The sequence below is a fragment of the Borostomias antarcticus genome, assembly GCF_949987555.1.
Source record: "Borostomias antarcticus genome assembly, chromosome: 25".
NCBI classification, from domain to species: Eukaryota; Metazoa; Chordata; class Actinopteri; order Stomiiformes; family Stomiidae; genus Borostomias; species Borostomias antarcticus.
The window spans coordinates 5,309,738-5,381,826 of record NC_140258.1 but is presented as its reverse complement, the minus strand read 5'-3'; the positions used below and the strand labels follow the sequence as shown (position 1 = coordinate 5,381,826).

Genomic DNA, 72,089 nt, shown 5'->3' with positions numbered 1-72,089 from the left:
GCTGAGAGCGTCCTGCTGTGCCTCACCACGCTGAGAGATCCATCACCCACTGAGAACTGGGGGGAGGGGGTGACCACCATCAAGTATTACACCTTTTTATGCAGCATACTGCGGGCAAAACTACTGACGCTGAATGCTGAAGGACAAATAATAGGAACACAGTGACAATATGATGAATAGCAACACAGTGGTAAGGGACGAGAGACACTGAAAGAGACAGAGACAGAGAGAGAGGGTGTTGTTTGAAGGATATGTTAGTGTGGGAGGATATTTGGACACAGCTTCTGACTCCATGTCCATGCTTATCATGGGTGTGACTGGGTATTTTCTTGTTAGGGTATACAGTGCATTATTGCCGGGCATCGTGTGTGGGACATGGGTGAGCTCGCATTAAACCTTTGAACTGGATCATATTGAATTGTATCTAATTGAATAATATTAGGAAAATATCAAACATGGAACAATAGTTTCACTGGAATCACAGTTTGCGAGGGGAAAAAAATAGGTCCTTTTTCAGAAGTGGTTATATTTAGATTGGCAATAGCTGATGACATCAATTTAGATTTGATCTGTCCCAGCCAACATGTTGTTTCAATAGGCAGATACAATTTCCTGAATATCCTCCAATCACATAAGCATACCCACAGCAGGATACCACCCCAGCCAAAGAACACACCCAGTGAGGTCCAACTTCAAGCGTTGACCGTGGTCATGTTGAAAATACCCATCTAGGTGGGATTCAGCATGATAAATAGTGCTAAATCAGTGTTAAATCAATGTTTTCAAATTGATGCATGCTTTTTTCATATATAACAAGCATAAGTCTTATTTGTGGGAAATCAGTAACAACATTGTACATGGTAAGGACATCTCAACGTATACACACTGCCACCTAGTGAAGGATTGATGAAACATTGAAAGTGCTTGATCTCTCCTGTTCATGTCTTTTTATTGAAAGATGAATTCACTGAAAAAGAGATGAATCCAAACTCATGGCATGAGTGTGAAAACCCATTCAGTATTCTCTTTCCCATAATTTAAAACGTAACATTTCCCATAATTTTAACATGCTGGTCTTTGTGTTTGATGAATGGCCCAGACCTTTAGTACCTGTGTAGACTAGTAACTGGCAACTATGTTGTTAATAAATATATTTTTTGTTCTTTCTTTATTTTGAGTAAATATCTAAAGATTAAGATCAATATTTTGCAAGCCAGTAGTCTAAAGTAAAGATGACAGGTTGTACTGTAGCTAGGATTATTGCTATAAAATCACTTATTGCTATAACCCCCCCCCTACACACACACACTCATTCTTTCTCTCTCTCTCTCTCTCTCTCTCTCTCTCTCTCTCTCTCTCTCTATCTCTTTCTCTTTCTCCTGCTGTTTTTACCCCTACCTGTTCATCTAATTGGTCCTTCTGGGGTCAGGTACTATAAACAATGTGACTATAAGTCAACAGCACACTGTATTCATTTTCTTATGTACTAATTTATAAGAAATTTGAAACTGAAAAAGGCTGCAATAGAATTTGCAGAGTTATAAATACAATAATATACGTACTGTGTACTATGTACTGTGTTGGCTATGTATTGTGTAAAAGTAATTGGAGCCTTTACTAACTCCAGTGCTCTCATTGAAATCCCATTAGTGTACGACTGAATCCTGAGATGACTCTAATGTCTGTAGTTGCATCGTTATTTTCCCCCAGAGTGCTGCAGAAAAGACATAAATAACCTATTTCCAGACAATTAAGAGCATTTCATTTCAAACGAAAGGGAATGAGCATGGACATGTTCACTCAGGAGAATGTGGGCCCACTTTCCAGCAGCACTCTGTCCTAGCCTGTCTTTGAACTCTGTAAAAGCTCTTCACTTCACCACTCAGCTCACCTCCAGGGCTCTCCTCCGAACACCTCCTGACAGTCAAGAGGAGAGTTCCCCGCCCCCACCCCTCCCTCCTGATACGCAGATTGCCACATGCCAGCTAGTTCAGAGGAGCCCATGCCCCCTGAGGTGAGTGGAGACCTTAATTACCCTATGAACCTATGAACAGCATGACGGATGGTCGCACTCCCTCAGATTCTCCTCAGGCAATTATAACTTCTGCCAGGCTTCTGACAGAAAGAGGAAAGTGGAAAGTGAAGAAGCAACACTTCAGAACTTCAAAAACATGTACAGGATACTGGATAAAAACCCAGCAACAAACTCAGTCACCAGGCCAGGTCCAGACTGGCTTATGTGCGTGGCTGGCTTGTTTCTGTTCAGGACTGATAGGACGGAAGCTAGTCATGCCACGGAAATAGCTGTGAATTGAAATGACATTAAATAATGTCTGATAAACTAAGATAGGTCTTGTCGCCTAGACACATAATTTCCAATGCTTCCAGTGCTAATCCAGCACAATAAGAGCAGGATAGCCAGTTAGCTCATGAGCTCACAACAACTAGCAGCAGCTTCCATAACATTAATGGTAGCGGTCAGTGGCTAAAGCAGTAACACTGATGATTCCTGTAACGTCAGCTATTTTGCTGCAATTGGTTCAACTTCTGTTTCTGGACAAAGGTAAGGGATAAACCCAGATAACACAAGGCTAGCGGACCTGGCCGAATCCGCTTGCGGGTTCCTGGCCATTTGCACATCGAATGGCAAGCGGACCTCTGGCCTCCATACCCTTTTTAGACTAATTATATTCAAATAGGGACTGTTTTTCCATTTACATTTTTGGGCACACCTGGTCAAACCATGCTGTGCTGATTTGTTTTTCCATTAGCACTTAGCTGTGCTGCCCCGTGGCCGACTTGCACCCAAAATGACCAGGATCACCTTCTCATGGTGCCCCCCGTCAGTAGCTGCGATTAACCACCGTAAGTGAAGCAAAGTCTGCCAACTGAGGGCCACCACCCGGGCTAGTGTTCGGCTGACAGCAGCCGGCGGAGCTCGCTCTCCAGAATTCTACAGCTGAACTCCGAAGGGGTCACCCCCAGTAAAATCGACGTCATCGAGAGCGGGAGGTCTCCTTTGTCTTAGAAGATGTGGAACTCGCACAGCACTACCAGGTATTTTCCTATCAAATGTACGCTCTCTCCGCAATAAAATGAACGAACTCCAGCTGCTATTGCGAATAACAAGGAGTTTTTCTCATCTGCTATCCTAACGTTTACCTGGTTGAATGAGAACTCTGGACGCCGCAGTACTCGACAGATTCGAACTGTTCAGAGCTGACCTCGACCCAAGGTGGAGGGACTTGTTTTTACATGAATAACTCGTGGTGTCGGGACGTGACAGTAATACAGCAGCACTGTTCTCCTGTCCTAGAATCCCCTTTCATGAACTATAAACCATTCTACTTCCCCCGTGAGTTCGCATCCTTCGTTTTGGCTAGCGTATATATTCTGCCCCATACAGTAAGTAAGTTCCCGGACGCCCTTGTTATTGTCCTACGTGACTTCAACAGAGCTAATCTCAGCCATGTACTCCCCAAATACTACCAGTAGATCAAATGCCCAACCAGGAAGGAGAATACTCTGGACCACTGTTACACCACACTATCGAACGCCTACCACGCCGTCTCCCATCATGCACTGGAGCCTCTCTGACCACACCATCATCCAAGGCAGTGAAGGAGGCGAAACAACGCTACTCTGAGAAACTCCAACACCAATTCTCAGATGGTAATGCATCCTCTGTCTGGAAAGGCCTCAGACAGATCACAAACTCCCCCTAGGTCCCTGACGACTCATACCTAGCCAACGACCTGAACGAGTTCTGCACGTTTGAAAAACAATGGGTGTCCCCCCCCCCCCCACTCCAACACTCAACAGCCCCAACAACCCAGCCCCCACCTCAGCAGGGGCCCAGACCTCTCCACAGCTACCAGCTACCCCTCCCAAAACACAGCCTCTCACCTTAGAGAAGGGCGTGAACCACCTATTCAAGAGTCAGAACCCCCGGAAAGCAGCCGGGCCAGACTCTGTCTCCCCCTCCATGCTGAAGTACTGTGCTGATCAGCTGTAACAGCTTGCTTCAAGACCTTAAGAGGAACGTTAGGAAATGGCTCATGGATAGAATAGCCCGCTTTAAATAGCATAGGATAACGGTTATAATGTAATGTGTGATGTTCAGGTTTTAGTCTGAAGTTTAGTCTTCTACTTTTTAAATTGATGTGTTGTGTCAATTTAATGTACATGTGTCTTAACAGCTCCAGGACTATGACGGAAATAAGTGTTTACACTTTCTCATGTTATCCTTTGGATTCTTGTTGTGTCTTAATCCATCAATAAATTCATTCATTCATTCACTCCACCATCATCTCCGTCCCCAAGAGAGCGAGGATCACTGGCCTAGCAATGAAGGTTTTTGAGCGCCTTGTTCTGCGGTATCTCAAATCCATCACAGACCCTTTCCTGGACCCCCTGCAATTCACCTACAGAGTCCGACCCCACCTGCATCACAGACTTCCTGTCTGACAGGAGGCAGCACGTGAAACTGGACAAGCATGTCTCTGACTCCAGGACCATCAGCACCGGCTTCCCCCAAGGCTGTGTTCTTCCCCCTCAACTCTTCTCCCTGTACACGAACAGCTGCCCCTCCAGCCACCAGTCTGTCAAGCTCCTGAAGTTTGCGGATGACACGATTGTGTCTGACCCCTCCCATCCTGGTCACGGTCTCTTTGAACCACTCCCCTCTGGAAAGAGATTGTGGTCCATTGGGACTTCCGCGCGCCACAAAAACAGCTTCTTTCCCACGGCTATCAGACTCATTTGTTTGTGTCCCCTCACAATGCTCCCCCCCACTGACTCTATACCCCTTTCACCACTTGCACATAAAACATCGCTCATCTATCACACTACACTCTGCACACACACTGTACATACACTCACCACACTCCATTCTGTATATATTACGTAAATTGCATTTGAGCCTCCCTTTTAAAAGTATATTGTATTTTGTCTTTGCACTGTATTTTGTTTGCACTGTATTTTGTCTTTGCACTGTTTTTGTATTGCATTTGCACTGTCATGTCTTTACACTGTACAGTGCTGTCCTGCACCCTGTCCTACTGTATGTCATCTGCAACAGAATATGCCATTACTCTAGTCAGATTCTGGTATGTTTGAACCATATACATGGCCATGAATCTTGGTTTGACATGAAGTGAAGGGAAATGGTCCAAGAAATGAATAAAGTTTGGTTTTAAATAATGTATCCGCCCAGTGATTTGCATAGCATCTGATTTATATGTAATACCAGAGGATACAGGCTTACAGGCTAAGAAAAGGTAATTTTTCCTAATAATGTACAGTCGTCGTAAGCCCGTCGATATAGGGGCTACTTGCTGTCTTAATGTGACAAGAGCGTCATCAGTTAAATACACTTTGAAGCAGGATTGCCTTGTTGTAATGGAAATGCAAATCCCAGCCACACACTGAGCCAAAGGCCCATGGATGTATTAACCTCTGCTTCAGTGACAGCACAGAGCCTGGAGTGCACCGTCCTGCCCCCTGCTGGCCCGAGGGGAGCGCCACAGAGCCTCCCAAACACCGCAGCCCATTCACCTCTATTCATTTTTTGGCCTTAGGCTCAGGAGCAGAAATTTCCCCCATTCATCGGCAATGGGGGGATTGAAATGGCCATATCTCCACATAGGAAGGTTAGGGCCTGTGCGGACTACACCATTTTTGGGGTCTTTCACGATGATCACCATGTCAGATTAGGCGATCACAGATAGATACATTTTTGCTGTGTCGTGGCTGGGACACTGGCAACACTCCACAAATGACAGCAACAAATAATTTATGTTGTCTTTCACGACCATGCGTGTAAAGCACTGTATTGAAGCTTTATTTATACTCGAAATTATGGTGGCGGGGTGTTGTGCCAAAATAATTCCGACTCCCCTTCACTATCTTTGAGTTTTAAGTTATCTTTGACTGTCGAAACCATGATAGCCTATGTAGGTTACCACAACTAGGCTATATCTGCCCCATTAAAACCCCAGTTGATACAGTTGAAGTATTAGCCTACATTTTGCCTGGGACTCATTCGCTTTTATCTACCGACTCAGTGACCTAAAGGTGCAGGCTAACCACAATAAATGTGAGGACGGATAAATAATTGGCTATGACTTTATATGAATAGACCTGTAAACTATTATGTAGCCTAGGTTCTTATTCCAAATGCTATCGTAGTTTATTATCATGGATGTTATAGCAGTAGCTAGCCATAAGTTTGCATTGCAATGTGGTCATCTTAAAACTGTTATCTTGTGATGTCCTAGTCTTTGCCGAGTGGTAGAAAAACACTTGTTTTGTCAGAAGAGCGAAGATCGAACTAAACGCAAAGGGGAATGGGATTCTGACAGGCAGTCGGAATTCGGCTCAAGCTGTGTTGCTCAGAGTCAAAGAAGAAAAATTAAATAAAGGAAAAACTATTGTGGACAAGTTCCTGGGTGTCACAAATGTGACTGTATGGGCTGTCTATCCTTCAAGGAAAACTTGAGTTAACGGATGTATTAACATGTAAAGAACACTGTCATCTTATTGGTCAATGTCAAGGTAGGCTATGGCATAAGCATGGTCACAGGAGATGTCAGACTAGGCAGGAAAATACAAAAAAATCTTACATGCTAGACTTTTCATTGGGGTGTCATAGGGCATCCCAGACGCCAAATTGCTGATCACGGCTGCACTTACCTGATCTTCAATTATGTCACACTACACGGCTTTTTGTCAGGACACTTTGTCTGCAATCGGCCCAATATTGTCCTGAATTTGTGTAGTCTGCACAGGCCCTCACAGAGACACTGGCATGCACACAGGCTTGCACATAGCCATGAAATGCATTCATAAGCGGAGGTCTGTGCTCTCCATTTCTAGTATTAGAACAAGAATCAGCATTGAAAGATGGTCGCCCATTCATTCCAGTGAAAGTTGCTCACCCAGCGCATGAAGCAAATTGAGATTCTTGTCACACTGGCATGTCCCTGTCATGCACCATCAGTAGACCTAAGGTTTACACCTGATCCTGGGCTCAACCTAGAAGCAATTGTCATTGTGTCATTGGAGTTTATGAGGTTATTCCCAGCTCAGTATAAAGACTTATAGTCCTTGTGGCAGAATCATTGAAGTCTGTGCAGGATGGGTGACGGACATAAGAGGTTTGTGTGACCCCTATTTGATACTATCTGTTACGTGTCAGAGTTCATCAGATGGACACTAACTCAGAGGCTCACCGTTAGGCAGCATTCACACAGTGATGATGCCATTGTGTTCCAAATGGAACACAAAACATGTTATGTGGAAAATTATTAAAATATCAGTTTTTATTAAAATTAGAGTTTTTAAAATATCAGTTTTTATTTAAATTATTAAAATATCTGTAGAAAAAAGAAAAAAAAGAAAAAGAAAAGAAGCTTGTTAACTGTATGGAACAAACTTTGCTCTGCCAGCTCATTCTCCATTGTAGGACACGCCCGTGCTAACGAACCCTAAACCTAGCCCTAACCCAATTACTCATGTTTTTTCCCCTAAACTAAATCTCACCACTCCAGCTGGATGTTTATCTAACTGTATCCGAATTGTGCTAATTAAGAAAATACTTTGTAAGAATGCAGCAGTTAACACTTTACATTTAAAATAGTAGTAGTAGTAATAGTAGTACAACAACTACTACTACAACTATAAGTGTAGTACTTAACACTACATTTATATAGGGAAACCCCCTATTAAGAAAAGCTTAATATTCCTGTGCTTAGTCATATAGTGCTCTGAAATAAGGATATGTTTCCTTCGCACAATGACTCACTGAAAGTCATCATTTCCATGACTGATTGATCAACGGTAATGCCAGCACAGCAATCCGGGATGGATTTTGAATATGAGATTAGGACCAAAAAAGTCTCTTCTGCTTCCTCCCTCCTGTGCAGAGAACATGCTTCCGGCCTGGTGACTCACCACTTACCTGCTTCTGACGCTCCTAGAATAGCCTGCATCCTGTCAAACAAGTAAGCCAGGCAAGTCACTGGTGTGTTATTGCTAAGAGATGATGGCACTTCCTCCAGGAGTTCCTGGATGTAGTGACCCACACACAGACACAGGGCGTACAGTCCAGGGATTATGAACTGGTTGAATGGAGAGAGAGAGCCAGAAGGCAACTTTACTTTTTACTCACCGGCGTGTTATGTTGACCTCTTCAGTGTAACTAAAAAACAAAAACATACCACAGAGGAAGTCAATGACCTTTCTTCATTTTTAAGAATAAGTGTGACCACAGGGTGACCCCAAAAGCATGTGGCAATCAGATCTGTGACAGATTACACCCCCCACACCCCTCTTGCCAGGCTGTGCTGATGCAGAATGCACAATCTTAAAACCTTTTATGCATGTTTTGAGAAAGCCATCGCATCAGAACTAGAGGAGGGTGGAGGGAAAGAGAAAGCCATCGCCCTATCTGAGCATGAGCAGGGAATTTTAAAAGGTAAACATCAGGATGGCGACAGGCCCAGATGGCATCGCAGGCTGTGTCCTCAAGACATGCGCTGACCAACTGGCACCGGTGTTCACAACGATATTCAACCTGCCACTGGCTCAATCTGTCATACCCACATGCTTCAAGGAGTCCGTATCCCAGTACCCAAGATAACAAGACCAGCTGGACTCAATGACTACCTCCCAGTAGCGCTCGCCACTACATCTGCACACAACTGCCCAACACACATTGATCAGTGGTCAGCAACCTTCACTATCAAAAGAGCCATTTGGGGGGGGGGGGGATTGACTAGAGCTGCAAAACATTTGAGCCTCATAATGAAGGCAGTCCGAGGTTTTTCCTGGCTCAAATGAGGCGGAGGTGGTACCTTAAGGGGGGCTCTGGGGGTTTCTACCTCAGGACATTTTGGGCATCGAAAGCTTCACTTACTGAATTCTGGTGAATTTTCTATGTACTAATGTGTTCTGGATTAGCTTGTCTGCCTAACTATATTAGTAGTCTGGGAGTCACAGGGTCGGTCAGTCGGGTAAAGTTTTTTTCTCTGCTGATTCTTGGATCTTGGGGGAACCTCCTTGGGGGATCCAAATACAGGAGGGTGCTTTTTGATACCTAGAGCATGATCAGATATTAACCGTCATGCCCAAAATAGGGATTTAAGAGATTCAAAGGCATCAAATTTGCGTTCTCCAATGTTAATTCATAAAGAAAGTCATGACAATGAATTTGATTCCAAATGAATGAATATTAACCCTTTTAGGCCTTGCCAGCAAAACACACTTTTGATGAAGAAAGTGATAATAGTGCATATCCAAAGAAGAGGTCAGGTTTCTCCTGCTCTGTTGGAGATAAGGGGGCAGAAGCACCCAGGTAAAGGTGCTGGGACCACAGGGACAGCACACTGGCCAGACAGGCTGCTGGATGGAGCACCAGACAACAGAACATCCCAATGTTATGCCCCCAGCCTTTGGAACACCATACCAGAGCAACTGAGAATGTCTGATCATTCTTTAAACTAAGATTTTGAATGGCCTGGCTCCTCTGTATCAAGCTGAACTCCTTCATGTCCATAGCCCGGCTAGAGCACTCAGGTCAAGCAATCAGCTGATCCTGCCCCAAATCCAGGCTCAAAACCAGAGTTGACCAAGCTTTTGTAGTAGCTGGCCCCAAGCTATGGAATAGTCTACCGCTGCATATTAGAACTGCCCAGACTTTGGATGCCTTTAAGTCTCTCCTGAAAACTCACCTTTACTCAGTGGCCTTCATTACATGATGAGCACTCCAATAATATGTGTATGTATTTTCTCTTCTTGTCTTATTTGCTATTTATCACATTGTATTTTATTGGTTTAGTGCCTTATGCCCACTGTACTGTTTAGTTAACCACAGTTGATTTTAAATGTGCTTGAATAAAGTTTGACTTGACTTGAAATTTTAAGCGAGTTATTAACCTTTTTACCTTTTTAATATTGCTTTTACCTCTTTACTTGTGTTAATATCTTGAACTATTTTTGTATTCTCTCCTTTTTTACATTTATTTTTTTATTGCTTCTTTTAAATGTTTTCATTGTGCATGATTTGTTTTTATCCATCTCTTTTTTATTTACAGCAGCACAAGAAACTGGACAAACTTGTCTCTGACTCCAGGACCAACAGAACAAGCTCCAACCAAGGCTGTGCTCTTTCCCCTCTACTCTTCTGGTCAAGCTCCTGAAGTTTGCAGACGACACCACCCTCATTGGTCTCATCTCAGAGGGCGACAAGTCCGCCAACAGGTGGACAGCCTGCGGCCAAAACAATCTGGAGCTCAACACTCTCAAGACAGTGGAGATGATTATAGACTTTAGAGAGAATCCTGCCCCCCTCCCACCCAATCACAGTGAATGATACCCCAGTGACCACTATTGACTCCGTCCGCTTCCTGGGCACCACCATCTCCCCAGCCCCCTCACCAAAAAAGCACAGCAGAGGATGTACTCCCGAGGCAGCTGAAGAAAATCAACATTCCAAAGGCAATGATGGTACTCTGCTACACCTCCATCTTTGAGTCCATCCTTACCTCCTCCATCACCTTCTGGTTCTCTGCCGCTACAGACAAAGACAAGGCCAGACTGCAGCGCATCATCTGCTCTGCTGAGAGGGTGATCGGCTGTAGACTGCCAACCCTACAGGACCTGCATGTCTCCAGGACCCTTAAACGGCCAATAATATTGTGGCCGACCCCTCCCATCCCGGTCACGGTCTCTTTGACCCACTCCCCTCTGGCAGGAGACTGCGGGCCATCGGGTCCTCATGCCACAAAAACAGCTTCTTTCCCATCAACAAGGTTCATCTCCCCCCACGACCGCCCCCCCTCCCACTGACCCTATACCCCCTGCACCACCTGCACACGACCACATACCTCAACGGCACACACATAGCACACACTGTGCTTAACACTGCTCATCCACCACACTACACTCTGCACACTCACTGTACTGTACTGTACATACACTCACCACACTCCATTCTGTAGTATGTATCGAATTTGTGCCTCCCGTTTATTGTATATTGTAATTTGCACATTGCACTGTATTTTGTTTGCACTGTATTTTATATTTACAGTTTTTTGTACTGTTTTGCACTGTTATGTCTTTGCACTGTCCTGTCCCCTGTCCTATGTCGTCTGCAATGGCGTATGCCTTAACCCTAGTTAAATTCCTAGTATGTGTGAACTATATACATGGCTAATAAACAGATCTTGAATCTTGAATACACACAGGGGTATCGCTTGGTTGATTCGATTCATTCACATTTTGGTTTTTGAATGATGTAAAAAATGCCTAAATTGCAAGATTAGTTTTTCCTCGGATGTCAAATTTACTCAAACGTCAGCGCCAGCAGTTCTCTCAGGGCACATTTCCGAATCTAGGTTTGCCCCCCCTCCACACACTTTTCTAATCTCTCAAATTCTATTTCGCTTTTCCTGCCTCCCTGCCGATCGCTCAACTGTTTGTGGGTGCGCTGACATGAGCAAACTTTCTCTCACTGCGCAAGGTAACGAGCAAAACCATGGATTTTCTGAGAAGTGGCTATTGTTATGCTACAGTATGAAAGTGGAATGGATTCATTTGGATATGTCACCCGTCTCTGTAGCAGTTCTCCATTTGGGCCATTTTCATTAGCCTACCCTGTAGTAGGACATAGGCCTACAGACATTGATGACAGCCTAATTGAATGCCACACACAGTATTGTTAACTACTAATTATATATGGTATATTATTTCTGCTTGTTTTCAGATCTGCCAATGGCACGTGTACCGCCCGTCATAGCTTCTCCAACAACAACAATAACAACAACAACAACAACAACAACATTAGCAGCCAGGAAAAAAGACCAGGGGCCTCATTTATCATTGAGGTACGCCTTTTTTTACACGTTCTTTTCTGTGATTTCTGGCGCACGCCCTCTTCCCCCCCCCCACAGCGTGATCTATCAACCAAAAAGGGCGGATATTTAGTCGCCTTTTTACACGCATTTGTACGACACCTCTCGACTCGGCGTACCGATTTAGACGGGTTTTTACACCCTTTTTGAACACAGGGGGAACTGGCGACGCCGGTGGTGCGTCGGTGAATTACAATGTTTGATGGAGAGAACAAGAGCGAGAGTTTATGAATGCACAATCATGTAGGCTTATAGCCCAATTCAGCACATACATATATCGCAATGCAAGATCGTGTCCTCTAACTGGCTCATTAATGGTCCGATATGGATTTGTTCCCCAAACTTATCCTATGCGCACACCTAATGCAGGCACTCCAACAAACAGCAATAATTGACCAATTAGATTGTCATTAACATGTGATCATGTGGACCTGTTTGCTGTTTGGTAAGCATATAAATGACAGTCCTCCTGTGCGTAATGCGAGCCTAAATGAATCCGGCGATACTCGGCCTGCTGGCCGAGATAGAACTCCAAAGAGGTGACGGCGATGGCGACTGCACCCACATAAGGGCACCATCAGTGAATGAATACGTCTATGTGAATCGCAAAAATGTGCACACTATAAATATCCAAATCATATGTGACGCCGACATGCTCATCACAAGTGTAGTGGCACGGTGGCCTGGCTCCACGCATGACTCATTCATCCTGGCGCACAGCAGGGTAGGGGCTAGACTGGAGGCAGGCGCTGCGTGTGACGGCTGTCTTGTTGGTGAGTGCATATGCCAAGATACATATTCTTTTTTTTCTAAACTTTAATCTTTATTAGCATTTTCCATCCATACAACGACAATACAATAAAACAAAAAAGACAATAAAAACTAACAATAACAGCTTATGGGTACTTCCATCAAGTCACAATGCAGCTATTTTCTCTTACTCAAATATTACACCCATGGTTCGTGGTATAGCGACAGCTTCATCGACTGTCTCTGGCTCTGCGGTTCGGTGAGCCTCCATCTCTTCTATTTGCTGTAGTTCCTCCTCACTATATTCAGGCTCAAAACTATAAGCGCTGCTGTCAAAGTCTAATTCCTCGCGATCAAATTCATACTCTTCTAGATCAACCATTTTGATAAGCGTTTTTTGAACTGTAGCCTAGGGCTTCCTTGTCTGTGAGCTAAAGACTAGCGTGAGCAGTGAGCAAACTAGCTAGCCTAGCTAACATAAACAATAGCTACCGTAAGTAGAATCACCTCTGCGGATTGATCTACACATCTGCAATGGTCGCGTCAATACAAGTCAATGGATTTCATAAAATGATCAATAAAACCCTACAGGATTCATACTTTGCAGCAAATTTGATGTCAGAACACCAACGGATACCAATTACACCCTCAGTGAGCTTCTTGTCTTTGAAATCGAGGGTTTAACATGTTTTGGAATGATTTTTCAAGATGCCCATCCACATCCATTGTATGACCAAAACGGTGGTAGAGCAATTATCAACTTTCTCGAAAATGCTAGTTTTTTCAACGTTTTGATCTGAATCATTGTATATGATCACAAGTAACCCTAAAACAGGGCTAAACATGCATTTTCCCTTTACTATTCCTTTAAAGTACCATTAGTTGTGAGGTTGTGAGCTAATTTACTATCACAGTCTTATTGTGCTGGATTAGCACTGGAAGAATTGGAACTGATGTGTCCAGGTGACAAGACCTGATCTGACAAGATCTTAATTTAGCAGATGTTAGATTTCATGTCATTCCAGTTCAAAGCTATTGTGATGGCATGGCTCCGTCCTACTAACTAGTCCTGAAAAGAAACGAGCTGGCATCTGCCCATAAGCCAGGCTGGGCCTGGTGTAGTTTTTTGTTGAGAGCTGGAGGCAGCACGAAATTTGACGGTGGCAGTCGCCTCGATCATAATTCTCTATGAAGGAAATACCCTGCAGTTTTTCCCCTAGATTTTTTTTCGGGTCTGGTGGTACACATCCAGGTGCGACACATTAGAGGGAGAAGGGGGTTCTGGGGTTCCCCCCAGGAACGTTTGAGTATCAAACACTTAATTTCCTGCATTTTTATGCAGGAAAGACAGGGGTGGACTGTTGCACCTTTCTTGGTCCTTCTTTGAGTGGTTGGTAGAGGGTGCGGTAGTCTTAATGAAGATCAAAATATTCAAGTAGAGGAGGACTCGCACAGCTCAAAATGTTTCAAAGAAAAATCCTTGGATAGAGATTTTTTTTATTTTTTTTTATTTTAAATGCTCATGGTGAAATGAAAGAATTTTTCATGCACCAATTTCTGACATTCATTCATTCAAACCTTTATTTAAACTCGAAAGGACACCGAGTGAACAATGCACACATCAAATAAATATCACATCACACATCAATTAAAACAATTACAACTCGAATCACCAAAGACAGAGATCATGTTTTTAAACTCTGTGATTGAAGGGAGAACCTCCATCTTCAACCGAGTCTGAATGTCATTCCAAGACTTTGGAGCAGTATACGAGAACGCTGTCCTGCTCTGTATTAACTCAAGGGACCTTAAACAAGCCAGTTACTGGAACGAGTCTCATAGGAAGGAACGTTCCAGTCCAGTAGGGCGGCAATATAAGGGGGTAGTCTACGGATAACTGCCTTAAAGATATACAGATACCAGTGATCGTCACGCCGAGCTGCTAGGATGACCAACCAACTTTACTGTACAGAATACAATGATGTGTATCATACTTGTCTTCTGTAATGAATCTAATCTAATCTAAGTGCAGAGTGGTTCACAGAGTCCAGAGGTTTCAATGTAGAGGCTGCGGCGTGCCGATAAATTACGTCACCATAATCAAGAACAGATAAAAATATTGATTCAATAACCCTTTTTCTACAGAACCGAGGGAAGTTAGATCGATTTCTATACAGAAAGCCAACCTTCTGGCGCAGCTTAGAGGCAATATTCTCAGCATGGTATTTAAAAGATAATTTTTCATCAATCCACAGGCCTAGATATTTATACTCTGTGACTCTCTCTATTTGAATGCCATTTTTTGATGATATCTGTAATTTATCACAATCAATATTTTTAGCCCTTGAAAATAACATAAACTTTGTTCAATGATAAGGTGGTCAATGATAAGTGAAAATGTTAATGTTAAAAAGTAACTGTTATTCATTTCTATATAATTTTTGACAATGCCAGGGAGCGACTGGAGAGGGGCTGAAGAGCAGTATGTGGCTCCGGGGCCACAGGTTGCAGACCCCTGTGATGGATCCTCTACAGTTTGCCTATTGATCCATCATTATCATAATCATTTTTTGGACTAGGATTACACAAAATAAAAACAAAACTTAGAATGAAGCTAGTTACCTGTGTGAGGGTGCTAGAGACACAGGGTTTGGACTGGGGTGTGCGGGGGGAGAGGCGCTGTGGCTGTGACCGGAGGGGGGCGCCACAGAGTCTGCCAAATACTGCCACCCATTCACCTCCAGTCATTTTTACCTCCACCCAGTGAATCATGAGCCACCCAAACACAGCCCAGATGGCCATTCACCTCCATTCATTTTTTGGACTAGGATTACACAAAACCTAGCTGACTGCTTTTCATGAAACTCGGTGGAGGGGTGTGGCACAGGCCACTTTAGAACCCATTCGATTTTGGCGCACAGAGACACAAAATGCATTCAGGGGCGGAGGTCTGTGCTCTCTGAGCACCATTTCTAGTTCACTAATAGTTCAGCTTTCATCCCCATAACCCCCCCAGCCCGCCCCTTCCCGGACTTGTCACCAAACTCAGGGACATGGAATTTAACACTTCCCTGTGCAGGTCATTCCTTGACTTCCTGACAGGCAAACCTCAGGTGGTAAAAGTGGGCAACCACACATCATACTCCCTTACCCTCAACACAGGAGCCCCCCAGAGCTGTGTCCTGTCCCCATTGCTGTACTCCCTGTACACACATGACTGCGTAGCCACCTACGAGTCCAACTGCATCGTCAAGTTCGCTGATGACACAGCTGTGGTAGGCCTGACCTCCAAAAACGATGAGAAGGCTTAACGAGCGGAGGTGGAGTGTCTGACTAAGTGTGTCAGGAGAACAACTGTAATTTATTTATCAGGGACAGTGCATATTAATCAACCACAGGGTGAATGTGTCAGTGTTAGCCTAATGGCTAATTTTCAACTGTTGTCCCTGTGACCAGATGCCATAAGTCATTCACTAAAAAGAATAAAAACATTATGTACAAGCAGGTTACTAAGCAGGTTACTAAGCAAATATAATTTTATTTGAGGTCAGGGCTCCCACGGGGCCTTGAAATCCTTGAAAGTTTGTGAATTTGAGAAAACAAATCAAGGCCTTGAAAGTGCTTGAAAATAGACAAAAAAATACATGGGTCATTGAAACTGCTTGAAAATAGACATAAATAGACATGGATCACAGATTGAATTTATATAGCCCATTTTGTGCAAGAATGTTAGATTTTTTTAAATATTAGTAAATATGTTACTTTGTCTGCATGTCTCCCACCATCTGAGAGTTGCGCGCAAGTCGCGCCACCTACCCCAAAAAAGTGCGGTCAAATGCTTCTGGGGGCAAGCAAGATGTAGCCTAGGCTAGTAAGTAGCTAAGCGAACCTCCAGCTATGCCGGGAAAATGTGAATTCCAGGATGCGTGGCTTGATAAAGACATCTACAAAGAATGGCTGCTTAAAGATTCACTGGACCGCCCGATGCAGAGCTTCCCTACTAGCACAGTAGGCTACATGAAGCTGACGGGACACATTCGTCGTAGTTTGGTAAATTGCGACGGTACCAACAGCTGACATTGACACCTATATAGTCGCAAAATATTACGTACCTCAAGGAGACTGTACAGCAACGTTGCTGTCACTGCTGCTGAAATACTTAACTACTATGTAATTAAATAACGTGACGATGCTGTTACATCACAGTCCCACCCTGACTTGTTGTCTTTTTGTGCGTGGCTGTAAGCCAGCGCACCCATGATAGCAAATATCCGGTTGTCACTCCCTCCCTGGCTTCCTCCTTCCTATTGTTGACCTGACCTATGTTGCTACCACGAGGCAGATAGACTGCATTTACTGTTTTCAGCCACGGGAGGGCAGCAACAGGCTTAGATAGACTGTGTTCCTTGTTCAGTTTCAGCAATTCAATGAGTATTTGAGTTAGGCTATTTAGTTTATTATAGTATAGACCCAATATGACGCAAGGGGGCGGAGTCTTGCCACCATGCCACGGACCCCACAAATCAGCCCCTGAGAGGGCTAGAGAAACACGGTCTTCACTGGTGGGGGCAGGTGGGTAGCCTGGAGAGGGCTCCACTCCCCCTGACCCAATATGAGGCGAGGGGGCGGAGTCTCGTCACCACGCTATGGACCCCACAACTCAACCCTTGAGTGAGCTAGAGACACAGGGTCTTCACTGGTGGGGGCAGGTGGGTGGCCCGGAGAGAGGTACACTGTCCATGACCAGCTCTGACCCGAGGGGGCAGAGTCTCGCCATCATGCCACTATCCACGTCACGGACCCCACAAATCAGCCCCTGAGAGGGCTAGAGAAACATGGTCTTCACCGGTGGGGGCAGGTGGGTAGCGCGGAGAGGGCTCCACTGCCCCCGACCCAATATGACACGAGGGAGCGGAGTCTCGCCACCACACCACGGACCCCACAACTCAGCCCTTAAGTGGGCTAGAGACACAGGGTCTTCACTGATGGCAGGTGGGTGGCCTGGAGAGAGGTACACTGTCCATGACCAATTGCAGCAAAATAGCTAACGTTACAGGAATCATCAGTGTAACTGCTTTAGCCACTGACCGCTACCATTAATGTTATGGAAGCTGCTGCTAGTTGTTGATTAGCATTGGAAGCATTGGAACTGATGTGTCCAGGTGACAAGACCTATCTTAATTTATCAGACATTATTTCATGTCATTTCAATTCACAGTTATTTCAGTTGCATGACTTAGCTTCCGTCCTACCAGTCCTGAACAGAAACAAGCCAGCCACGCACATAAGCCAGGCTGGACCTGACCTGGTTTTAATAGTTGTCTGTGAGCAGCTAGTACTTATTATAAAAATGTGCATCTTGATCCACGTCTCAAACTATGCCGTATTGGGTCCTTGAATTTGAGAGAATCGGGCCTTGAAAGGTCCTTGAATTTGATGTTGCAGAAGGTGTGGGAACCCTGTGAGGTAGTCTCATGAAGACAATTAAAAAATGACTAGAATACTTGAACATTGAGTTGTCATAGTGGTGTAAAATGTTTCAACACCCGTAAGTTGAATGCTTTGCTTTGTTTTGATCTGCGTGTGCTTTTCTAACGTTCCTGTCTCTCTCTAATGTATTTTTCACCCCACCAAAGCTTAATTTGCCCAGTTGCTTTGGGGTAGCCTGAAGGCCCATTCTATGACTACTTCCTGTGTCCTGAACCACCTGTGATGCACTCAAGGACTGGAGTACGTCTGAATTGTTATGTCTGGTCTCCTTCCCTTCACCTGCACTGATCAAATTCAGAACAGAAGGGATACATTGGACTGGATATAGTATGAACAGAACTTTGTTAGTTATCCAGATCAAGGCAGAGATGGAGGGAATGAGATACAGTAGCATGGAAGCACTGTTAGTTTGTATGCAGCGAGACGTGGTCTGGGTGGCAGTGGTTGATACATTGCTGGCTTGGCTCCCTAGCCTATTCTGTCATGGCCAATTGAATAATTTGATTTCAGCTCTCTGACAGAGAATGGCAGTATGATAGATCATACTAGGGCTGGATGAGATATATACCGGTAATCGTTGACTCTTTTTATTCCATTGTGACACTCTCAACATGTTAAAATCTTTTATAGGTATGAAAAGTTGTGTGTGGAGCTAGGTGAATAGGCCATGCATGGTACTGTATGGCATGTTCTCTGAGGTAAAAACAAAACACTATCAGTGTACACACACAAAAAGCCAACTCTCCATTGAGCCTCTATTTGTGACATTCAACTCATGAATCACAAAGTGATGACTTCAGCAGGCAGGTCCAATTTGCATAACATTAACAGTCTTTCGGTATTCATTTTGATATCAGAGTGACCATTTCCATAAACGTGACATTTTTATGATAAGAATTAATGACATAGGCAGAACATACTGATGGCTTTATCAATTACACACCAGACTCATCCAACACAATTTTGATTGTATTACAGCTCAATAAAGTCATTAGACAGCCACTTCACAAGAAATATGAGGCCCAAACACAGATATACTTCCCCTTTGATGGATTCCCTAATGTTAAAGAAAGTTTATTGAGGCACCTTGACCATTTCATTGGAGAGTGAATGACTTCTTTTCTCCATTTGTAATCATGGTAGAACAATCCACATGACTCTTTCTGCTGTAGCTTTAAGCATGTGAGGACCATATTCTATTCATAAAGAATGAAAAGTGTTTCATCAGGAAGGCAGGCCTTTTGTCGCTGAGGCTTCAAAAAACGTTTTGGATGGCACTCATGAAAGATTTAAAAATGGTCTCAGAATGGAGAATGCAAAATATGCCATCGCTTAATTTTTTTAGTTCACATCGAATGTTTTAAAGACATTCACTTCAAGATCCACAATCTCTTTTTCTTTTCATGGTGCTGTTCAAGAGTTTCTCCTATCACTGGACCTCTCCATCCTCCTCATATATGAGCTATGAGATGGTTGATTTTATAACTGTATCTGATTGCTAACTGTATCTGACCAGGTCCTCTCAAAAGCTGTAGGATAACGTGTAGGTCTATTATGTTCAAGCCAGTAAACTTAAAGAATAAAAAATAAATAAAAAAAAAAGGGTTAATTTGAAGGGTTTTCTGGGTTTGACTTTCAGGGGGATAACTACTGATGAACTTACTCTTAATGGTGTCTGGTTTAATGTTTCCCGACATTCTCCATATTTGCAGATCAGATGTGCTGTGATTGGTGGGAGAGTTTAAAGCCTATGGCTGACATTTATAAATATTATAAATAATAATTGATTATAATTGATTTGATAATTTATAAATATATCAAATGGGAATAAACTGTATCATCCTCCTTGAAACTGTGCTGTACTGATGAAGGGCTACTTCATATAAAGAGAACTGTACTTGGTTTTCACTTTCAAGTTTGTTTCAAGACTGATTTCTCTATTTGAATAATGTACTTAGCAGTTGTTAGTCTATCAACCTGAAATTTCACTGTTGGATTTGATCATCAGAAAGTGCTCCCTCCAAAAGTGACTCCTTTCATGTAAAATATGTAACCTAGAGAAAAATAAATTCTGCTCACTAATTTCCTTATATAGTGTGACAGGAAACAGTAGACACAAAAACTTTTAGCAATTCTCTATTCCTGCATTATGCTGTGAATGTTACAGTAGTAATTAATGCCTATCTCAACTACATACAATAGTTGAGATAGGCATTCATTGTTTGACATGGTAGTATTGTGTATGAAATTAATAATCAGTAAATACTAAATGCTTAAATAATGACATTTATATGATTTCAAGATTTTGAATATATTTCATAGCCTTGACAACTCTGCTTCTCCTATAACACCAAAAATAACCTTCTGAGGGGTGTGTGGCAGTAATCCTCCTAGGAGCAGCAGCACGAGGATGAGGCAACGTTCTCCCTCTTTCTTTCTCCCTCTCTCTCTTTCTGTCTCTCTCTGTCTCCTCTCCCTTTCTTCCTCCTCTTCTCAGAATGAGCACCAATTAGCAGGTTTAGAAAGGTGTGACAGCGACAGAATGCAATTTACCGTTATTATGGCCTTTCTGCCTACTGGAGTTATCAGTGATCTTGATTATAATCCACAGAACATCATGAGGTAGCAAGTTAACTGCCATCATGGAATGCACTTTTGTGAGGTTAGCCTAATCCAGAAAACACATCCGTCCAAAAATCCCAGCTACTAAAACGATTGTTTGCTGCCAGAAATGTAGACCAGTCACAAAACACACGTGACCATTGAAGGCTGGACGAAGAATTTTGCAGCTTAGCTGAGAGCTGGACAGAGGTATGGATAGCGTGGTGGTTGGTACTCTCCAAAGTTTTACAGAGTCTCACAGAGTTTATAGAGTCTCTAGGCTTTTAAAACAGCTGCACACAGTAGAGAAAAAATACATTCACCTGTCAGGGGTATCTCCATGTTATTTTGATGGAAAACTGAGGTTAAAGGACTCATATTGTCTAAGTCATCATGTCAGTGTTTAAGTTTAGACGATATATTATTATTTCATTCACACATAAAACAGTTATATATATTGACCACCATACATCCATATGAATTTTGAAAAATTTTGATTTATCATATCCTGGAGACGAGAAGCATACCACTGGACAGCAGTTTTGATTGAATAGTATCCTAAATGAAAATGAATTCATACCTCGCTGCCAGAAGCATGTCCTGCCAGGAACATCAGAAGAAAGGATCTCAGAAGTATTGATTTCTCATAGTGGCTTTAATTTGAAATGACTGGCCTCTATGAGAGCCATTATAAAGAAGCTGCTTCAACAGAATCCATTGATTCATTTTGTCTTTTGAAATAGAGACTCAAGCTATTCTGGGTATATTTCATTTTAACTGAAACTTTTAGTCAATAGCCTCCACAATGCATCGTTCAAGGTTGCTTTCTTGGGGTTTATTATTTTACTCTTTTTCCACCCGGAGCTGCATAGTCTACTCTCTGGGTGCTCAACGCAGCGGTACAAGCCAGAATGTCAGTCAGCTGAATTTACAGTGACATGTTCTCAACCTTGAGTCACACCCTCTCTCCCAGTATGGAAAGAATTGACAAGCGCTCGGTTTTTATCTTCTCTCAATTCATCTACAGCTTGTTACATTTTAGTTTTCTTGATGCTGCAGAATTCTTATACTGTATATTCAGTAGTATTCAGAGATACAAGCATTTCCGACCTTCGAACCATAGCGTATAACCCTAAACCTAAAATACCTTCATAAGTGAGGACTGACAACACGCTAGCCGTTTTGCAGCAGAGTTGTCTGGCAGCCTCAGTGTCCCCCTGCTGTGATTCTGCCCCTGAGCTGCAGAGCAAGGCCAGGGTCACAACTGATGGCCATTGGCCACCTGAGCTGGATGTAAAATGGATAGTAAATCATAGAGGATAGGGGTGAGTGAATGTGTGTGTGTGTGTGTGTGTGTGTGTGTGTGTGTGTGCATGTGTGTGCATGTGTGTGTGCAATTCCCATAAAGAGTTTTCTTGTGTATGTGAAGAAGTGTTGCCTGTGTGTGTGTGTGTGTGTGTGTGTGTGTGTGTGTGTGTGTGTCTGTGTGTGTGTGTGCCGGTAGATACGTATGTAGGTATGGGTCTATCTGTTTTTGCATATGTTAGGAGGTGTGTATGCTTGGATGTGTGTGTGCAAATGTGCATCATGCATTTCCAATTGTGGTTTGTGTACATATGTGCGTGCATGTGTGTGTGTGTGTGCGCATATACACTCTGCATTCCCAAGTGTGTGGATATATTTGTGTATGGATGTGCACGCCTGGGTATGCTGTGTATGTGTGTACAGGTCACCCTGAAGCTGCCAGACCAGATGTGCACGCCTGGGTATGCTGAGTGTGTGTGTACAGGTCACCCTGAAGCTGCCAGACCAGATGTGCAGGAGACTGGCTGGTGTGGAGTGATGAGTGGCTCCCTGGCTGACTCTGCAGATTTGAAACAATACGCCCAGATCTCTATTAAGTAAGCCCAAAACAGCAAGCACGCACACACACACACACACACACACACACACACACTCACACACACACACACACTCGCACACACACACACACACTCGCATGCATGCACGCACACACGCACACACGCACACACGCAAAGGGCGGCACACTCTGGAGTTTCAATCAAACCCTGCATCATATCCTTATCCCCTCTCACTGGCACTGGACCAAAGAACCCCACGTAAAAATGCAGAATAGGGTTGAGCACCAGGGGAGGCGCCAGTCGGTATGTGACACAGTGGAAAGTGACAAAGTGACATGCGCTTCTGGATCTGGGTGCAAATGGTTTAGGGAGGCAGTGGGAAAACAAAGGTGGTCTGATAGTCTGATAAACCCAGACACTAGGATTTTCAAAGGATTTCATGGTACTACCTGTACGAGTTTGGATGTCTTAGTCTTTACTGTAGCACAGCAAATATAAGCTTACTAAAACCATTTTGCCAGAATGTATTATTTGTTGGTCTGGTACATCTATATTAGGTTGCATGCATCAGGGCAAACAGAAGTACAAATGTAATTATCACAATTATGCTTATGCCTCCACATCAAACATGGTCAGCTGTCCAGATTCCTTATTAAGAACTATTAACTGTACATTAAGAGTCCAGTCTCAACCATGAAAACATGTTTATAAACAACATGACCCTCTGCTTCACAGCCCTGGAATGGATCACTGACTGAGAAACTACAGTAACAAGAAGTTCAAAAGTTTCAATGCACTGATCTAAGCTACGTTGTCTCCTCACTGTGAATATATGACATGCTCTTGTCTGGGTTTTTTTAATACCTGATTCTAAATCTATAGCCTACTTCCAGTTACTAAATTTGGCTTTAACGAGTCATAAAATAGTTAGCTTTTAATTGAGGGTAATGGTGGTTTTTAACCCCAGGGGAGACAGTAACAAACTAACCCACACCCTCCAGAAGTACATTAGTACGGTTACCCACAGTTTATAAGAATGAAATTTCTGCTCAGGAAGCAGTTTGGAATGCAAATCTACCCCTGCTTCCAATCATAGGTTGCTAGAAATGTCATAAAATATTCATTTTCACAGGAACCCTTCTGTGTGGTGGTGTGAAATCTTATGCCTCGTTGTGGAGAGGTACAAAGATAGATGAATATACCCTACAGTGATCCAGCCTGCCACAGAATGTACCTGTCAGGGAAATCACAAAGCCTCTGTGCTTGTGTCAGATTTTAAAACGTCTAACCTTTCCATCTGAGCTTTCTGTTCCTCTAGCGGTGCTAAATATAAGAGATGCCCTCCAGCATCTTACATGTATGCTGTTTTGATCTCCCGGGTTGTGTTGTGCTTTGGTTAATAATTGATTGGAGAAAGATGTTTCTCCTATACCCCTTCACCCCTTCAGAATGGCATTCCTGAAAACGAGTGGGGTCCTCCTGCAAGATGAAATATTGTATTGGAATATTTGAATAACTACACTACTAGATTTTTTTTGGTAATCGTGCAAAGCTCTGTGGTTGAAGTCATCCATGGCCTTTACACTAGTCAGAAGATACTCTGATGGCCTTATTAGTGGCTAGCATATGGGGTTAGCTGGCGACCTGCGTATAGTGGGATCTGTATTTGCATGCTTAACAACAAAAGTGACCTTCTACATGTTTGTCGCCTGTGTCTCTCCATGACTAATTAGGCCATCGAGAAAGACTGATGCCTATGACTTTGCCAGTGGAACGTGACTACATGGTGCTGCAAAACAAAAGACACAGAGGGCGTGTAAGCTCTCTCAAGGGCTCAAGGGCCTCTCGAATCTTCACACTAAAATAGATGGAAGAGAAGAGAAACAAGCCATACCCTGGGGCTGTTGATTTAAGGACGGAGCAGAGGGGAGCTGGCGTACAGCAGAATACCATCACAGACACTCCCACAGCTGTGACCACTGGGATGCTCATAGACAGTGTGTGACAAGTCCTCCGTCACTAAGCAGTGAGGAAGAAATAAAGGATGAAAGGAAACAGAGGGCATTGTCTAGTTTGGGTGAAGAGACACCAGTCCAGTCAGAATGATATAGAGCCTTATAAGATAGTGTGACATTTGAGTTACTTTTACGGTCGTAATATATATAATAGCTATGAAACCGATAATAATATCTCTATTAAATACATACTGGTTTATACCTCCTATGACTTGCTTGAGGAAAAGTGTGACATAGACTAGGTTAACATTCGACTCTCCTTACACATTTTGTGTTGGTAAAACCATCAGTTGAAACTAAACAGTTCAACACTGATGTTTATATCCGTGCCAATGTGTTTATGCCATTTATAATTCATCTCTCTATGAATAATATATATAATCTCTCCGGTTTATAATACTGACAGACCGGCACGGAAACAGCAGAAGATAGAAACTACATGCTGGTGTTACATATATCCTTCCTTCAGAGGAGAGCCAACGAGATTTGCAGTATCAAATAGATATGACATATGACCCCCTCCCTCCCCCCAGCATTTCACAGGGAGTCGAAACACTTAACCTGCTGCCTGAAGTAAATGGCACCTCACTCTGTAATGTAATTGAAATCATTATTTGAGAAGGCACTCGCCTCTCCCACTGCTCAGAGGTATCTTCCATTCAAATTGAAGTGGACGTCTCAAGTGTCCATCACTAAAATGAGCTACGCTTACTTTAAAGCCCATCATCTCAACGCAGAGGTTATTCAGTGCCATGTCCAAGGTAAAAGACACACGTAATCAGCATGCACCAAAGGTAAGGCTATGTCCTCTTGTGTTCAATCCCTCGTCAGAAATGACAGAATTGCATACAGTTTGTAATCACATCATGGTATCAAGAGAAGAGTTATCTTGGGAACCGTATGTGGGTTTGAGGTAGGCTAGCTGCAGCTGCTCTTCTGGTTGACCAAGCGGAGTGGGGAGAGGAAGGGGAGGCCTATCTGTGCACTACCCCCTACTGCCTTTTGTTAAAATCTTTCTGGGCAAGGCAAGACCTTCCGCTGCTGTTCTAACACACACAGGAGGATGTTTTGTCTCTTTCATATTGATCAATGGGATAAAATACTTCTTTGTTCTTTAACAAATGTAAACAAGGAACCGGTGAATCCACCAGCCAGATCGAATCCTTTCTCTTCCATTCCTGTGCTGTTCTGGGGCTCTGGGCTCTGGGAGCTTAAATGCAGTTTGTATTCAGTCTGTGAGACAAACAGGCTGCAGTACTGTCCTGAAAAAAAATGATTTTCCATTCAAGCGTCCATTCTCACATTAAAACGTACATGAACAGCAATGATACGATTCAGAATGAGTCTATATAACACTGTCTACCCTAAAATAATTGCAAGTTGGTCTTTTTTTTAATTAGCTACAACTGATCCAAATGTGTGTGGCCTCTGATATTGAAATGTGCAATGCGCCATCGATCTGCATTATATGCCGGTTTCTTCTTGTCTTGTGAGCTAACTAAAACAGATTGAGACAGCTACTGCACAGTGCATTGCTAATGGATGCCAATGAAAGACATCTCTGTGCAGCTGACCCCTCACTTAAACAGGAACATGTCCCGAATCCACTAAGAGTGATGGGGACTGGCAGGCAAGGGGACTGGGGAGTAGGCTACCCAATATAGAGAATCTCTCCCTCGCTCTCTCTCGCTCATCCTTTCTCTCTCACTCTTTCTCTGGCATCAACAACCCCCTCCTCCTATATAGATGTTATAGAATCCTATCAGACGGAAGATGGATGTTAACCCAAATTATGTCGAGTTTTCCAGGTTCTGTTAAATTGCACATGTTGGATTGAAGCCAAGGTTCATATGTAACACCCATGTTTCTGCTTGTCCAAAAGGTGGATTTGAACCCTGGTCTCCCACATGGCTAAACACCATTTTAAACACCTACGCCATTGAAAAGCTGGCTCTTTATTGGCAGGGGTGGATGGTATTTATACTGGGGGAGTTAGTTTAGCCAGTTTCACCTGGTTACACTCACCCCCCTAAACTCACTCCACATCCACAGGGCATCTGGGTCACTGTGCAACCCATACGTTTCAGCTTTCCCTGGGGTGGACTTGAATCCAGGTCTTCTGTGTGGCTAAACACCGTTTTAACCAGCTAAGCAGATGAAAAGCTGGCTTTTAATGAAAAGCTAGCTCTTCATCTGCACGGGTGGATGGTATTCATACTGGGGGAGTGATTTTAACCAGCAACTCGCTTTACCTCCTCGGGACTCACAAGGACTCTTTTTCACTCAGTTACACACACATCAGCATTTTGCCACCTAAAGTAGTTTGTGTTTAGATTAAGCCATAGTTGAGCATATACAATTTAATATTCAGAGAAACATGTATTACTTATCTGGCCTGTGTGTGGACAGTACAACCATCTATTGGTGTGGAGAGCATTATGCCTGATTATCGCCATGTTTACAAACTGACAATAGAAGCCTAAGAAGGTGCCAGTGCTGTGCAAGACCTCCTGCATCATTCCAGTGTCTAAAAAATCATGTCCCAGCGTCCTGACTACAGGTCAGTGGCACTGACGTCACATGGCATGATGGGATTCAAGAGACTGCTTCTCTCGCTGGTATTCGAGAGACTAGAGACTGGTTCTGCCGCAGGCTACCTGAACCAGGCCTGAATCAGCATGAACAATATACATACATATGCCTAGAATAAGGTTTTCTGTCAGATATTGGCAAAGTTATTCATTTATTTCCTGATCAGCATTGTACTTTTACCTCGGTCCCTAAATGTCGAACGTGAATGTCTGTTGAGGGTCCAATACAGGCATGTGCACTCATAGACCTCAAGGGGGTCTAGGGACCCTGACCTTTTTGCCTTTCATAGAGAAGTGCCTTTTCTCTGCATGTTAAACTTTTTTTTAAATAAATAAATTCCTGTTGCGCAGAGCCTGCCCTGCCTAATATCAGGTTGGAAAATAATTGGTTACTCCTGGGCGATGCCCTACCTACCATCTCTTGTTTTCCTAGCTACCGCAGCGCAAAACAAAATTTGCGTGCGCGGTTACATTTAATGCAACCGCACGCGAAACAAATGCACATGTGCAATAGGCATTCGATAGTCGTGAGTCAGTCAGTCGAGTAAATGTCTTTTTGAGGCAGACACAGGCATGTTACAGGTATGTGGCCACTGGATAACATTAGTAAACATGTTAATTTTCATTTTATAGTGATATAGGCTACTGATGTGCTTTACCTTTTGCTAGTACTAGCCCCAGTCTCTCTCTCTCTCTTTCGCTCTCCCTCATGAGTTTTAATGTTGGCCTTATTGTAGGGGTGTAACGATACACTAATCTCACGATACGATACACGATATTGGGTTGACGCTAACAATACGATACACTAAGGGCAGGTGTGAAGTGTTGCAGTAGCGCTGCTGTTCACACCAATAGTGCATTTCTCCACATTTCTCCTCCAATACACTTTGTGAATTTAGAGCTTAACTGTTATAATATATAAGGCATGTTTGTTAGCAGCGTTGTGTAGCCAGTGTTCACTGATATACAATAAACATATCACGATATTGTTTTCACCTTGACGATACGTATTGTGACGTTTCTGTATCGCAATATATTGTGGCACAATATATTGTTACACCGCTACCTTATTGTGTAGGTAACTAGTTAGCAGCCTAATATTAGCTAGTTAACATCATCTCTCTCTCTGTCCAATTAAATAAAATAGGCTGAATGTTCACTAATATCAACATTGAACTGTGCAATTTTGATTGCAGGCTTCTAATTTAACCAGTCATCATTCCACTGGATTGCTGTAGTAATACATATTTATTTTATTGATTTCTCTAATTTTAATGAATTGGTAATCACTAACTCATGAAAACCAAAAGTTGTTATAGTTAGATATATATTCCTAGAAAAATTTACAAGTCAACATCAGCAAACATTTTGACGTCTATCAGCCATCTAATCCACGTTGGTCATAGACGTCTATATTGGGTCTAATGAAGGGGCTGAAATGAAAGTTTTTCTGACGTTGGTTTCCTGACCCACGTCGATTAGACAGCTCATAGACGACATCAATCCACGTCATTTTAATGTGGTAAAGACAACATTTCAACCACTAGTACATTTTGCCACTATTTTCAGTATAGCTTCCACTGTACTGTCTCACGAGGGAGCGCATCGTTTAGACTGATCATATCAGAGTAGTTAGTACTGTCACCTAGTGGCCATGGATATAATTTGCTTTCAGGCCAACATAAGGTAATTTCAAAGAAAACAGTTTTACAGTGGTGTAACTGAGTAAACAGAGCTGAGAGGAACAAAGTGGAACAAAAAAAAATCACACAAAAAAGTAGGCCATTATTCCTTCAGAAAAACAGGCATGACAGTATTTGTTGAAACTGTGAAACTGTATTACTATGAAAAACATATTCAGAGGGAAAACTGAGGAAGACAAAGAATTCAAAACACTAGCCCTTTATTTTTTTTAAATGAAGCTGAACGGTAAGCTACATTATGGCCTCCAACTAAAGTAATTTTGAGGGTCCATTTTTTCCCTCCAAAGTGACTCATCTTGTCATCCTAAATAAAAAACGCTCCAAGTATATTAGCCTACCAACAGAGTAACATTAGCCTGAAAGTTAAAAAAAAATCGATCAAATAATTAAAGAACATTGAGTGAGACCCAAATCCCATCCCATGGGGACTGCAGATGAAAATTAGTTTAGGTCTACTAGCTAACTCTGGTACATTTACATTGATGTGTTAACTGATATGTTGATTAATGTGGTATTGTCCCTTCTTTTAAATAAAAATAAACAAACAAACAATCCCCCCAGTCCTGGCAGGCACGTGTTTCAGGTGCACCCATGGCTTCCTCGATTTTGGTGTCCTTGGTGTTACATTTCTTCACTGCAGCTGGAAAGAAGGCACAACAATATTATTTGTCTTTACAGAGCACCTCTTCTGATGTTGGAGCACTTTTAGTCAACCCCTGAAACAAAGACTTCCTGCCAACTAGGCATGTGCCGGTATTTCTGCACGTTGGGAGACCTTCCTCTTCTAAGCTATGGCTGTCTGGGTTCTTTTGATAGCTGAAACAGTCCCACACCGCCGACTTTGTCTTTTTAGACGGTGGGGAAAGTTGAGGTGGTTCATCACCTCCTTCAGCCATGGTTTCGACTTGCGACTTGCGATGCCGAGTTGGACTGCAAGTTTTTTTTTTGCTGACTGGTGTAAACAAACTCACTGCTGCTGCATCACGCGGAATTCCTCACGGGACTTCCGGGGGCGTTCCAGTTGAAATTTCTGACTGGCATTTTCCGAAGTTCCATATGAAATGTATACCGTCGGCGCCTACCGTTGGAACGGAATATTAGTGGTTTTGACACTGTGACGTTTTCAAACCTGCTTTGAATACATTCGCTTTTAAGGGGAGACTACAGATGAATAGGATTTTTTTTTCCTTTAAAGATATCCTCATGATTTTATTTGTTTTTACCAGTTTTATCTTCACATCAAGAGAAATATTTTTTGTATTACACTTTCTCAAAAAAAAAAAGTTAAGGTATGCAAATTAGGCAATATCTCATTAAATATGCATACATTTGCATATATGTCGGTACCTACTATCTAAAAACAATGGATAAAGTCAGGCTTAAAGTTTTACTTTTGTTTTGACAATAGGGTTTGTGAATACAAGCTTATTTTCAAGAGATATTGAAAAAATACTGCATACACCCATCCACCATATTTTTTGGCATATTTTTAGACAGGAAATGCAACCTAAAATGAAAAGACAACAAAGTCCAGCTGTAAATATTTGCAGAATACATCTGAGAATCATCAGTATATAAAGTTTAGTGAATGCACCTGCCCTGGAAGTTGAGATAGCAGGTACCGAGTGACGTCAGGTACTGAAAAAACGTAATTTTAAGAAAATGGACGATAAAGATAAGCATTATGAATTCATATGCTTATTTCACAGGTACAACCATTTGAAAAATAGCAGTTTTTAATCAAGTCTCGCAATTTTTCTGTTAATGTAGTGATAGTATACATGTTATAGTACAAAAATATTTTAAAAAAATTTGAAAATTGAAGTTCAGAAGAATACCATTTTGACTGTAGTGTCTCCCCTTAAATAAGAGTCTTTTCGAAACTCACCGTATTTTTTTTCTCTCCAACCAAAAAATAGTCTACTCTCCCTTTTTTAGGAGTTAAGAGCACATGAACGGCCCTCCAAGGTCGTAATTACAAGTGGGAAATTGGGAAATAACGATGATACTTTTCATGACGTTCTGGACAGCAACAAATGGCGGGAAGAGTGCAAACCCTGGCAGCAATTGATGGTAAAAATTATACAGTTCGTTATTCTGTTCTATTGCAGTCCCTTTTCAACCTAAACATCAATGAATCACACACACAGATGCTAACAAGTCTAGCTAAGAAACTATTAGCTAATTATACAGTTAATTAAGATAATAAGCTAATTAAAACTTCAACTCATACCTGATGCGCATTCACTCTTCATTCTGCCGCTGAAACAGAAAGCAGCTCTGAGCAACTTACTTTCGCTGATTATATATCACCCACAGAAAAACAACCTTCGTCCTGGCGTCCATGTTTGTTGATGTTTTGTTGCTCTTTCCGACCAAAAGCACTTGAATGCATGTTTCACAATCACAACTGGTAAGTGGGAGCTTCCGAGGTGCACATGAATGCAGCATCATTATATTCTCATGTCGGAATTTGGTCTACATAAAGTCAAGTTGTGACGCGACGTCATTTAGACCTGTAGCCTACCCTTCGACGGCCGTCGGGAAAATGTGTGTTGGGTTTGTGGTGCTTCTGACAAAAATTAGCAGTTATTAATTTATTTCCTGATCAGCATTGTACTTTTTCCACGGTCCCTAAAATGTTGAACGCTTCTGCTGAAGGTCCAATATGAAACCCAACTTTACCGCGGTTATTATCTAGAGATGGAAGTTTGTCTGAAACTCTTGGGGAGGGGGGATGGAATTCAATAAACAATAGGTTCATCTCCTCATTCGGAAGACAATTGAAAAAAATATTTTTATTTAATATAGGCTATTATTTAATAAAAATGTAAATATTTAATATTGTAATAATAATAATGACTGGAAAGATTTAGAGCCTGTAATGTTTCCATAGCGGGGAGGGGAAAACGATTCCTTGAAATGCAAATGTAATCAAGTAAATATTGATTCATGATTGTTTTCTCTCATGACTTAGATGATGAAGGCGAAGGGGGAACAGCCCCTCTCCAGTCATCACAGAATCGCACCTCCCGCTCCTCCGGTGCATCGTTTGCATCAGATTCAGTAGGCAAGCCTACTTCTGACCACTTATCCGCGCAACACAGCTACTAGTTCACTTTACAGCAGAAATACGAAACGAGAAATTTCCTAGAGAAAAATAGCACAGGAGCTCTTCTTCTTTGGAAAGATAGTCTGGGCCAAAGTATGGAGACCAACATCGGCACCTGGATTCCATACCACATTGCTATGGGGATGTGGCTCTTCTGCCTAACTTCCACCCTGGGCATGGCCAAGGAGGTAAGGTGCATTCCATCATGCAAACGCCCGGTCATCGGTTCGGCTCCGCGGGAACCCGCGCCGGGGTTGGGTCATTTTGGAGAGGAACCGGTGGGTGAGGCAGAGGGCTTTGCTGAGAAGGCGACGGATTGTCTATCAATTAACGACAGTGACAACAGCGACAATGTTGCGGAATATATCGAGAGCTATGACAGAGATGCAAGAAATTCCGAATTTCAACCTGAACACCGAAATATCTCCAATAACACCAACGACGGAGAAGTGATTGAGCGTGGAGTTAAACTTTCTAGTTATGAAGTTCCCTATCAATCTGGACGTTTATCACACACAGAGATTGCGCCTTCAGTTCCCAGCAGTCAAGCGAAAAATAAGAGCTTGGTCGGACCTAGTAGAATCAAGGCATCGGTTTTATCACAAAACAGGGTTGCGGGAAGTTTTAGGAGTCGAAGGAGGCGAAGAAAACGCAGCCAACAGATGTCGGAGAGCCATGGAGAGACATGGTCTGAATTGCGATGGGATGATGCTTCGTCGGTACAACCGGAGTTAAAACTCATAAGTTCGACGTTCGCACTCAGCGGGGACTCAGCCCACAACCAAGCCATGGTGCATTGGTCTGGTCAAAACAGCAGTGTAAGTGAAACTTGTTTAGTTGCTTTGTGCATGGGATCTTATCAATCTCTTCATATCTTATTTTATCAATCTCTTCATATTTCACGTTTCACAACCATTGGTTTCACAACCTTTGAGGGGATTCGTCCACGCGTAATCCTCGTTACCAATTGTAGTCTGACAATATCCATTGTGCGTCATTCCCTGATCACGATACTGGGGGCAGGCCAGTGCACCAGCCCACAGTAAAATGAGAGGATGCTGAGGAGCTGGGACCTAGTGTCTCTCTCTCTCTCTCTCTCTCTCTCTCTCTCTCTCTCTCTCTCTCTCTCTCTCTCTCTCTGTCTCGCTCGCTCGCTCGCGCGCTCTGCTATGAACAGATGAAGGAGTCAATATTGCCTGCCATTGCAGCAGGCCAGGGTGTCAATATATCTGCTTGCTGAACCTAATCTTTTACGTTTGGTTTTGTGACTGACCTGTAACTGCAGTCATTAGTGCTAGCATAGCGGCACCGCACCGTTCAGTCTGACTAATTCAATCAGGACAACAGGCTTTTAAACCTCTGTGTGTGGCCGGTCAGTATACCCCACTAAATACATCACAGAGGTGGATTTACAGCAGCCAAGGTTTTTCATAGGAATCATGAGAGCAATCAAAACTCAGATGTGTATCTAATTACCTTTTATGCTTTAATGTCAGAGGAGAATAAATTACATTGCTTGGAGAGGCTGCTTTGATGCTTTGAGTATACAGAACTGATCCTTTATCTCAGAGTGCCCAGATGTGAGAAGGAGCATTGAGGAGTTGAAAGCAGTTTCAGAAAGCAGCCTGAACTCAGTGGAAGCTACTTTCTGTCTTGGTTTGAAAAAAACAAACCTCCATTCAATGTCTAATCTGGCCGCCATGGATCAGACCCCTCTCACACATCATGACGCTTGTGGATGCGCAGCAGGCTATCCTGGTCTGGCTGTGGAACCAGGACTGAGCTCTAACTGGTGCAAAGGCACTCAAAGACAAAACAAGACGTTTGTTGATGTCTAGTCTTGAAATGGTAACAAATAAATATTTTCTGCCACAGGGATGTGAAGAAGTTTTCCTAGGGGTGTTGCTAGCTGGAAACCCTTGTACTGGGTGGATGGCTAAGACAAAGCATATGGCCTGCTCATGTGTTGCTGAAATCCCTGAAGGTTGTACCAAACACATACTGTACCTTATTTATTTAAAGTAGACTACTAATGGAATAATTTGAGCAGCAAAATCCTTTGCTTGTTCACAGGGCCTCTTTGTAAAACGGATCAATACAAAGTAATAAATTCCAGAAGACACTTTCTGTAGGCAGGGATGGCATTTGAAGTGGTAGGTATTTCCATTCTGAGCATAGACTCCATACAGGCTAGAATTAATGGATATTACTAATTTATCTTTGCAAATGCTATGGTGAAGTCACCTGTTAATTCAGGACTCAGTTGGCCTGTGGCAGTGCAAATGGCTCTGACTTCAAACAGTCCAGCCTCAGCTCAACATCTGCTCTACCAGGGAACATTGTCTTTGTGAATAAACTAATATGAGTTGATGTGGCAGTACTACTGTACATTTAGTCTAATGGCTTAGTTTCACCCGGGGGCCAGAAAAGTGAGCTGTAATAATTCTTCCCTGACCTCGCTCAATGAGACGATCGAGCAATCTCCTGGAAAATGTTTGTCTATTGGCTAAGAACATATACAGAGCAGTAAACATGGGCTAAATACTTCATAAGAGAGACATGACTAACAGTAGAGTGCACAAATAGTTACAGAGAAGCTGCCTACATGGTAGGCCATTATGTGTTAGTTATCCCGGTAGTTAATGATATTTAAGTGAATTATATAACAAAGCACAGTAAGCAGTTAGCAGGACAGGATCATAGAGAATGCCGCAAAGCAGAGGTGGGGAGACAGAAAGCAGAGAGCCAAGAGTAAACCAGGCCAGGTCCAGCCTGGCTTATGTGCGTGGCTGGCTTGTTTATGTTCAGGACTGGTAGGACGGAAGCTAGTCATGCCACTGAAATAGCTGTGAATTGAAATGACATGAAATAATGTCTGATAAATTAAGATAGGTCGCCTGGACACATCAGTTCCAATGCTTCCAATGCTAATCCAGCACAATAAGAGCGGGATAGCCAGTTAGCTCATGAGCTTACAACAACTAGCAGCAGCTTCCATAACATTAATGGTAGCAGTCAGTGGCTAAAGCAGTTACACTGATAATTCCTGTAACGTTAGCTATTTTGCTGAAAATCGTTCAACTTCTGTTTCTGGACAAAGGTAAGGGATAAACCCAGATAACACAAGGCTAGCGGACCTACAGCGGGTTCCCGAGGGACGAGTTGGCAGACCTCTGGCGGAATATAACACAAGGCTAGCGGACCTACAGTGGGTCCTTGATGGACGAGTTGGCGGACCTCCGACACAGTTAATTCATCGACAATACAGACTGTACATTTCCTTAAAATTTTTTAAAAAAATCCATGGGATCTCTCCCGTCCGTCTGAAAAAAGGAGGCAGAGAGGAGAGGAAGAAAGGTTGTGGCTTAAGTTAAAAAAATTAAACAGGCTAGTGCTCAACCAGAAATTGATCCTCCGCATGGGAGTCTGGCGCTTTATCCTCTACACTACCGAGGAACTTGATAATGCAGGATGTCATAGTGTTTTTATTTTGGTGTGCTGGGACCACTGCCTCTTGTGGTGGCAACATAGAAATGCAGGTCAACAACGGGACGGAGGGATTGACAACCCGACAAATGCTATCTATGGTGCGCTGGCTTACAACCACGCACAAAAATGGGTGGAGTTGGCTGGATTGGAACAGCTGACAAGACAGTGGGAAGGAGCTAGTCACGAGGAGGCAGGGGGCCTTTCCAGGAGCCATTTGGTGGATCTTGGACGAGGATGGGGGGGAAGGGGGTTCTCCGGGATCTGCTACAGGGTGGCCTGTAGGAGACAGGGGGTGTCCACAGGGCCTGTTTAGAGTATACGAGGGAAAGACACTAGGGAGCAGGGAGGAGTTAGGCAGGGTTAGTGGCTGTACTGGACATCCACAGCAGACTCAAGGTGGTCTGCATGTGACAGTGGGGCATCCACTGGACCTCGTTAGAGGGTAGGAGGGAGAGGCACTAGGGAGAGGATAAGCAGAAAAGGGTTAGTAGCACGCAGAGCCATAAAAGCAACACAGATATTAAAACAGAACGTGCCAGTTGCAGGGCAGCCAGCATCTGTATTCACATATAAATATACACACAATGCATAACAGGATATACACCAATGTATACAAATGATTCACAAGCAGGCTGGAGGTTTTGCAGTTTTCGTGTGTGAATCAAACATACTTTTGTTACATTGATTTAAAAAAAAATATATATATTTGATTAATTTTTTGATCCACAAATCAGCTACCCAGTACAAAGACGGGTGTTCTTCCTGAGGTCAAACACACAAATTGCATACCACTTTTCTAGATAAACAAACATACATTCATACAACATTAAAAAAAAACATAATACACAGAAAAACAAAGAGGGATAGCAGATCAATACTTCATATAGGAGCCAAGACACTTTAGATGTGGTCTGATTTAGGATAGAACTTATACTGTTTCTATAGTTGCCTACTTAGATTATTTTCTTATATTTTCTTAACTGCTCCAAATGATATTCAAAGATAACTTTTGTTAGAATAGTCTTAAGGAATGTCTTTTAGTATAAATAGGCTTAGGAAACATTTTTGTTTCTCAATGTTAATGTTAGAACAATAGGGCTACTGTCGCTTTAAGAGTTGGCAGATTTTGCTCGGAGACGCATGTGAATGGAGGGCATTTGTCTGTGAGAGTTGGCGGTGTTTTTGGGAGACAAAGCTATACAGTTTTCCTACCGTAGTGGAAGTGGTGTTTTTTTTTTTTTTCGGGAAGTCTTTGGTTGCTCCTGTGGGAGGATTTTCACTGTGGAACTTAAAATAAAGCTGTTTGATATTCTTTTAACATCGGATTCCCGTAGAATTATTTTCCTTCGCAAGAATGCACTAGGCCTACACATGAGTAGCGAACCCAAGCTGTGGAACGAGCCGTCAGCCTTTACACTTCACTTAACATTGGTTATTGTAGAACGTCTGTGTCAGAGGACACTCCAAAGGGCAAGGGCAGGTGCGCCAACCCCCACCAACAGGAGCCAACAGAAGTCCCAAACGTTACAAGAATTTAAAACAAAGGTATAGCTACATAGCCACAGACATTTAAAAATCTAATGTAACACTTTGTGTAAACAAATACCGTTTCCACCCCACTAGTTTCAAGAACCAAAAACCTTTGCAAAGAATTCCAGGCTACCATTGCTCTGTAATGCCCTGTTCTCCGTCCTGCCCCTGTTCTGCCTGCAGGCAGCAGAAACCTCCTCTCTGATGACTGCCGTGTTCAGTAGTTGAGTCTGTCACAAGAGAACATTAAGCTACTGTACAGAATCACAGGACCTTTTGTTGCAATACTATTTCTAACAAAGCTAATCCGAGAACAGTGCAACCTACTTTTGACAGATAACCAGTTCAACTGATTGTGCATTTCACTCACTCTTGTTCTAGGAGCAGGTGAGCACTATACGACCTGCTTTATTTTGAGCTACCTGTAACCTGTATAGATTAGTTTCTGATGTGTTGGACCAAATCACTGTGCAGTAATCAAGCTGAGATAGTACTAAGGCTTGTACTAATTGTTTAGTCAAGTAGCCTGGAATATATTTCCTATAAAATCTAATAGCAGCCATCCCTCTACCGATTTTCTTCAACATTTGATCTACTGTATCTGACTTGTCCAAGACATTCTGCTGTCAATCATAACACCAAGTAATTTCACTTCTGTCACCCGTTCAATTTCTTTTATCATCTATTTTTAGGTTTTGGTGTCACTCAGGAGCCATATTAATTTTTTTATTTAGTGAATATGATTTTTTTTTTTTTTTTACTGAAACATTTTCAGCACATAGATCATTTTGATGATCTGCCCTTTCAGAAACATCTGGCACCTGCTTCCCAGTTAAATATGTCTCAATTTTCAAAATCAGTATGGTGGCCTATCAGGGAGTGCTAATTAAAATGTCATACCAATGGGGGAAATGGTCAAAGAACGTGGTTGTTTCGAGAAATTGATAATGATCATTAGATGGTGACTGTAATGGAGCAAATAATATTTTTATGGGGGTATTGAAGAGTAGCTTCAGCCTGCTTTGTTGAAAATTAGCAAGTGAAATATATGAAGGCCAAAAAGGGATGCAAATATAGAGGTAGGTTGTGCTTTTTCATGTTGTTTTAATGGAAATGTACCCTATATCATTGATAATCTGATCAGTTTCTTAAAGGAGTAGTAAAGGGAAAATGCATGTTTAGCCCTGTTTTGAGGTTACTTATGATCATATACAATGGTATGCAAAAAGTTGACAAAACTAGCACTTTTTAGAAAGTCTGATAATTGCTCTACCACCGTTTTGGTCATACATAGATGTGGGTGGGCACCGTGAAAAATCATTCAAAAAACATGTTAAACTCTCAATTTCAAAGACAAGAAACTCACCAAGGTGTTAGTTGGCGTTCTGACATATAATTCGCCATAAAGTAAGATTCTAGTTCATCTGGAAAGGCTTTTTTACATATTTAGCATAGAACTATTTAGTCGCAGCACATACGTGTGTAAACATCCGCAAACTAGGTAGCCTAGCAACGGGGGTGGCTGTAGCTCAGTTGGTAGAGCGGGTCGTTCAATGATTGAAGGGTCAGTGGTTCGAATCCCAGCTCCGACTGTCCACATGTCGAAGTGTCCTTGAGCAAGACGCCTAACCCCAAATTGCTCCCAATGAGCAGGTTAGCGCCTTGCATGGCAGCTACCGTGAATGTGTGTGTGAATGGGTGAATGACAGGCCATTGTAAAGCGCTTTGAGTGCCGCTAAGGTGGAAAAGCGCTATATAAGTGCAGTCCATTTATCATTTACATAAACAATAACAATAGCTACCTTAAGTAGTTCTGCTTCCTGAATCCCCTCTGCGGATTGATCTACACATCTACAACGGTCGCGTCAATGGATTTCATAAAATTATCAAAAAACCCTACAGGATTCATACTTCGCAGCGAATTTGATGTCAGAACACCAACGGACAACAATTACCCCCTCAGCGAGCTTCTTGTCTTTGAAATCGAGAGTTTAACATGTTTTTGAATGATTTTTCACGGTGCCCACCCACATCCATTGTATGACCTAAATGGTGGTAGAGCAATTATCAACTTTCTCAAAAGTGCTAGTTTTGTCAACTTTTTGATCTGAACCATTGTATATGATCATAATTAACCTTAAAACAGGGCTAAACATGATTTTACCCTCTACTACTCCTTTAAGTAACATTTGCTTTTATGGAATCATCCATCTATTTAATTGTGCAGGCTAAATATGTCTACAGTGTTATTGATGAGGTAATTTAACTCCACCCCCTGATAAGGCTTGGATCAGGGAGCCGGTGAGGCTGGGGATGAATTGTAATGTGTAGGCTGTCCCATCTTTAATTTGTCTCTCTCAGGTGTTCCTCATCCTTCACTAATAGAAAGTACCCCCCAACCCCACATCCTTCTTACTGCAAGACCTTCATTCCACCTGGGTGATCTCTTCAAACTAACCCCCTTAAGCCCACAATAAAGCCGACTTCATTCCTCAATAATGATCAGATTCATCCTAATGCATTTTATAGAAGGTTTGAGTATTGCATGAGATTAGGGCTTGAAAAACAATCTAATTCTCACACTGTATGTCAAATAATCCTTTTTCTGGGACGTTTGTCGCTGTTGCAAACATGGTATGAATAGTGTTTTAGCTGTCTCACCTCACCTTTGTCAAATGTTCATGAAGTAAAATAAAATTGCCTTATAGGCCACACGGCAGTGTAGTCACCAGTGGAATGTGTGCTCTGCATTTGACCCTTCCAAGCTAGGAGCAGTGGGCTGCCTTAGCAGCGGCACCCAGGGATTTGGCGGCACCCGGGGCCCAGTGTCTTGCTCAAGGACACTGTGACACACTGCCGGGAGCTGGAATCGAACTGTGATCAATTTGGGGTTCAGTGTCTTGTTCAAGGACTCTGTGACACACTGCCGGGAGCTGTTATCTGGGTACCTTCTGATCCCCAGACGGCTGCTCTACCTCCTACTGTAAGATACTTACCTTTGTACTATATATAGTCACTTTTTGTAGCCAGATATAATTGGGGGCCAAGCAGCGAAGATGCGCCATTGTGTTTGTACCTTTTCTTCTTCTTCTTCTTCTTCTTCTTCTTCTTCTTCTTCTTCTTCTTCTTATTATTATTATTATTATTATTATTATTATTATTATTATTATTGTTCAGCAACTTCTTCTGCTTCTTCTGCCATGGGAGTCTATGGCAGCCCATAGAACCAGTTGGTGAAAAGTTGTGCAATTTGGGACACACATTAACAACAGTCCCATGACTCTTTTCAGTAAGGGCCTGTGTGCAGACTATACAAATTTGGGCCGATTTTTTGTCACAAAGTGTCCAGCGTCGGGCCCAATTTTGAACGTCGGGAACGACGAAAAGCCTTGTAGTGTGACATAATCAAAAATCAGCGATTTGGCATCTGGGACGCCCTACGACACCCCAACAAAAAGTCTATCATGTTAGAATTTTTTTTTTTTCCCTGCCTAGTCTGACATCTCCTGCGACCATGCCTACAATGTACCTTGACGGTGACCAATAGGATGACAGTGTTCTTTACAACACATCCGTTACCTCAAGTTCTCCTTGAAGGATAGACAGCCCATACTGTCCTCTTCATGACACCCAGGAGCAGGTCCACATTTGTTTTTCCTTTATTTTTCTTCTTTGACTGAGCAACAGAGCTCGCACTGAATTCCAACTCCTTGGCAGAATCCCACTCCCCTTTGATGTGTGGTCTTCTGACAAACAAGTGTTTATAGTTTCTACCCCTCGGTAAAGACCAGGACATCACAAGAGGAGCAACTTGTCACAAAAAGCGAGGCTATTTTAGGCTTTAAGATGACCACATCGCAATGTGAACCTATGGCTAGCAGTACTGCTAACATCCACGATAATAAACTACAAGAGCACTTGGAATAAGTAGCCTAGCCTACCTACATAATAGTTTACAAGTAATAGGACCACATTCATATAAAGTCATGGCCTATTATTTATCCCTCCTCACATTTATTGTGGTTAGCCTGCATCTTTAGGTCACTGGATGGTAGGATACTGAGTCGGTTGGGGATGAATCCCAGGCGAAAACTAAATACTTCAACTGTATCAGCTGTAGTTTTAATGAGGCAGATATAATCTGCCTAATCTGACATGGTGACCATCGTGAAAGACCAAAAGAAATATGTACTGTAGTCTGCACAGGCCCTAAGTCTCATGTCATTATCTCAAACACTCTAGCGCCACCAATGTGTCAAAGTTGGAAGTGCGTTTGTGCAAGTAACTTTTGACCCGTAAGCCCTATTTTCAAAAACAAGGACCCAATGACATTATTTTCCGCCATATTGGATTTTCTGCCATCTTGGATTTTGTGAAAAACTTTTGACCAATCTGCACGAAACTTGGTAGCAACAATCTATAGACTAATGTCTACAAACGTCTTACAGGATTTTCAAAAGCGTTAGCCTCTTACAGCACAGCCGGCAAACAGAAAGTGGGATCATATCTCACTTCGTTTTGAAGTATAAAAACCACATTTGGCACACCCATCGGGGATGGTCCCCTGACCCCTGTCACCAAGTCTATGTCGACACCTCAAACTCTACAGCGCCACCAACGTGTCAAAGCTGGAAGTATGTTTATGCTGAATCGTATGCCTGATTTTCAAAACTGTGATAGGGATTAGAATGTGGATATGGCGTGTTTCACTTTTTGCCTTTGATGCAATGGTTGCACTTCCTGATTGGTCCTCATATCACTGCTTGCAGCTATATTTAGGGCCCGAGCACTGGCGGAGCAAGGCCCTATTGAAATTGTAAGGATTATTATTCTCCTACCTTCTCCTACCTTCTACCTTCTTCTTCTCCCCAAACAAATCCGTTTTTGGCAGCCTAAACATAGATGAAAATGCATGAAACTTTGCAGATATGTCAGTCCTGTTGAAAAATTTGATATTTCATGGATGACGGAAATGGGCGTGGCAAAACGGCTCAAGAGCACCCCCTGGAAATTTTTAAATGGCGAACCCCACCTGTCAGTTTGATGTAGGCAAACAAAATTCGGTGGGCATATGTAGTTCACCGAGACACATTAAAATGTCTCTTGGAGCTATACCCAACATCCAACAGGAAGTCAGCCATTTTGTTCTAAATGTGCCATTTTTTCCTTGTTTTTACCATTTCCATGCCTCGTACTTTAACAAACTCCTCCTACATATTTCATCCGATCAACTTCATATTCGTTCAGCTTCATCTTAAGACCTTTGTGATCAAAAGTTATCAAAAATTTTTAGTTTTCACCAAACACCCTTGCCGTGGTGCCCCGCCAAATTTTGACATTTCGCCATAAAACAGGAAGTCCACATAACTCCTCCATACATTATCCAATTTCTCCAATATTTCGCACGCTTCATGAAGGTTCTGTACTGAACACATGTATTTGTCAGTATTGCGTCATACTTATAGCGCCACCTATTGGTGAATCAGGAAGTCCTCAAAACTCCTACATACATTATCCGATTTGCACCAAATTCCTGACGCTTCATGAAGGTTGCATTCTGAACACATCTATGCATTGGTATTGAGTCACACTTACAGCACCATTTACTGGTGAAACAGGAAGTACTCATAACTCTTACATACGTTATCCGATTTACTCCAAATTGCTCATGCTTGATGAAGATTGCATCTTGAACACATCTGTAAGTCAGTATTGTGTCATACCTACAGCGCCACCTACTGGTGAAACAGGAAGTCCTCATAACTCCTACATACGTTATCTGATTTACTCCAAATTGCTCAGGGTTGTTGAAGGTCGCATTCTGAATACATCTGTGCATCAGCATTGAGTCATACTTATAGCACCACCTACTGCTTACAGGAAGTCCTCATAACTCCTACATACATTGTCCGATTTACACTTTCTCACGCTTCATCAAGGTACCGTCCTGAACACATCTGTGTCGGTATTGAGTCACGCTTAGAGCGCCACCTACTGGTGACAGGAAGTTTCTCTCAGTACTGGACACCGAAATAGCACAGCCTTTAACGGCACCACACCCCGACACACGTGGGTGCGAGGGCCCGCTCACTGCTGCTTGCAGCCCTAGTTGAAAATTGGTCTATCCAATATGCACTCATCTAAACACAAATGGCTTGCATGGGTTTGAATAGTTCTAGACTGAAATTTGTCACTACAGTATATATCATATGTAAGATCAGCTTCAATCCCATACAAAATGAATACTGTATCACTCACTATACTGTACATTTTAGTCTGGTACATTAAAGATTTACATCTGCCAGGGAGCCTCACATTACACTTTCAATATTCATCTATATGGACAAACATTTCCAGCTGGCACATCAGAAGATGCAATTTACTTCTCAGTTTACTGCTGGATCATCTCCAATTAAATGCATATGTTAATTGTCATACCAGAGAGAGGTATGACAATTTGTCACACCTCCCAAACTGCTCTGGGTTGTTGTGCTGTCTCTGATGATGTCGAGCAGACTGTGACCTTTTGGAAGCTATAAAAGCCATCTTCTTAGTGGATGATAAATCCTTGCACCCAAATATATTTCTTCCTCTTATGTTAACAAACTACTCAGATTAGCTTTATCTCACACTCTGCTGTAACACATTATAGACACCGCTAATTAAAAGAGCCACATTTCAGCTGATCCACTAAAATGCCAAACAGAAAATAGGAAATGTGGACTAACTAAAATACTTTTAAACTTGTCTCCAATGCAGTGAAACTGGATAGTAGAAGCATATTTAAGCAGTAATTATTTTTAATCAGTAATTGACTTTAGATCTGTTTCCCCCACATCGTCTTCAAGTATAAACAGCTGAGGAAGAACAAAAATAACAGTTAACAATCTGTAAAAATGAAACCATGTATTATTAATTATGTACAGCCTTTGATTTAGGTTCAATGGAACGAACACAATTAGTTTCTCCTTTGAAATTAAACTGAAGAACATATACACCACTGAAAACCATTCATTAGCATCTGGTACAATTTACAAGGCACTTCACAATTTATGGACCTTCATTCCTATTAGGTAAAGGCTTCTATAAACAGCATGCAAAGATGGTGTTTTTTTATGGTCTCCTCAAAAAAGATGTCCATGATATTTACGAGGAGAGGCATGCATTGCCATGCCTGGGATGAATGATAGATGCATTGTTGACTTATTTATTCATTCATTATTAATTTATTTATTTATAGAGCACATTTGGTAATTTTGCCTTGGCAGAGATCCCTCCCACACAAAAAAGCTAAACATAACACATGTTCTCAGTTTAAATTTTGCTGAGAAAATATGCATACTATATAGAGAGATTTCTGTTAGTCTAATGATAGGCTACTGTACTTTAGGTGTCATGTGTATTTGTTGTCCTAATAGAAGTGCTGAGATGAGATCTGTGTTCTCTTTTTCAGGTTATTCTTATGCTGACAAAGTACTTTGACTTCAACACTGGCAGTGTAACAGAGAGTTCTTTATGGAGGTATGCAGAATGTCTCTCCTTCGCAGTAAATGTTTGTCTGTCTCCTGTGGCACCAATGTGATACAATGTCTATATATAATATGTTCACTTTAGCTTTAGGAAATATGCTGGGAGCCAAGAAACAAATGTAATGCTGTGTTCAAATCTCCCAACGACACTGTTGAATTGTTTCTCACACCCAAGATATGACAATGGCAATGTGAAATATAGATACTTCAGGAGTCAAGATTCCCTGTCTCTGTAAATAGGTTTTTGTCATTATATCTGATCCTACCTGATATAAATCAGTTACTATGAAGTTTGTTAATAAAAATGCATTCTAATTTACATTGCCTTATGTCAACTGTAAATATGCTGAATATGTCTTACATGTGTTGCAGATGTTTTCGTTAACCTGTCTGTCGTACAGGTTATTCATGTCTCCTCTGATAAGTGAACAATTCTCCATTCATCTAGAAAATGACTGTTATTTTTTTGAGTTGCAATTTTCCACTTGCACAGGTTTCACGCAGCTCCCCCATCTGGAATCAGCACTACATGTGGTCAAGGTTGATACAATGTGAATAAAACATTACATACTAAAGCAATATTTTAGTGGTGAAACACTAAAAACACACAAAGACAACTCTTTTGGGGAAGCTGCGAGAAACATACTGTTAATAAGTGCATAATAAAGGATTTATTAACCTTAATAATGCATTGTCTCGCTTTAGATCCACTACTGCAAAATTGCATAATAAGTGCATAATTAACTGCTAATAAATGCATAATAAGTGCATAATAGCAGTCTATAAACAGTTAACAAGCTTCTTATAAGTGCTTATAAATGTCTTATAATCTAACAATAAATGTGTTTATTATGCTATTATTAAACACTTGTATAGTCTTATTTATGCATAATATCTTATAAGCATGTTATAATGATTTATAAGGTCCTTATTACCTATTAACTAACGCTTATAATCTATCAATAAGCATGTTTATTATGCTATTATTAAACATTAATATAGTCTTATTAACACAATAATGTCTTATAAGCATGTTATAAGGATTTATAAGGTCCTTATTACCTATTAAGTAATGCTTATAATTTATCAATAAGCATGTTTATTATGCTATTATTAAACATTAATATAGTCTAATTAACACATCATAATGTCTTATAAGCATCGTTTAAGGACTTATAAGGTCCTTATTACCTATTAACGCTTATTACGGATGGTTACTGTAAAGCGCTTCCCATTATTCTCCCAGTATACTAAGCAGTACCTCATTATTCCCCCCAGTATATGAAACAGTTGGTATTACCTCATTATCCCCCCAGTATACTAAGCAGTAGGTATTATCTCATTATTCTCCCAGTATCAAATCAGATTAAATCTTTATTTGTATAGCGCATTTCATACACAGAGGCTACACAATGTCCTTTACAGAGAGCAAAGGGGGATGGACATAGATCCTACCTCTACATTTTCCAGAGGGAAGCAAAAAACAGTTCACCCAGGGGCCAAAATAGGAAATCAGTGAGCTGTATACTAAGCAGTACCTCATTATTCTGCCAGTATACTAAGGACTACCTCATTATTCTCCCAGTATAGTAAGCAGTGCCTCATTATTCTCCCACTACTAAGCAGATATTACATCATTATTCCCCCAATATAGTAAGAAGGTATTACCTCATTATTCCACCAGTATCCTAAGCAGCAAGGTTATTATAGTTAATGAAAACTAACTAAAAAACTAAAACTAGGTGTGAAAAAACATTTTAGTTAACTGAAATAAAAATAAAAAGAAGCTTTACATAAAAAAGATAACTAACTAAAACTGTATTGTGTGTTTACACAACTAACTAAAATAAACAAAAATTATAGAGAAAAGTCCTTAGTTTTAGTCTTTTTCATTTCATACATAAGCCTAGTATTTTGGGTGGATATGAAATCTATCCTCCATTTTTTCTTTAGCTGTGCTCCTGCGTAGAAGTAACCTGACGTGGGCCAGATGGTTTGTTTTGCACGGAGTGAAACAACGTGAGCTTGCGAGATCAGGATAGTCTCACGAGGCCAGTAGAAAAAACTAAAACTAATACTGAAACTAATAAAAACTAAATTAAAACTAAGCGTTTTCAAAAAAGAAAAACTAAACGAGGTGAATAGGTGAGCTGTATGCAAAGCAGTACCTCATTATTCTCACAGTATACTAAAAAGCAGTGCCACATTATTCTCCCAGTTTACAAAGCATGTATTACCTAATTATTCACCTGGTATAATAAACATTGTTTAGTAAGTTTATTTAAGTTTGAGACAACTTTCAACTGTTGCCCAGACATAATGTGTTGCTCTTAGCAGCAGTGAATATTGCTTGTTGCCGTGAATTATCGAGAAATAATTCACTGGTAGAAAGGGCGATTGTCCAATCAGAATCGAGTATTTCAGAGAGCCGTGTAATAAGACTTTAATAATCCTTGGGGAGGGGGGATTCAGGTCTTAATTGTCATACTGATCATTCTTTTAGTTAATCATGTAATTGAATTCTAGGTCAACAGACTATGGAACAACATATGAGAAACTTAATGAGAGGGTTGGACTCAAAACCATACTGAGCTACTTGTATGTGAGTCCGAATGACAAAAAAAAGGTAAGTTCCCTTCCCATACTGTATTGTGTACAAATGTACCTTGTTGAAATAATTCCTGATCATATAAAGCCGGCACACTTCTTCTGCCTGGATCCAGCTAGATGCTGTCAGACACGACACACTCAAATCCCACCTCTCCTGTCCTCTCTGACTCCAGATCATGCTACTGACGGACCCAGAGGTGGAGAGCAGTCTTCTCATCAGCCTGGATGAGGGGGCGTCCTACCAGAAGCACCACCTGACCTTCGACGTGCTCAGCCTCCTCTTCCACCCTGAGCAGGAGGACTGGATCCTGGCTTACAGCCACGACCACAAGGTAACTACTGTCAGAGCAGGAGAGGCCATGGAGCTCACACGAATGGAACGGGGAGGATTCGCAGGCCAATGTTAATGTCAGCAGAGCCTATCAACTTTATCGACATCGTTGACTTTAACAAGGCTTGTAGCTAGTTCCGTGGTAATTGTCTGTTTTACCATGCTCTTTATGAACTGAAACACTTCTCTATTTCACCCCTCAAGCTTAAATTTGGTACCTAGTACAGATAACATTTTAAAACACATTACCTTTCTCACTAATTAGTGTTTATTTTCATTGGTGTCCATCAAACGTTTTCTTTCCTCTGCATCCCATTGTCCTCCAGGGCAGTGTTCTCGTTGTCTGGCTGTGCTGCCATCCTCAGAGATTTCTGTCAGCTCCACTGTCATTATCAAAGACCAGCCAGTTCATCACCTGTTCCCACAGAGCAAGGCTGCAGATATCAAATACAGTCTGGGACCGTTAATGTCCCAGACAGGACAAAAAGCAGTCAACAAGGAGCACAAAAATGCCCTCTTTATCATCCTGAATGAGAAGGCAGCTGTCTACTTTACTCAACACAGCAGATATCAAACTCTCCCTAGCCACCAGGCTGTTGGAGGCAGGACTATGGGTAGATGAAAACAGTCAAGGGCAGAGAAGTGAGATAGATGGTGTATTGGTTGGTATGGTTTTATTACAATAAAGAAAGTACACTCTCAAAACATTTTTATTACAGAATCTGCAGAGAAATTAAACATTGTCCCCCTCAAAGTAGTCCCCCCCAGAGTTAATGCACTTCTGCATTCGCTTTTGCCACCCATGGAAGCACTTGGCGGTGGCTTTGATCTCTTCCACGGAGGTGGGTGGCAAAAGTGAATGCAGAAGTGCATTAACTCTGGGGGGGACTACTTTGAGGGGGACAATGTGTAATTTCTCTGCAGATTCTGTAATAAAAATGTTTTGAGAGTGTACTTTCTTTATTGTAATAAAATTGTTGAGTTTTGGGAGTTGGTAGAGAAAAGTGCCACAACTGTGACAAGCTACCCCTGCGGCACTCTACAAAACAGCCTGTCACAGAAGCACCGATTAAGTGAGGTGAACAATATTATACCAGAATAGTCGTGAGATATCGGGCAACAAAGGGATATCATTGTTTTTTCAATTCAAAAAGAGGCATGAGTGTGGCTGACACAATCCGGGGACTTTTCAGTCGCACCTCATATACAAGATTTGACTGATGCAACTTCAAGACTCTTAGAACAGTTTTAGAACAGATTTAGAACAGAGAGACATTCTAGAACATAAAACTGCTTGAAACTGCCTCTGATGTATGTGAACCCATGTTAAGAGATTGAAATCATGATTTCCCTAAACTCCAAATACTGTCAATGTTTGGAACTCAACCCAGCAGCAATTCACTATGGTCTGTCATGATCATAACTCATCAAACTGACAGCTACTGTAGCACGAGCATGGACGAAATATCGACAGTACACTGGAAGAAAGTGATGTGAAGAGAATTTTCCAGGCTACTGCATATGTGACAAATGTATGTTTTCTAACTCTACTCTGATCCATTCTCCTCCTCTAGCTCTACGTCTCTGTTGAGTTTGGGAGAAGATGGCAGTTGGTGCATGAGAATGTGGTTCCCAACAGATTCTACTGGTGAGAACAGCAATCCATTTAAATTATCGGTTTGTAATATTTCACATTTTTACAAGATCTCTGTCATCTCTGTTGGCAGGCAGCGGGTCATCAAGTCTATTTTTCAGGGTTAGGGAAATAGCTAAATATGTTCTAGAAGACCACATACTTATTAAAACCTAATGATAAAAATGTCAGTGTGTAAACTACTTAATGAGGCTACTGTACTTTTGTCATATTTTACATTCACAAAATGCCAGGCCACTTATTTCACAAACTTTGACACTTGGCAACAAATGATGATGAAGTGGTTTTCAGGCCAATACACAAGTAATAGAAAGATGCAATGGAAGCAGTTTATCATCTCAGTAAAAAACATGATTGTCCCCTTGTACTGGGCAGTTGATGTTTTTGCTCTGAGAGAGAGGTCGACACAGATACAGTCCACATTTCCCGTGGGAGAGAGGTATCAGAGTTTAACTCGTCTCGGGTATAAGGCTTTCGTTTTCCCATAAACACAACATCACACAATACTGAAGCTTGTGGGAATGGTGTCAACAAAAATAGTTTGATTTCAAAAATGCATTGGCATTGCCATAGTCTTGTCTGACCCGCCTCAACCAGCCTTGTCCTCATGCAGTGCAGACATGGTGGAAAATGCAGGGCTACATATAAGGAGCCTATTTAAGAACACTGCCTGCTGTTCACTGATGGAACGACATGACGTATTTGACAGAAAGTCCATTAAAAGAGATGGAGCTGAGAGGCAATTACAGAATGCTGAGGGAAGCAGGATTGGGCTGTTCTTTATTGTGGGCCAGACACTGCCAGTGTATGGAAAATTAGGAGAAAACCACCTTCCTCCACAATAGCTGCTATTAATACCAACAAGTGGTCACTCTTTGTCACTTTATTTCCCGTTCAGCTCTGTTGAAACAGGATGAAATGGCTTGCAATGTACTGCCCCCCTGAATTATAGCATAGTGCAGATGGAATGACTGACAGGTCGTGTTTGTGGGGAATGTCCTTGCCATTGTTATATTGCAAATGAGATGGGAGGATATGGCTGAAGTGACTGCACACCTCAATCAATCAATCAATCAATCAAAGCTTTATTTGTATAGCGCATTTCATACCCAGAGGCAACACAATGCGCTTTACAGAGAACAAGGGAGGTGGGCATACGACCCACTCTCTACATATTCCAGAGGGAAGCAAAAAAACAGTAATCACCCGGGGGCCAGATAAGTGAGCAGTAAAAATTCTTCCCTGACCCCTTCACCTCCATCATAAAGTAATACAATCAATACATGGAAATAAATAAAAACATCAGATATCTTACTGGCAGAGACGATACTTTGCAGTCCATGCAAAGATTACATTTTAAAAGTGAAAATAATATGTTTGAGAGTTTGGCATTTGTAAATGTTTTTTCTTTTGATCCATGTCTCTGCTCTCTCTACCATGTTCATGTTTTTTGAAAACACTGTCCCTGCTCAGTTCATTCTCTGGAAAGCCCGATGGAGCGGTGATAGGTCTAGTAATTGCTAACCACAATGCCTCTTCATCTTAGTGTCCGCATCACAAGGCACAACTAATCCCATCTAAATTGTTCACTCACTGTGAACGCGTACAGAGTGAGATACTTACAGTATACGCTCCCATTTCATTGTACCAATGCACAGTGAGTATTTTAGATGCACAGTTTGTATCCCAAGGGTAATGCATTACTGTATGTAAACGCCTGAGCACTCTTCAGTGGAGGGTCTGGTTCATTTCACTGCTCTTCTTTCTCCTTCCAGGTCCAAACAGGGTTTAGACAAAGAGCCAGGAATGATCCACCTGGAGACCAGCATCTCTGATGGGCGTGAGTAAAACAGACCATAGATGGTTGGGTGGACCAAACCTCTAGCACTTTTCATTCTGAGACATACTCCCGGCTGTCTACTTACATGAATCAATTAAATAATCATTACATTCATTACATTCTCAACTTACATTATCTATGCACAAATTTGGAGATCGTATTAATATAATTGCTTTCTTAACTAGGCAGTGGAGGTGGATTAGGTATACTGCAGCTGTTCCCAATTCCCACCTGCTGTTTCCTAGAAAATAAGACAGCAAAGCTGACAACATGAAACTGTTCTCATTTACACATTCACAGTCTCTGAAGAATTCTCTCTCTTAGCATGCACCTGAAGTTCTAATTATACCCAATGATGTATACGTTAACAGAGACAAACTATGCTTTGCACTCGTGCCGACTTTCAGTATAATTCCCTGAGCCCTGAGAGGAAACAGATCACCCGATGCACTTAGACAGCTCCCCTCCCAGCCTGTCTGAATTGACTCTCCACTTATGATTAAGTTCATTCATTGTTTTAAGGGCCGTTAGCTATGACTGGTCTCCTCTTGTCTGGGCCAGGGTGTTGGCAGGGCCTGTTCCGTAAGGCCTCCAGTGTTAATGCGTTGTCTCTGTGGGACCTGGCTCATTTGGCTCAGACTAACACACCAGGACAGTCATTCCCAGAGAATAGAACCAGGCCTCACAGGTCTGCTGCTCTCTTGCTGCTATCACCGCTGTAAATGCTCCACTCTGACTGCACACGACTGACATATATGTTTACCAGAGGTTTATTGTATGTTTCAGGGTCTCAGTATATAACATGCAGGCTGCAGAACTGCTCCAGGGGCAACAGAGGCAGGCCTTTCCCTGGGTTTATCATCCCTGATTCTCTGGTGGTTCAGGATGAGTACGTTTTCATCCAGGTGGGTTATTACACAAGGTCTTATGTGCTGTTAAAAAGCCAATCAAAATACTAAAAGCGTTTTTGCGGAATAGCGTCTTAATGTACAATCTCATTAATTACCAAGTAGGATACATGGGGGAACTCTATTGAATAACAAACCATCATAGAATATTCATCAGATACTCCGCAATAATGCCAGCATAAGCTGTTTATAAGACCAATTTACAATGACATAATTCTACGTTTACCTATTGTTGATAACGTAGTGGTAACTTCAATGCTAACTAGGTGATACTAGTTGATAATCTATATTAGTAGTCTGTTTTGGTTACCGCGGTGACAACTCATTTTGTTTTTCCAGGTGCCCATCAGTGGCCGATCGGTCCATTATGTGTCATACAAAAGACAAACTTTCTACCCCATGAAACTTCCCAAGTACACTTTACCCAAGGTGAGTTAGCTAAAAGGGAATGTTAAATTGATGTGTGGCCATCATAGACTGTTACCTTTGTGTGATATTGACCAGTAACTATTGCTTACCTACTGTATGCCAATGTTGTTGAAGTCATTATTCGCCAGGCCCTGTTCTCCCAAGGTTACTTTTGAAGAAGAAAGGCTCACTAGAGAGTAAATCAAAAGGAGGGGGGTTTAATTCAAGGATTTATGAAAACTTTCATGTGGAAATGTACACATCTAACAGACTTACATTAACAACAACAGCATATAGTTAAAATATGCCGTGTCAGCCTGGGCAGTAACCCAATAACTTGTCATTCTCCTTCCAGGACCTGCAGATCATTAGCACAGACGACTACCAGGTGGTGGCAGCGGTGCAGGACTGGCATCAGAACGGCTCGTATGACCTGTTCATGTCGGACGCCAGGGGCCTCTTCTTCACCCTGGTCCTGGAGGGCGTGGTGAGCAGCGGAGGACTAGAGGACAATGTCATGATCGATCTCTATGAGGTACGGACAGTTATGTTTGGTATGGGGCAAATAAAAAGGCAAATAAAAAATATGAAATTAAACAAAAAATATTAGATTACCGAATCGAGGTTAAATCTTAAATTTATTTTTTATTGTATTTTACTACTGTACATAAAAAAATGGGATATTCCTAGTTGGCATACCATACTATCCCAATGCAGCAGAGTATGTTTAAAGGTTATTCTACCACCTAGAGAGGCACGGTCCTGTCAGCAGCTAGTACATAGAACAGCTCCAAGGTCTGCACACATTCATGGTTGACCTATAACAACCTGAACAAGCACCTGCACACGTTGTATCTTTCCTGACAGACCGCTATGAGCTATTAGCAGTCCCTAGAAAGCACTCCGACACATGCTTGTATCACCTTTAATTAGCCTCACCCTGAGCTACTGTAGCAGTAGAACTCACACATAATAACTCTGATGTGAATCATGTAGCAAAGATAGCTATCAGCTGCCATCACTCATATTGTCCACCACTCATATTGTCACAGACCCAATTAACAGCCATTTTAAAGCTCACAGACTGATCTAAAATTGGTGGAGTGGTGAACCTTCCATGCAAGGTTGTTTTGAATAATATGTGCAAATACCTAAAGGTAACCCAGTAAAGCAATGAAAAAGGTCAAAGCCATTTTGATGAAGATTAACTCTGAAGATCGAAGATAGCTACAGCTGTGTGAGGTGGGGTGTCACGGGTATATGCGTATGTCTGAAGGCTCCACCATATGCTGTTTTTCCTACACAGACACCTACAGATGGTCCAAAATAGTGCTCCCTGTCAGAAATGCTGTCGTGTGCAGACTTCATATCTTCTCAAAACGGGGGCTGCTACTTTACTTCAGTTTGAATAATTTACTGTTGGATATTTTTCTTCTTCTCACACTCTCATGTTCCTAGGTAGCGGGCATTAAAGGGCTATTCCTGTCAAATAAAGTTGTGGAAAACCAAGTGAAAACTTATATAACGTACAACAAGGGCCGTGACTGGCGTCTGCTGCAGGCTCCCACCACTGATCTCCGTGGTAACAGTGTCTACTGTGAACATGTGAGTAGGCTGCAGACAGTGGACATTATCCCAACATTTTCACACCAAGTGAAACAAACAAGCAAACTTTTGGGGTTTTGCTGTTTTTCAGCCGCACTGTTCCTTACACCTGCACCTCCACGTCTCGGAGAACCCTTACACGTCTGGAAACATTGTCAGCAAAGACTCGGCCCCGGGAATTATCATCGCATCAGGTGGGCATTATTGGATCCTGCGAATCCATGTTTCTGTTTACTTCTCCTCTCATTAGAGTTTACCTCAGGGGCCGGCCGGCTCCCTCTGCATCCCTATCTGCTGTTGTTACACACCGGTTAAACTCGGCTCTCTGTGTAAATCTCACCCATAAATCCCTGAGACTAATCCATAGCTCTCTCACTCTTCACATAAATCCTAGAATCTCCACTCTCAAGTGAGATCAGTCTATATGGAATTGATTACAGTTTTGACAGCGCCTCTAATGTCTCAATGTTGTGGGTTTTCTTCTCTGGTCTCCTGATCGATTCAAATCAAATCAAAACAAACTGTATTTGTATAGCGCATTTCATACACAGAGGCAACAGTATGCGCTTGACAGAGAGCAATGGGAGGGTGGGCATAGATCCCACCCCTACATATTCCAGAGGGAAGCAAAGAAACAGTTTCACCCGGGAGCCAGAAAAGTGAGCTGTAAAAATTATTCCCTGACGTCTCTCAATGAGACGATCGAGCAAGCTTCTGGAGTATGTTTGTCTATTGGCAAAGAACAGCAGTAAACATGGGCTAGATACATCATAAGAGAGACATGACTAACAGGAGAATGCACAAATAGTTACAGAGAAGTTGCCTACATGGTAGGCCATTATGTGTTAGCTATCCCTGTAGTCTCTAATATGGTATTAAAGTGAATCTTATAACAAAGCACAATAAGTACTTAGCAAAACAGGCTCATAGAGAATGCCGCAAAGCAGAGGTGGGGAGACAGAAAGCAGAGAGCCAAAGGTAAACCAGGCCAGGTCCAGCCTGGCTCATGTGCTTTGGCTGGCTTGTTTCTGTGCAGGACTGGTAGGACGGTAATGTCTGATAAATAAAGATGGGTCTTGTCACCTGGACACATCAGTTCCAATGCTTCCAATGCTAATCCAGCACAATAAGAGCAGGATAGCCAGTTAGCTCATGGGCTCACAACAACTAGCAGCAGCTTCCATAATATTAATGGTAGCGGTCAGTGGCTAAAGCAGTTACACTGATGATAACATAAAGTCATCCCCACCGGGAACCCCGGTCTCCTGGGTTGGAGTCCAATGCTCTCATCACTACTCTACTTGTGCAGTGGAGATCGGCAGGTGGGTTTTGGTGTCATTCTTCCAGTCCCTAGTGTGGGTTGGGGTTAGAATATGAGTTGGGGTTGGGACAGGATCTGACCTATAAGGCAAGGGGTAAAGGTTGGAGTGAAAGGATGAACATGTGGAGGTTTGGGGTATAGTCCCATAAAGTCATCCCCACCGGGTCTTCAACCCCAGTCTCCAGATGATTGATTTGATTTTGGTGTCCTTCTTGATTTTGGTGTGCTGGGACTACTGCCTCTTGTGGTGCCAACAGAGAAATGCAGGCCAACATTGTCCGCAGTAACGGAGGGAGGGAGGGAGGGAGTGATAACCGGACGAATGCTATACTAGGTGCGCTGGCTTACCTGGTTAGAAGGTAGGAGGGAGAGGGAGAGAGAGAGGCACTAGGGAGAGGAGAGGCAGAAAAGGGTTAGTAGCACGCAGAGCCATAAAAGCAACACAGATAGTAAAACAGAACGTGCCAGTTGCAGGGCAACTAGCATCTGTACACATCTTAATATACACACAGTGCATAACAGGATTCACAAGCAGGCTGGAGGCTGCCTTTCTGTGTCTCTAGGTCCTGGCTAGTGATTGTAGGCTAGGCTGAAAAGGTACATCTTGAGATCTCGCTTAAAGATTTCCATCGTTTTCGATCGCCCTGTTTGTTTCTTACTGTCTGTGTTTACAGTATCTGAAACCTTGATAGATTTAAAGATGCTCTGCTGGCTATCGGCTGAGAAATATGTGTTGAGTGCATGCAATGGTAGAGATTTAGAACCACTACGATAACTACTTTACCTTCAACATGCAGGTACAATTGGAGCTGAGCTGACCACCAATAATGTCAGCATTTTCATCACATCAGATGCAGGAAACACATGGAGAGAGGTATTTTGCCTAGACTACATGTGTATCTGAGCTACTATGACCAGACTACATGCTATCTGAGGTACATTGACCAGACTGCATGTATCTCTGATCTTTGCATTGTCTTGTGACTCTAGAGTATGCAGTACAATGATGCATTACATTTTTGGATATCAACCCTGGTTGCAGGTTTTGCTGCTATGGTCAGGGTATTCTTGTTACTGCACACAGCTTCTCAGGCGTTTATTATCGTGTTGTTTTTACATGAATATTTCAGTTTCCAGGGTAACTGCTGTATGTAGCATGGCGTACTTCACCTAAATAGGGCATGTATAGGTTACAATAAAGTAATCCTTCAGAGTGTATATTCAAATTGTAATACCTTGCACTATATTGTACTGTTTCCCCGTGTATAATCCTTGTCCTGTTCGTAGGTGTTTGAGGAAGAGTACAGCGTTCTCTTTCTCAACCAGGGAGGAACTCTGGTAGCCATCAGATACACACCTCTCCCTATCAGAGACATCTGGTAAATGGCTTGAACTGTAGCACATCTAACCGTTTTGAAGCCTTGATCTATCATAGTTTCTGTGTTCTCCCTCGGGGATTTTGGGATCCCTTTTATGTATGGGGGTGTCCGCTCCAGAGTCCATGTGAGAGCCAGTATTGATTTCATCCACAGGTTGAGTTTTGACGAGGGGAGGGAGTGGAACAAATACAACTTCACTGCTTCGCCCCTGTATGTGGACGCCGTGTTGGGAGAACCTGGAGAGGATTCCCTCATCATGACGTAAGATCATTAGGAGTCACAGAAGATCTTATTATTTCAAGGTAGCATTGTGACTTTGGTTGTGGACAAACACCTTCTGTCTCTAATGTCTAGTGATCTGCCTCTCTGTCTTTCTTGTCCATAGAATATTTGGCCATTTCAGCCATCGTTCTGAGTGGCAGCTGGTCAAAATTGACTTCAGGTCGATTTTCAATAGGAAATGTACCGCTGAAGACTACCAGACATGGCAGTTAGACAACAAGGTAAGAGCAAGCTTGTGAGTCAACATGAACAAGTTCAGCATATCTTTGTGTTATGCATTGATCTGTGATCTGCATTGATTGACAAGTGAATTCATAATTGTACTGCTTTGTTACTGAGGACTTTGTTCATTGATACATATTCATACATATATTCAATGCATACTTCTAAATGTTTATTAACAAGACAATGTGAATAAGAATAAGTGAACTCAAACACACGCAGACGTTTCTTTGACACTGTTTCATATGGTAAGAAGAAAAGAGACCATTCTGAAACGTGCTTCATTATTATTAAAAAAATGCAATTTTTCACAGGGTGAAGTGTGCATCCTGGGGGTGAAAAGAATCTTCCAGAATCTGAAGGCAAACAGCAGATGTGTCAAAACCAGAGATCAGTACATTTCCCAGATGTCAGACTCCTGCCCATGCACTGAGGCTGACTTTGAGTGGTGAGGACTCCTCTGGCTGCTGTCACACACAGCACAGCACAGAACAACACAACAGAACAACACAACAGATCAGTACAAAGCAGAACAGAACATAAGAACAGAAAAGAATAACAGGACAACATAACAGCACATAACCGCACAGCACAGAACATAACGGTACAATAGGAAAGAACCAGCACCGTATTGTACAGTACACTACAAGATTATATTGATTTGCTCAGGGTAATTTAGAAAGTAGTGGTGGAGCAGAAGTCCGCAACCCCCACCCCATACATAATGCATTGATTAAGATTCACATTTAGCAAACACTGGACACATATTTTTGTACTAGCATCCATAGTAACTGAAAGTAAGTAAATATAATCAACCCTCCGTGCAAAGTTCCTGCTGAAACCCAGGCCATGTCCCCACATTAGAGCAGAATGTCCCTTACAACAACAAGCCCTTAACAGCCATTGATTACCATGACGTCTACTACTGTTACTGCAACCAGGCCACCTCAGGCCGATTTTGTTCCTTATTCCCAATGAGCATGACTCCACTCACATCCTTGATGACAGTATTGTTTTCTTCCTCCGCTTGCTGCTTGCTCTGCTGATCAATGAGTGTGAATGGTTAGTGATACACCGGGCCTGGCAGGATGAGTCCCTGTGTGAGTGGAGGGTAATAAGGATGAGGATGTCCACTTCCTCTGCCTCCCTGGAGATCTTTACTACAGACATACTTTACCAACGCTGTCTCTGCTGCTGTCATAGTTTCTTCACAGACACTATTACCTTCAATGTAGGATGAGCCCATCTTTGTGTGTGTGTGTGTGTGTGTGTGTGTGTGTGTGTGTCTGTCTGTCCGTCCGACTCCTAGTCTGCTGCATTGCGTTTCCTGGAGCGAACCTCAGTCATTGTATATCCTTATAGTTTTTATTTTTTTTCCCCAAATACTTCACAGTGAAAAGCCCCTCACCCCCAAATAGAACACCAAATAGAAACTCTGTCAGACTATTGAATTATTTGTTGCATTGACTGAAGGTCAAAGATTCTTTGTTCTACTCTACAATAAGCTCATAAAACTTGCTTTTCCATGTAGCTGGTTAGAACTTGCTTTTCCATGTAGCTGGTTAGAACTTGCTTTTCCATGTAGCTGGTTAGAACTTGCTTTTCCATGTAGCTGGTTAGAACTTGCTTTTCCATGTAGCTGGTCAGAACGGTGGTTTGCACCGCGGGAGACCCGGGGCTGCTTGGCGTCATGCCTAACACTGCCCGCTAGCTGTTCTAAAACCACTGTAAACCTCGGCCTCTCTGGTTTATTGCTTAATGGTCCATGTCCTACCATTGGCACAATTAATAATAATAATAAACAGTTCATATTGAGGACAAAAAAGAAAAAACAAGTATTTTCCTGCATTTTATTTGTATTTGAAAATACAACATATTTGTATTTTGTCTTGATACATTTTCTGGCACCAGTATTTTGTATTTTATTTTTATACATTAAGTGATTGAGTTTTTTTTTTCCTGTTGCTGACTGATCTTCTCCATGCTCCTCCCTCTCTACCTCTCGGTCCAGTGACTACGGCTTTGAGCGTCAGGGCGATGGTGGCTGCAGACCAGCCTTCTGGTTCATTCCCTCCTCTGCCTCCAGAGACTGCATTACTGCAGACAGTTTCCTCAACACCACAGGGTAGGTCTGGCCCAGGCCGCTATTCAGGCTCACACTGTCAGTGTTTCACATTGGATCTGGGCAGGTTAAATGAGTGTGTGTGTGTGTGTGTGTGTGTGTGTGCATGCGTGCATGTGTGTGTGTGTGTGATACAGATACCGTAAGGCCTTATCTAATAACTGCACCGAGGGGACCCTGTGGAAGTACAGTCCCAGGAGGCAGAGCTGTCCCAGACGGGCCCCCAGGGGCCTCCAGCTGGTAACCAGCGATGGGACCCTCACTACCACCCTGGCCACCAACGTCTCCTTCCTGGTCCTTCTGGAGGAGGTGGGAGGCTTACGTTGGGTTTCTAACATTTTATTAGATGAGGACATAGAGTGTGTTATGTGTGAGACATGCTGTATCTTGGGCCTTGGTGAGTATGTGCCTGTCTGTTTATAGGGTGATGGCTCCACCACAAGTATAACAGTTGACTTCGGGGACGGGACAGCCATATCCTATGCTAACATCAGCTCCATAGAGGATGGAGTCAGACACATCTACAGCAAAGTGGGAATCTACCTGGTGTCTGCTACAGCCCTCAACGCTCTGGGGTGGGACAGGGGCCTGCTCTACCTACACGTCACCCGTGAGTCCGTGTCCAATAGGAGTTAGATGAGTTTTTGTTCACTGTGTGCCTCAGCATTGTCTGACCATTTTACAGACTACAGTATAGCAGAGCAAGATAGCATGTTCTGCTATTCTCATAAGCAGCGTGCCTGATGTGTTGTTAGTGATTTGGGTTGTGATGGTAGACTTGATATTCTCATAAGAAGCATGTCTGATGTGTTGTTTGTGATTTGGATCGTGATGGTAGACTTGAGGAGGTCTTCAAGATTCAAGATCCCTTTATTCGTCACATGTAATGTACGGTGTACAGTCACAGTGAAATGTTACTGTCGGCTCCAAGATTATGCTACAGATAAACTCTAATTCTCAGTACCAAAATACAAGTTAAAAATGTACAATTTACAATTTACAAGTCTGATGTGTTGATTTGGGTTGTGAAGGTACAGTAGGCTTGAGGAGGTGTGATGTGTTGTTTTGATTTGGGTTGTGAAGGTCGACTTGAGGAGGTCTGATGTGTTGTTTGGATTTGGGTTGTGAAGGTCGACTTGAGGAGGTGCAGCTCTCAGCTCCCTTTGTGGCCGTCCGGAACAAAGCGGTGAATCTCACCTCAGCCCTGAAGCCCAGCTACGTTGGGACGGTCACCTACTACTGGTGGTTGGATAACAACACAGAGGTTAGTCACGCTGGATGTGAGAGGGGCAGGGGTGAAAGTTTAAAAAAGGACACTTAGGTTGGAAGGGCGCACAGCACTTTTTTTTTACCTTAATTAGCAAGATATGTAATGTAAATTAATAAACAAAGTAGGTTACTACTACCCATAAATAGCTAGCAAACTACCTAGCTGCATATCCTATGTTGCTGTGAGTAATATTAGCTTACTTTACCGTAATTTAGCAGAAGCCTTTATCCAAAGTGACTTTAATGTAGGTCAGTAGTTACTAGTTACTATTAGCTATAGCAAAAGTTAGAAGCATACAATAAAAATTACACTGTCTGTTACTGTTTAAGTCCATTAGCCTGTATGCCCACTCATTATAGAACATTAGTTTATGGTAACAAGTAGGCGTGGGGGGCTGTAGGTTGCAACTGTGATAAATATGCATTACCCTACAGCAATCCAGTAGAATGATGAATGGATAAGTTACAAGCCTACAATCAAAATTGCACTGTTACTGTTTAATGATGATATTAGATAACATTTAGCCTATTTTCTTAAATTGGACAGAGAGAGAGAGAGAGAGCTGATGCTACCTAGCAAATATTAGGCTACGTTTGCTAACTAGCTACCGACACAAGTTAATATTAAACCTCATGAGGGAGAGAAAAAGAGAGAGAGACTGATTCTCACATTAGGGAAAGTACTAGCAAAATGTAAAGCACATCAATACAGTATATCACTATAAAACGGAAATTAATGTTTGCTAATGTTAGCCAGGGGCCACATACCTGTAACATGCCTGTGTTTGCCTCAAAATGACATTTACTCGACTTGCTGACTGACTCTGATGACTATCGAGTGCCTATCTCGTGCGCATGCATGCATGTTTCGCTGACAGTGAGCGCGACCAATTCAATTCAGTTACACTTTTATCTTTAAACATCCAATTAACCCATGCATTTGCTCAGCTTTCACAATTAAAGTATCTCTCATCTTTCTTTCTCAATCTCTGTCTCTCTCTACCTCTGTTAGCCTGTGGTCACCCTAGTTGGTGCGATGTCCTTCACCTTCTCCAAGGAGGGAACTCATACTGTCACTCTCCAGGTCTCGGTGGGCAGCGTGGTCCTTCAGGACAGGAGAACTGTTATTGTCTGTGGTGAGGCCTGTCTGCAATAATCCATATGCACAAGACTCACTCATTGCATGATACAGTATGAATAACAGTGTCTTTAGTCAATGTACAGTATTTCATCATGGTTCTGTATAATATTGTTTGATTACAATGGAGCATCAATAGTAGCTATCGATAGTAGCTATCGAAAGTAGCTAAATATGTTTTTATTTTGTCATAATGTCACTAACATTGTATTGATGGTTTTTCTTGCAGAATATTTCCAGTCTCACGTCCTAGCGTTCTCTTCTAACCTGGATGATCTGAACCCTGGGGTGACGGAGTGGAGACAGGACATCAGTAGAGTGGTCAAGAACACCATGATCCAGGTGACTTCTTCAGCTCATTGGGATTCATAAAGCACCAACTTTCCCCAACGCATACAAACATTACACTCGTTTTCAATTGATAATTTACATTGTCATGTCTCTTAGTCTAGAGCTAAGCCTAGTCTGTGGCCTGGAAAACTATGCCAATCTTACAGATTTATACTAACAGGATGTCATTCTAACACACACTTACTGTATTAGTAATGTCTACAAGCCTGCAGTGAATCTCCCAAAATACTTAAGTGATCATGAGGTACTGACTGTAAGTAACACAAAATCCCATTGATTGATGTCAGTGGGAGATTTCTGCAAGATTTGCCTGCCTGTCCTTTAATAAGGCTGTGGCCCTTAGAAAAAAAACAGGTACTGTGTCGGTAAAGTGCTTCTAGCTTTCCAGCTGCTCTCTGAGGATGTCAAAAAACACTCCACAAAAAAAGGTCTACATGTTGATCTATATATAACCCTCCATAGTTCTCAATATGGAACATTCAGCATGACCTTGTCAGATTGCACTGTGCTCTACAATCAGGGAACTGACAGCAGGCTTATTGTTCTAGCATAAATGCACTTAAAAGACCTGCCCTTAACCAAATACTGTCAGATCAAACTTGCATGTTTCTCCTGATTTGTGCTTTATACATTGACGGTGACTTGTACAATCGGAGGGCAGGAAACTGACCCCGTTTCACACACCGTACTGTACAGTATGTTTTACCAAACCTCCTGTAAACAAAGTATATAAAGATATGCTTGCTGAACCGTGATGCTAGTTTTAAACAGAGATTCTATCTAAACCGAGTCTTCCTTTGTTTCTGTGTAAAGGTCACGGGCATAAGAGCAGAGCAGCTTCTGCTGTCTGTGCTCCCAGGTTTGCCCACGGCAGCAGAGTTTTTTATTGTACCTGAGAAAAGGTCAGCGGAGAGAGGGACACTGGACCGAAAAGGAACACACTTAGACCAGGTAGGCTACTCTCCGTTAACAACTACCACAATCTCTCTGTAGGCAAGTTGTCAATATGTAATGTGTACAGTAAGCTCTCAGCTAGAGTAAAATAAAACTAGCATTTTCAATGATGTTCTTGAAATGGAATTGTGTATAAATGCAAAAAACAGTCATCTTAGTCATCTTCACTATTACATTGTTTACCTGCCTACTACACACCAGCAGTATAAGTATTAAAGCTGCAGTATGTAACCATGAGCCTGCTACGAGCTAGCAATGAGGGACATTTCCGTCTGCCAAGTTAAATTCAGTCTGTTTCAAGCTCACGGTTTGTGGGTTTGGGTACCCATAAGGCCATAGAAGAATGGTCAGTGTTGCTGATTGGATCTCAGCACACATGCATGCTTTGAACCAAGTGTGGCCACGCCTCCAAGGTTGTTCTCTTGCATACTTTGTTAGTATTCCCCTGCCCACTTTTTTTTTTACCACTTTGCCCCTCTTAAACAATTTAAGCTATTATCACTATTTAAACTTTCTTTCAGTGCAGCTTTACAGTACATTCATCTTACTGCTATGACCTTTTATTTTTGATATCACTTATACTTTTAAATAAAGAGAAGTCTATGGACGTAATATGCGGTTGATCACTACCTACTCATTCTTTAAGCTATACAGACTCAGTTGAAACTACTCGGGCCGACAAGCTAATTAAACTGAGTACCTAATTAAACTGAGTTCTACTATGGGGTCTGGAAATTCCTTTCAGCCTTAAAAGATAGATTTGGAATTTAACATTATAAGCCATGTTATGAGGTTATTTACGATCATAAGATGTGAAACAAAGTTTCATCAAATGGTGCACTCTCGAGACATAGCACGTCACCGCTAATACACTCAATGGATCCGTAGGTGCATAGACCAAATCACTCAAAAACACCATAAACTCTCATTTTGAAAGACAAGAAACTCACTGAGTGGTCACTGGGGTCAGTTGATGTTCTGACAAAAAAATCGCCACAAAGTATGCTTCCAATCAGGTTTTATTGATTATTTAGCATATAACTATTTTCACTCGTTTCATACGTTTGTAAACTTCCACTTGAACTTTGGGAGGTCTTGACTGAGTTTGGAGGCTACCGAAGAAGAAGAGATGCTTCCGGTCACAGTATACACAACAACAACAACAACAACAAGTCGGGAAGCCGATTGCTTTGCAGCTGGTATTTAATTGATAGTGTTAGGTAGAAGTGTTTGTTGATCAAAACAAATGTGGGACACGGATTAATCTAGACATCTCTGGCTTTGTTATCAATACAAATGAATGGATATATAACGATCAATAAAACTCGATCGGAAGCATACTTTGTAGCGATTTTTTTGACAGAACATCAACGGACATCAGTGACCACTCTGTGAATTTCCTGTCTATGAAAGGCTGAGTTGTGGGGTTCGTGGCGTGGATAGTGGCGTGGTGGCAAAACTCCACCCCCCTCGGATCAGAGCCAGTCGGAGACTGTGTAGTGACCTCCGGGCAATCTCTATGCACCCACCGTTGAAGACCGCGTGTCTCTAGCCCTCTCAGAGACGGAGTTGTGGGGTTTGTGGCGTGGATAGTGGTGTGGTGGCAAGACTCCGCCCCCTTGGGTCAGAGCCAGTCGGGAAAGTGTACCCCTCTCTGGGCCACCCACCTGCACCCACCGGTGAAGACCATGTGTCTCTAGCCCACTCAGGGGCCAAGTTGTGGGGTTTGTGGCGTGGATAGTGGCGTAGTGGCGAGACTCCGCCCCCTTGGGTCAGAGCCAGTCGGGGACAGTGTACCACTCTCTGGGCCACCCACCTGCACCCATATATAGCATCTGATCTGGCATCTGATACCTGTCAACTGACGTGTGATATCTGACAAATATCTATTTGACATCTGACAAATGTCTAGGTGATATCTGACACATATATATGTGTAACATCTGACAAATATCTAGGTGATATGACAACTATGATGACAACTGATACCTGACATCTGATACCTGACCTCTGACAACTGATACCTGACATCTGATACCTGACATCTGATACCGGACCTCTGATACCGACCTCTGACCTCTGATACCTGACCTCTGACATCTGATACCTGACCTCTGATACCGGACCTCTGATACCTGACCTCTGACCTCTGATACCTGACCTCTGACATCTGATACCTGACCTCTGACAACTGACATCTGACTTGTGATATCTGACAAATATCTATGTGACATCTGACAATATCTAGGTGATACTGTATCTGACATCGACTCTTGAGGATGTCCTAAAATGGCCACCGTACTCATGTTTATTTTTTTTATTTTTTTTAGCTATTCAACTAATGAAACTGTATGAGTCATGGCCGGTCATCAATGGAAGATTCCTATCTACTACATTCAAACTTTGAATAAATGACAATGACAAGATTATTGATGCTGTATAGTCATATTTAGTTATGATTTATATTTTTCATGGTTTATACTCATTTAGATACAATTTATACTTGTTTATCTTCAGAAAATGTACCTTTTCAGTCTTTTCTTATGCTCTGGTATCGACCCAGGTTTATGATAATTATTATAATTGCTGTAGCAGAGCCAAACAGCAGTCTACAAAGATGTGTAATTCACATACAGTAGTTACCTCAACGTTAATTCGAAAGTTAAAATAACAATAATCAGCATAATGGGGAAAACACACGTCTTCTTGATTGTGTTTTTCATATCATAGCGGGTCTATGATTGGCTTATAATGAGTTTTTCTCTCTTCATTGCCTCATACATGCATACAGATTAAATGTTCCTTTATTAGAGACAAGCATACAGGCATGCCATTCAGTATCCATCCCAAGAGTAATACTAATTTTCTACCAGTGGAGGGCAATGTCCTCCCATCTCAAAATAACAAAATCTTGAAAACATCTACATCCATCACAGTACAACACACTTATATTCCTCCTACAAGAGTATAATTGTAATATAGATTTTCTGTCACCTTTTAAACAATCATATGTGTGCAAACCCTCCAGATTATTATGCTGTAGGCTGTATTGTTTTTTTCCACCACAACATATTCTTAGAACCCCTTCCATTCAATGAAGAAATTAAAGTACCATATGCTACATTTTCTTTGGCCCCTAATTTATTCATGAAATATGTTAGATCTTATCCCAGATTTAAAATCCTGGATAAGATCACTGGTGCGTCCCAGAACTTGGCCACATCGCAACAAGTGAGCACCTGTCTCTGACTCACAGCTAGTCTTGAATTGACTTTAATAGGTATTTAATTACATTGATGCATCATGTAATTGGAGCCGTCTAGAGAGGGGCCGTATCGAGGGACAGAATTGTGAGTTAAAGGGATGTATTTATCTAAAGCCTGTCGGATTACCTGGCTGAGCCTCCCAGACAATAGAGTAATAAATCTTAGTTCATCATTGCTTGTCTCCAATCATTGTGTGTGTGTGTGTGTGTGTGTGCGTGGGGGGGGGGGGGGGTACGTGCGTGTGTGAATGCATGCGTGTGTGTGGTGCATGTGTATGTGTGTGTTTGTGTGTGTGTGCGCGTGTGTGCATGTGTGTGCGTGCATGTGTGTGCAAGTGTGTGTGTGTGTGTGTGTGTGTGTGTGTATGTAAGTGTGTGTGTGTGTGTGTGTGTGTGTGCGATGTCTGGAGCAGCTTATTAAAATGTGTAATAGATTTACTGACCCTGATATGCCACTAGAATAAAAAGTAATTATTCATACTGTGTAGAGCAGTCTAATTTTAACCAGAGGGAAGATTTTAGAAAGAGTGCAAAGGCTTTAGTGAGGCATGGTTAAAGACTGAAATGGGTTCTGGGAAGGCATTCTGGTCTCTTGTTAAATGATTGCTTCACCAAGGGACATCAGGGGATATTGAAACATAGATTAAAAAAACATCTCTATTACAAAGTAACATGCTTTACCTTTCAGGGCACTGATATTTCAGGTGAAGTTATTTTTTATTTTCACCCAAAAATCATTGAAGTTAGCACTGCAGTGAAAGAAGAAAAAATATTAATTTCTCAAATGTCACGACCCGTGCCTCGCATAACTGGAATGCCCTTTTACCTGATGGGATATCCATTGCTGCGATTGGCCCGTCAGGCATTCAGACAAAATTGAATTACAGTTGGCTTTTCCATGTCATATCAACACTTGACCCCCCCCCCACCCCAATCTCCATCCCCCATCCCCCAAGGAGCCAAAATTATGATTCATAATTCAAGCTTGTGGATGAAATGAGTTGGGCTGAAATATTGATGCCTGTGAATGGCGCTGCTAACCAACGACATGCTCCGACTCTCCCCAGCTCTCTGAACTCCTGCTGAGTGCCCTCAACCAGGACCTGATCCAGTTCACTCTGAGACCAGGAGTTCAGGTCAACGTGTACGCCGCTCAGTTGTCCCCAGGTGAGTCATCTGGTCGACAATGTGACCGAAGGTACTGGTGGTGAGTCACCCTGCATCCTCTCTCTGTCTCTCTCTCTATCTCTGTCTCTTCCTGTCTCTCTCTATATCTCTATGTCTCTCCCTGTCTCTCTCTATATCTCTCTATATCTATATCTATATCTCTCTCTGTCTTTATCTCTGTCTCCCTATCTCTCTCTCTCTCTCTCTCTCTGTCACACACACATACGGGTCGTTCAATGGTCGTAGGGTCGGCGTTTCGAATCCCGGCTCCTCCTGTCCACATGTTGAAGTGTCTTTGGGCAAGACACTGAACCCCAAATTTCTCCCAATGAGCAGGCTAGCACCTTGCATGGCAGCTGCCGCCATTGGTGTGTGAATCATTTACACTGATTTCTGGATTTCAAACTGTCCTTCCTTATGCCATGCAACAAAAGACATATCATTTCAAACCATCAGACCATAAAGGAGTTTAATAATTATGCTTTGTCACCTGTAGATTGAAGTGAAATAACATAATGGCTGACACATGTAGTGGTATATGTAATCTCCCCCTGTCATACAGCAAGAGAATGGCAGAACTGTATTCTTCTTTTGTTATGTGTCTTAACCTCTCTTTCCGTCGTGTCTTTCCCCCAGCTCCTCTGGTGGACGCCGTCGAGAGCAGCCACAGTGGCGCCGCTGTCATCATGCTGGTGTCGGTCGTGCTGATGGGCTTGGCGGTCTTCCTAATATACAAGTTCAAAAGGTATCACCTCTGTAGAGGTTTCCGTGAAGCCCACACCGTAAAAACGGGACTCGGGGATATAAGCGACCATTCGTCTCCATCTCATTTTGCAGAATATTACCTGAGAATGACAGTGTAATCAATTGTCACAGTCCTGAATGGGACTCGGTGTCCTGCAGTTATCGATATTCATCTATCTGACAATGTGAGAGCTGACCTTTACGGAAATGCTAAACACAGCCGTTCAGAGGTGAGACGCCGAACAGAATGGCAGGGAAGGTTGAGGAGATAAGCCCTGAGACAACATCCATTATACAGTGCCATGGTATGGGGAACCAGACACAGCCTCTGCTCTGCGACATACCCTTACTCCCTAGATAGTACCCTTACTCCCTAGATAGTAGCACCACGTTCTCACCTCTCCCAGGAAGGAATTTCAGATCCAATGCTATGGCTCTTTATTTTTACCCTCTAAAACAAACACATACTGTAACAACAACAACAACAACAGAATATTTTATTGATTATACCCATACTTGTACTGTGGTGATGCTGTAAATTCGAGCCCCCACAGAGAAGCTGCACTCCCCTGGAGTCCTCTTTCCTCCTCTAACTCGGCTCCGTCTCCATGTCCTCCAGGAAGATCCCTGGCATCAGCACGTACACGGAGCAGCGGTCAGAGAAAGACCAGGAGGTCGTCCCTGCGGTGGCCTCCATAGCCGTGCCCGACCCCGGGGGAGACGTGGTGGTGGTGACCCCGCTGGAGACCGTGGACCTGCAGGCGGACTGTGGAGGTCGAGGTACTGCAGCTCCTCCAGACAGAGCTCTGCTACTGAAACTCCTACGACACGGCCATCTTCTTCTAACGCAGGCCTTGGCAAGAAACTGATATAGCCTAATGTATATACAGTACTAGAGTATCTCCAATGCGTCTAATCTATATTTCTATGTTATTTTCAAGTTGTTAAATATGCTCCTACGTTATCATTAGTAGTGGAGCTAGTATTGGAGCTGAGCATATGCTGGGGCATGAGTGCTCTCAGATGGCTCAGGCAGAATAAAGTGACATGCTGGGAGAGATGGCGTGTGACGCTCCCTTTGTATTCATGAATTAATTAGCGTGCCGGGAAGGCAGCGACGTGCAGAGAGCATTCTGATCAAGAAGCCCGCGCGCTGTTCTCGTTGGTTTACCCCCAGCCTGATAACTGATACAATAATACCCAGCAGCCACAGCAGCGTGCAAGATAGATGTGCTGGTATGCAAATGCTGACGTGATATTTCTCCTTTGCCTCCTCCCTCACGTCTCCCCCTACCAGGCTACCTGCCATCTCACACAGACATCAAGCTCTCTGACGAAGCGACCCATGTGGTTTAATGCTGGGAGTCCATGGCCGAGTCGTAAGCAATACATCTTCTTTGGCAGTTACTTCCAGCGAGCTATGAAACCATGGACTCAATGAATGGTCTCGAGTGTTTTTCTACCGATGCATGGACAGACCAGTTCACACTGTGCTGCCTGGACTCTCCTGGGGGGACTGTACATATTTTTACTTGCTCCTGGAAAAAAAAGGGGCATTTTTGATTGAGATACTTGTATTTTTGCAAGGAAGTTGCACCTCTTTATGAAAACAGTGTAAATAAGAATCAGCTTAATTTAAGGTTGGCTCAGTGGATAAGAAATGGTTTAATTTATTGTTGGCTGAGAAGACATGAAAACAGCAAAACAATCTTTTTACAGTAATTTATGAATGTATTTCTGTTTTAGGTTGGTCTACTAACAAGTGTTTGTGAAGTGTACTCGGTTGACTTACTAGGCTCCATGGAGATACCGCGTCCTAATGAGACATAATGACAGAATGTCAGTGTACAGTAGAACCCAATTCATTATGCTCTGTACAATCAGTAAATCTGATCAGATAAGATAGTTGGCGAGGAGAAGCTTGCAATATCCAGTTGACCCAGGAGGAAATGACCAGTTATTTATATCTGTTCCAGCTTTAGATGAATTCGCAGCTTATAAAGACTTTATTAGGCCTTCATAAAACCATAATGCCATCTATAATACCATGCTCTATAAAGGATTCTTAAATGTGGCATAACTGTGTGCCATATACAACCAATGTCACATGTGACATAACCCACTATGCTGAACATGAGATAAACCTGTGAACCCTTTATAAAGCACTTATAGATTTTTTGTGACATATCATCAAAGTAAAATAAACATCATGTAGTGCTTATAGGGGTTTTGTGAAGGCTTGACAAAACCTTTAAAAGCTACACTTCATCTAAAGAGGGACTGCATATCTGATCTAAACTCCCTGTTGTTGCCCTTCATGACATGTACAGTACAGTACAGTACAGTACAGTACAGTACAGCATGGCATGACAACAGCGGCCAGAGGGCCTGAATAAACACACTACTGATGCTGAGTCTGGGGGCTAGATCTACTCTAAAGGACATGCTACTGCACGCTATCTCATCTCCGCCGCTGCTTCTCAAAGCCTCAATTTGAAAGTTATTCTGTCATCGAACGTGCAGAGATTGCCATTTGTGAATTCTCGCTCCAAGGACTAATGGGCTCTGGCTGTGGTCGCTACATAACCTCGTATCCTGTCACCAGGGACTGGGATACTGCACACGTAAGGCTGCCGTCTGACAGGGAGCAGCGTTATGACCGGCTTTGGATGGTCTGCTGCCTCTGCGGGAGAGTTCTTCATCAAGACGGCTTTTTAAGTGTTGTCAGCATCACATGTCAGTTAGACAAATTAACTAGAAGTTCTCTTCCTCCGCGCTCCTGGGTTTGAGAGTGGAGCGGAAACAAACTCTTACTCCTCAACAGATGACGAGCTTAGCTGCCTCTCAAGACAAACAACACATGGTTTGTTTTTATTCAGTGGTGCTTGTTATTTCTCTAACAAATTGTGTTACAATTTGTTGAGCAGTGTGTATACTGTACATATTTTGTTTGCATGGTGTTCGCTTGCTCCTTTTATAAAACAGTAGTCTACCTTCAGCAATGCTTCAAAAATAAATTAGAAGAAAGTAAGTTTACTTTCAAAACTTAAGTTTCCATTTTGCTAATTGGCTGGCAAGATCATTCTGCCCAAGTGCTGTGATTTTCCTGTCCATTAATTCAGATGGCTATTTCGTCTGAACACTGTAAGAGAGAATGTCATTTGAAAGACTAAATAAAAGTCAAAACAAGGATCGCATGATTGCATGACTCAGTTCATGATTTCACTCACTTCATGATCATCAACTCTGTTCATGATCAGGTCCTTTGTAAGTCAATCTGCCTATTAGTCTTAAATATTTAGCCAATGAATGTTAGTTTGATCCAAACACTTTGTCATACTGTAGGGATCCGTTGAGTGTCTCCTCCATGGCTGTTCAGCATGTTCTATGTCTCTATTTGGTGTCCCCATGTTCAGAACCAAGCAGTCATTTGTTTACACCAGGGGGCCAACTGGGAGGACGATGAAAGCTCCAAGAAGCCCGGAGTGCATCTAATGGGCTAATTCTGCGCCGCCCCCCCCTCCATCCCTGCTGGACAACAAATTAATTATGCCCTCGCCAGGATATCAACACACTCGAGAGGGTTTTCATAGGCAGAGTAGCACCTTGAATGAAAAATGTCCCACAACAATAGCCAGCAGCTCTCTGTTAGCTGCAGTGTTAAATTGATGAGCACATTTCCTTTCATTGAGTACGGCATTATAGTATCTGTGCCTGCAACAAATCTCCAATTAACGATCGGGACCGTTCAGTTTGATCGTGGCCTATATAACATCCCTGGTCTGGGGGGTGGTAGAAGGGGGGGGGGGGTGATTCGTTCAGGGAGACTCGCTGGGACAGACATGATGGATTCTGTTTGACATTACAGAGGATTGGTGTGTGACATTATGGCGTTGACATGGAAACACCTCCGGAGAGACAGTGAGGATATATGG

The 72,089-nt window shown here is 42.4% G+C and overlaps 1 protein-coding gene across 1 annotated transcript; it reads left to right on the top strand.

Annotated features, from left to right (window-relative positions):
- Positions 1-32,131: 32,131 nt before the first annotated feature.
- On the top strand, positions 32,132-71,657 carry LOC311325933 (VPS10 domain-containing receptor SorCS1-like; the record flags this gene model as incomplete). The annotated part of the gene is made up of 28 exons (XM_084458750.1): positions 32,132-32,854; positions 44,509-44,576; positions 47,111-47,210; positions 47,368-47,526; positions 49,100-49,173; positions 50,955-51,019; positions 51,806-51,924; positions 52,267-52,356; positions 52,691-52,870; positions 53,794-53,940; positions 54,032-54,134; positions 56,059-56,135; positions 56,549-56,640; positions 56,794-56,901; positions 57,026-57,143; positions 57,459-57,592; positions 59,156-59,269; positions 59,404-59,575; positions 59,690-59,876; positions 60,397-60,530; positions 61,548-61,671; positions 61,903-62,015; positions 62,838-62,975; positions 67,311-67,410; positions 68,047-68,155; positions 68,774-68,934; positions 69,452-69,504; positions 71,571-71,657. 28 exons carry the CDS (start codon positions 32,132-32,134, stop codon positions 71,655-71,657), a joined length of 3,849 nt encoding a protein of 1,282 aa, XP_084314876.1.
- Positions 71,658-72,089: the final 432 nt, after the last annotated feature.